General features: G+C 41.2%; 2 protein-coding genes across 4 annotated transcripts; both read left to right on the forward strand.

Moving 5' to 3' along the window:
- The first annotated feature begins 2,637 nt into the window (after window positions 1-2,637).
- Window positions 2,638-22,681, forward strand: pik3cd (phosphatidylinositol-4,5-bisphosphate 3-kinase, catalytic subunit delta). Of its 3 annotated transcripts, none has more exons than XM_030055808.1 (23): window positions 2,638-2,961; window positions 4,549-4,723; window positions 6,272-6,500; window positions 7,577-7,809; window positions 8,203-8,379; window positions 8,907-9,062; window positions 9,643-9,732; window positions 10,856-11,077; window positions 13,658-13,754; window positions 14,288-14,418; window positions 14,594-14,644; window positions 14,758-14,925; window positions 15,895-16,016; window positions 16,121-16,264; window positions 16,353-16,452; window positions 16,553-16,719; window positions 17,837-17,946; window positions 18,056-18,134; window positions 18,220-18,387; window positions 19,133-19,259; window positions 20,322-20,467; window positions 20,561-20,693; window positions 20,784-22,681. In XM_030055808.1, exons 2-23 carry the CDS (start codon window positions 4,583-4,585, stop codon window positions 20,919-20,921), a joined length of 3,129 nt encoding a protein of 1,042 aa, XP_029911668.1. In that variant the 5' UTR covers window positions 2,638-2,961; window positions 4,549-4,582; the 3' UTR covers window positions 20,922-22,681. The 3 variants fall into 3 exon arrangements, with proteins under 3 accessions (XP_029911668.1, XP_029911670.1, XP_029911669.1); XM_030055810.1 differs by having other exon boundaries at window positions 2,638-2,940; window positions 9,646-9,732; XM_030055809.1 differs by having other exon boundaries at window positions 2,639-2,940; window positions 19,136-19,259.
- Window positions 22,682-24,996: 2,315 nt separating this feature from the next.
- On the forward strand, window positions 24,997-50,966 carry ctnnbip1 (catenin, beta interacting protein 1). Its single transcript, XM_030055828.1, has 4 exons — window positions 24,997-25,169; window positions 33,764-33,878; window positions 37,075-37,165; window positions 48,693-50,966. Exons 1-4 carry the CDS (start codon window positions 24,997-24,999, stop codon window positions 48,749-48,751), a joined length of 438 nt encoding a protein of 145 aa, XP_029911688.1. The 3' UTR covers window positions 48,752-50,966.
- Window positions 50,967-51,659: the final 693 nt, after the last annotated feature.

Here is a 51,659-nt window from a genome sequence, read left to right on the forward strand (position 1 = left end):
AAAGAGCTCTTTTCTCTCTCCCTTCTATTATCTTTTTTTTTTTTTTCAGATGGTCTGAGGATTAAGAACAGGAACCTGCAGGCCACTTACTTTAATTACAATACTGAAAGCCACAATATGTAGTTTTAGTATGAAACTGAAAACATTGCCAAATGTCAAATTAAATTAACCAGTTTGTTATCCTTGGATGATGTGGAAAATGGCACAAAAAGACACAGTGACATTACCCTGATTTTTTTCCGCTCTCTTTTTATTATGTTTCAGAGTTGATTTTGAGTTTTTAAGGACCTTTTAACTCCAAGCAGTCTGACATCATCAGCAAAGTTCCTATTGGCTGATTCAGAATCTTAGATTTAAAACATACCTGGATGCACCAGTATCACATTTTAAATCGATCTTTTTTATAGATCTCTATTAAATGTTTTTGACCTTCCTTTTATGGTTAACTTTTTGTTTTTGCCTTTTATATTTCTTACCTTGCCTCCATTGCTTTACTCTTGCTTTCTCGAGTACTATTAATATCAATAATAGCTGTATTATTAGTATAAGCAAATTAAATATTTATGAGCTGTCAAAGTTTGAAAAATCTCAATCCACAGCAGACTTTGGACATTTTCCACTTGTCTATGGTCCTGAGGACATAACCATCTTGTCCTGTGCTCAAATCAATCTGTCTTGGTCCCGTTTTTTTCAACCTCTCACCATGTATAACTGCCCCAAAAAATGCCAAAAAATAATGTTTAGAAAAGCATTAAGTCATCTTTCTTTTTTTTTTCCTGCATGTCTGCTGGTGCCAAATCGTATCCAGAGGCTCCAGACGTGTCTCTTGACCTCTCCAAACAGCCAGGGGAGGATCAAGCCCACTGACACTGAGCAGGTCCCAGGTCTGTTTCTGGTGGGTCTGCATCACATACAAACACCCTGTTAGTATGTTTTTATTAGACTGCCTCAACAAATAAAACAGTAATCTGCTATTTTTGACTCCAGAGGTGAGAAGGTTAGTGAATGCTGATGGATGCACAGTTTATCTCTCTGTCTCTCTGTGAGCGGTGACTATGGTATAATACAAATAATCCCAGTGCAAGTGATCTAAAACCTTATAGATATATGGATCTAAGGTTGAGGATGTAGGTTTGAGCTGTGGGGTTTTTTTTGTTCACATTTGACAGCAGTTTGTTTACCACTCAGGGGAGAAGGGGGGGAAGCTCGCACATGAAGATCTGCAGCCTCACTTGGCCGAAAGTTTCTCTTCTGCACAATAACTTCCTGTTTTCACCAGCTGGTTTGTAGCGCACTCACAAACACATCTTGGTGTTTAAAATGTGGACCAACTGAGCCAGATACTATGCGCTGATACGACTGAGGGGTTTTCAGACTTCCATCAACAACAACCCGGAGGTTTTCTGAGGCAACTGACCACCAGACCACTTGACATGCACATCAGGGGATTACTACATGCAAACCAACCGGACAAATACATTTATTTGCCAAACAGATTCTTAGAAAGAGTATTTGCTCAGTTTTATTTCTCACTGAGGTCACTCACTGATTTGTTGTGGGTGTCAAGTTATAAAATATTGTGCTTTGTTCATCTGATAGCTGAGCAAACAGCCGAGCTGTAATTTCATGCTGTTCATTGACTTTTGTCCCTCCATTTCCCCTTTCTGGAGTAGTATTACTGTGGTTTATGTTCCACTTTCCATGAGAATGTTCTCATCATAGTGTATTATTGTCACCGTTTTCTGGCAAAATGAAACAGGAAGATATAGGTTTCCATTTATTTAACAGGCCATACAAGTGAAAGTAAACGTTTCATCTACAAGTCACACACGTTTTCATTCTTTTGTGCAACCGTGACCCGTGCATCTTTATATAGACGGTCAGCAATGTTCCCTAAAACTAAACAATTTATGTTCATGTAAATAAATCAGCCTCTTTTTTTTTAGTGACATAAATTGCAAGTCATAGTTACAAAAAAGAAAACTGGCCTTTCTTGAATTTCACAATACCCAGAAGTACACTCACTTACAAGAACTCCCAAACTAGGAGACCACTTCTACATTGTATATTTTTGGGTCACAGTTTGTTGAACTTGCAATGGTGAAAGCAGAGCACAAAAAAAGGCAAAAGCAAAAAATACTGATATGCCCACATGAAGGTTTGCACACACATGAACTGGGACAATTTTTCCCCCTTTTTCATTTCATGTTTTTTTTTTTTTTTTTTTTTTTTAAGTTATAGTATTGTATAATGTGTTGATTTTGTTTTGTTGTGTTTTTGACCCATAATGACTTAAGCTTAATGGACATACTCAACAGATTTACCTAGAAAGATTCCATGCCAGAGATAATTATTACACTTTGAGGTTAATTGCAAAAAAAAAAAAAAAAAAAAAAAAAAAAAAAACTCTTAATAGAAGCTCAAATAAACCTCTTTGGACAGCTGAAAATTTTGTTCAGTTAAATCTGTCCTATTTAACTGAGTCACTGTCATTTATTCAGTCACTCAAAATGATTCACTCTGCTGAGAGAGAGAGAGAGAGAGAGAGAGAGAGAGAGAGAGAGAGAGAGAGAGAGAGAGAGAGACTGAATGACAGACTGACTGACTGACATTTTGTCACTTTGAGCAGGCTGAGCTCTTTGCGGACGGTCCCTTGGCCGTCAGGCAGCTGAGGAGGCAAAGCGCAGCCGCTCCGTCAGTCTCAGTGCAACATCACCGCTTCAATGACAACGCACTTGACCCGCGCCAAGAAACACTTCCTACCAACTGCAAAAAACACACACACCTTTTTAGCCTTTCTCTCGATCTGAGCTGGATTACCCTTCACTCCGGGACTGATCCTCGTATGTTCTGGAGCAGAAGTGACTGTGAAACACCCAGCAGCTTCGTGGAAAGACCATGAGGAGATGACCGGCAGCTGTGACGGCTTGTAGCGCTGAGGCAAGTGTCTGCTGATAACAGGTTGGCAGGGCTCTCACCGCCAAATAGGCACAAGTTTTATTCCCATAGAGCTGCATATAGTTACTGGGAAGACGTGTAGTCATTGTCTTTTGCTGCTTTGAATTCAGAATTTACAGCATTTTTTATGTCACAAGTCCAGGCGTAGTTTAATTTGTATTTCATAATTTCATAATTGTGATGCTCTGTTTACATAAATAGCCTGTAAAATGTCTTTGAGCATACCTTGGTGGGTTTTATGTAACATCATCTGGCCCTGCACCTGTCCTCAGACTATAAACAATGCAGTGTTCACGACTGAAGAGCTAACTATATTATTTCCAGGCATCAACAAAAGCAGTGCAAAATTACCATGTGTGCACCACCATTAAAATCAGTTTAACTCAGCCCTGTTTTCTGTGCAAGTGGTGGAACAGGTCTGCAGGGAAGAGGGGGATTCCCAGTGTACATCTCAAAAATAATTTTTTGTAGTGTGTGTTCACCTTGTGTGACCCGAGCCCTGAGAAAGTGTGGCAGTTTTTTTTTTCTTTTCTTTTCTTTTTTTCTGTATGCCACAGCCTTCAGTTTGCAAAAAAAACCCCAAAACATGAGTGAAATAATTCCATGATGCCAAAGGTGCTAAACTGCAGGCAGCTGGCAGAGGCCTGAGGAGATGAGAGGCAAACCAGGAGCACGGCAAACAACAAGGCCCCTAAAAACTCCAGGCGTCTCTTTATCAGCCGTGCTGGACCGTGGTAGTCAGTGCAGTTTTTCACTTTCTGTCTGCAGTGTGTGATTCAAATCGTAGTTTCTTTTTTTTTTTCATCCTGCAGTCTTGTGAAGCACTAGTTAGCAGCATAAACAACACAATGAATTGGTGTTACAGAAACAGTGTCAAGCTCAAGCACATCCCAGAGGAAAGCGATATCCTATGTAACGATTCCTTCTCCTCGTGTTTAGATATGCATGATTTTTCATCACAATCAATGTGAGATTTTGATTATTTGCTCCCTCTTTTGAAATTATGCTCCTACTCAGAAACAACCGTTGGATTGTTGCTTTTGCTATACACCACACTTCTCACTTAGCTCTTTTTCAGTGGTTCCTCATCTTTCTTAATATGCACCCACTCAATTTGAAGTCTCTATAGGGCTGTTGAAAAACAGGAAAAAGGAAAAAAAATTTTTTTTAGAAATGCATCAGCCTCTGTGTGATATCATGCTTTTGCTATTCGTCTCTGTCACATCTTAATACTAATACATATATAAATATAGTCTCATGTGCATCTCTTTATTGCTCTGAGGGAGGATTTAACAATTCAGACGTCAGTAGGCCTGAGTGAATGCAATACTGACTTGACATGTGCTATATTTCTCCGGGGATAAATGAAGGATGATGTTGGGCAACAGATCCTTCCTATAGCACGGGGCACGATTGCAACACAATGTACACAATTGCACACACACACACACACACACACACACACACACACACAGATGTTGCACATGTATGGTGACAAGTAACACATGTTGGTAGTGGGTTGTAACCTACTTTAACCCCCCCTGGTGTGTTGGCTGTGTGTGTCCGGCCGGCTTGTGTTCCGGTGAGCAGCAGTGGAGCTGACGGTAAATGAGAGGCCGTCACCATGCCCCCAGGGAAGTATGGGATGCAGGCGGAATGGGAGAAGGAGGGGGACCATAAGATCATGATGGACTTCCTGCTGCCCACTGGGATCTTCCTCAAATTCCCTGTGTCTCGAAATGAAACCATCAAGAACATCAAAAAAGTAGGTCCTCCTCGTTCGTCACCACCATGTTTACTGTAGAAAAACTTGATAAAATCAGGGTTTAATTCCGGTGATGTGTTATTGTATGTACACAGTCATCATGCAGCACGTATTTATTTCTTACAAGAAAGCAGTGCAGTTCATATGGTTGATTTATTCTGAGAGTGCAGCACCGTGCTGCGGATGTGATGCCCACACTGACAAAATGCAATTGTTATTTACAGTAATGTCAGATGGTGTTTAATACGCTTTTAAACAAATTGGCTCAATTCATATTTCACTCGCACATTAGCCTAATTAAAACATTACACATAATGTTAACACGGCTCGTTCTTTAGATTTGTCCTGGGTGTAAATGTTTTGATGTAACTGCTCTGGAGGGAGGGACAGCTTGGTATACATGGCCAGCTCTGTGCTGAGGCAGATCTGCTGTTAAAGCCCTTCAATGTGCCAGTTTCTATGCCAACAGTTCTGCCACTTCAGGCTGTTTGATTTAGCTGTGTTAAGTAATGATACTCTTGGAAGCTGCTAAGATGATTAAGAGATTGAATGTCTTTTTTAGTTTGTTTTGCTCACAAGGAATTCTGGAAAATGTTTAAAAATCACGAATGGGTCATGCGTTCCCCAGTAGGTTTTCATTTAAGTTCATCAAGTTAATTAAAGAAATCAGTTTGAACACTAAAATTGGTAAATGTGTGCTTTCGTTGACAGTTTATGTCAGCTTGTATTTTGACACTGAGATGTTGTTAGTTGATTTTTTTTTTTTAAATCAGACACTCTTCTGAGTTAAATGTTTTGGGCAAAATAAAATATCATTTTTCTGACTTTGCCAGACTGACACAAGATGTTCGATAGTTTCACCTCTGAAAGTCCAGTGGTCCTATGGCTAGCATTTCATGTTAGCTTAGCATAAAAACTTGAAGTCTATGGCAGTCATTAGCCTAGCCCTGTGAAAGTAAAAAAAAAAAAAAACTAAAAACAAAAAAAACTAAAAGGTGCCTTATTTACACAGAGTATCATGTGTATTTGAAATACATGTCTTGGAATTAAAAAAAAGACAGATGAAGTTAGAGAAGAGAAGTTAGATGGTGGAACTATAACCGCTGAACACCTATATCCTTCCGCCTATTGTAGTGATCCACACAGTGCTGAAGGTACAGGTAGATCCAGCACAAATTAATTTCTCCTAAAACATCATGTTTACTTATTAAAATACACAATGCATTGTCTAAATGAGGCAGCCTCTGCTGCTGTAAGGTGTATTTTTTCACTTTGACAGAGCTAGGCTAACGACTCCCATAGACTTCAAGTCTTTATGCTAAGCTAACATGAAATGCAACTCAGAGGAACCAAACCACCGGACATACAGAGGTGAAAATGGTATCAAAGATCTTGTCATGGTTTGGGTAAGTCAGAAAAAGAGCAGTTTGCCCAAAATAGTGGAGTATTCCTTTAAATCAGAGTCTCTGCATGTAGAGAGAAGGCACATCTGAGGTGGTCAGAAGCTGGGCTCTGAACTTTGTGTTTTGAATGTGTTTTTCACGGCAGATGGTGTGGAGAAACGCCGCCACCGAGCCCCTTTTCAGCGCGCTGGGGGATTCTGATGCGTATGTCTTCACCTGCATCAACCAGACCGCAGAGAGGGAGGAGCTGGAGGACGAGTCCAGGCGTATCAGCGACGTGCTGCCCTTCATGTGCGTTCTGAGGCTGGTGGCGAGGGAGGGCGACCGAGTCGAGAAGCTCACCAACACCCAAATCAGCCTTTTGATCGGCAAAGGTCAGCATCACCAAGTCGCTACTGTAGCTGCAGAATCATCAAAGAGATTGTTGGTTGATGATGTGTAGGTACTAAATGTTAAATAAGAGTTAGTCTGTTGTGGTTGTAGCCAGAAATAATCTTATTGGTCTAGTTCAACACTCTAGACCTTTGCAACTGGGCAAATGCAAAGACCACAATTGTATAGAAATGAGCAAACTGGCAGATTTGAATGGCAAGCATGGAAACACAAAAATAAAAAAAACACAAATAGCAAGAATTTATTTTTTTCATCCTTTCATGAGCTACGGCATTCATGGACCGGACAGTCAACACTGTAGCTGGCTTACCAAGATTAGTGACATAAGCACTTATCTAGGTCACAAAGAAGAACATTTACGTAAAGCTGTTTCCCCAATAAGATATTTGGTTTCAAAGCGTTATCACGCTAATGGAAAGATGACTAGGGCTTCACAATGAGTGCACGTATCCACAGCCAGTGCAACAGTGATTAGTTAAATTCTTTGTATTTAATATGGATTTCTATATTTGTGAAGGCAGGATTGGACCATCTTCGAAGCCACTATTAAAATGAACTTTCACAAACTAGCTCAGCATTTGTACACGCTCTAGCACACAGAGGTGGCTTCCATGGCACATTCATTCATCAAGTTGATAATACATAATGGTTTCAAATACTTAAAGGAAAAAAGCAATTAGGTACAGCGAAACCAGAAAGCCTATTCATTTCTGACATTTGCAGAAAATAAAAGAAACCAGGCATGATCTACAAGACCTGAATTAACAACAACACTTTGGTCATGTGTAGGCTACTGTGGTTAATCCAAATATGGAAGGACAGCAAGGCGAACTAGTGAGGAGTTATCAGGTGAGGTAGTATGGGTAGATTGTGTTTTAGTTACCTCCTGTCTTACCCTTGGCTTTTTTCACTTGGCTCCAGTTCATCAGGAAAACCAATAAGAGTTTCTTACTTTGAGATATATTTGTATAACTAAAACAATCTGTCACAACAGGCTCGTAATGCTTGAAGTGCTCACTCTGATTTTTTATTTTTTATTTTTTTTATTTTTTTGCAGGTCTGCATGACTTTGAAGCCCAGAAGAACCATGAGGTGAACGAGTTCCGGAGTAAAATGCGTTCGTTTTGTGAAGAAAAGGCCCTGGAGCGGCAGCTGCTGCCGTGGCACCAGTGGATCGAGTACAGCTTCCCGTGTGAACTCGAGCCATGCTCGTCCTTGCCAGAGTCTGGGAACACAAAGTCAAAAAACACCAAGAAGATCTTTGTCAACATCAAGTTTGAGGCTTCTGATGTGAGTTGTCGGTACCCCACGCTTGTCTGACTATTACTCAATCTCTTCTTGTAGTTTTTACAACTGTAGTCATATTTGTGAAGGCTGTTTAGGGAATTTTAATCTAATTTCATGGTTTGATGGTGTAGCAGAAGGGAACCACACAAAAAGCACAAAAGCTCTGACAGGAAAGTCTGTGGTTCCACCTTGCGTGGACGCATTCTGGAGGTTTTAGGTAAATGTGAACATCTGTGGAAATCCCCCTCCCACACCACAAACACCACCTTACCAACCCTCTAAACGCTGCTCAGGGACCAGGTCCACAGAAATAAAAAAGAAAAACTCTTAAGCTGTGCAATTTCCTGTAAAACTCAAATTTTACCTGAACTATCGCTGTCTCTCTGGCTTGCATAGGAAAGCTTCATGCTGCAGCAGGATCCCCACGACTTCCCAGTCTCTCTGATGAAGAACGCGCTCAAGAAGAAGGCCACTGTCTTCCGCTTGGTCCGTCAGGAGCCTGAAGACTATACGTTACAGGTCAACGGGAGGTGGGACTTCATCTATGGGAAACACCCGCTGTGCCAGTTCAAAGTTAGTCCCCCCCTTACAACAAATTGCTTGAACATAGCGTTTTTTAGGCATTATTTTCTCAGTAAATGCTGTTCGACTGCTTCTGTATGTTGTCCAGGTTGGGCTATTTTGGTCATTCCCTCTGTTATTTTGCCTGCACTCTGCCTGAGATCTTTGCCCCATGCTGCCAGTGCATTTTAACTGAACTGAAAGCCACTGGTTGTCAGATTAAGAGTGGGGTGAGTCAAGATTTTGGTGGCAGGAGTCTCCACTGTTGATTTTGAAACTCCAGCTACCTGCAGGGGTGACTCATATCTGTCTAGCGGCCCTGCAGAAAGGAACTGCATCCATCCACACATAATGAGATTTCAGCTGCATTAACCTACAGCAAATGAACAGCCTCCAGGAGTCAACCAGCGCTATCAGAACACTGGGAAATATCTGTGGGCGAGCTGAGTGATGGCCGTGCCAGTAAAAAAAAATAAATAAATAAAAATAAATAAATCTCTCTTTCTGTCCTCTGCTGTCTGTCTCTATCATTTCCCCAGTACATCTTCTCCTGTTTGAGAAACAGCCAAAACCCTCACCTCATCATGGTTCACTCCTCCACCATCAACAAATACCAGGAGGAGCAGGGCACCATGTGCAGCCAGGTATCCAAGAGCGGCTCCCTGTCCAGGCCTCCTCCTCTGCCCCTAAAGAAGGTAAGAGGTCACCGCCTGCTGCCGTCTTCCATTAACAGAGCAGCGGCCTGTCGCTCGGTCGTGCTCGCCCTTAACCAGGCCACGGACTTTGGCTCGCTTGAAGCATGCTGTGCAGCAGAATGTAGATAATTTACATTTTACATACTTGATCTGCTTTGGAAATGTCAAAATTCACAGTGTTGTAGTTGTGTTTTTCTATTTTTTTTCTTTGTTAAATGTAATTCATTGTACAAATTTGAGGAGCATTCTCCAAAATAAAAATTCATCAATTTGAGATAAAGTATATTTGGAAGCGGTGTATTTTCGGCCACACAAGCTGATGCCTACAGAATGATACAGGAAAGCTTTTTTTATCAGTTTCACCCAGTTTCAAACTTTGTTCCTCTTTTTTTTTTTTGCTTTCTTTTTTTTTTTAACAATGATTTCAAAGTACAATATTTTGCCTCTTCCTTTTGTCGTATTGCCTAAAAGGAAATTATAGCAACCGTTGCATTAAGTCAGACTGAAAGGATGAATGTAGTGGAAAAGTAAAGAATGGGGGGTAAAATGAGATTTCCTCTGCTCTCGCTCTGTTCAACAGCAGAACACCTCCTCTTTGTGGTCCATCAATGAGCCTTTCTACATTCACCTGGTGCAGGGCAGCCGAGTCAACGCAGATGAAGGAATGAAGGTTGGTGTGGTTTTGTGTGGGTTTTTTTTTTTTTCTCACTTTGCTGCTCAATGAAAAGCAGCATTTACTTGTTTACCAATATCTCAATTTCAGTTGTAGGAACAGGGTTTGACATGTAAATGATAGGGTCACATGGTCCTGACCACACGTTTCCCATAATTCGTCAAGGCGGTTGGTTGAAACTTCAAAACAGGAAGTGGGGAGGGCCTATCTGGCTTTCACGTCTCATTCTGGGCCTAGATTCTAAGAAAAGGACAGCCTTCGCGCTCTCTCTCTCTCTCGCTTTTAATCCACTTCTTTTTTTGACAAGCAAGATGTATGTCCTTACTATTGCGGATAAGGGCCTGATGGGTCTGGCCTGTCTTGAAATTTGATGTCTCTGCCATTAAGTTTACTGAAATTGCACCATAAATGTCTGGAAGTTCTACTTTTATGTACAAATACTCGATATATTTTTTCATACGGGAAACAATTCTTGCATTTTTGCTGTCATTTTTTTTTTTCTTTCCTCCAAATCTGACACACATGAAATATCCAAGATAATGCAAGTTGGGGAAGTGGGTTAATGTGTGTCTGTGTGTCTTTGTGATTCAGTTTCATAACTAACTATGTTACTGTTTAGATGGGTTATTAAGTATAAGTGCACTTCCGGCCACTGCCTCAGAGCACATCATGACTCATGGCAAATTTGTCCTGTCACATAATTGTCGGTCATGTCTGCAGTTGGCAGGCAGAGGTTTGAAAACACACCCTTGGGGAGAATATCCACTTATATATTTGGTAAATCTGGATTCAGACCGGCAAGAATTGGCAAAGGGCGGAACCTTAATGGTTGCGCAAGATTGAATTTTCACTCAGAACAAAGTGGACCCCTTGGTTGTTTATCATTTTTGACAGACTGTACGGAGCAGTGAAAGGCTTTGTGACCTGCTTATGTTATGAATGTGCAGACTTTTGACTCATAGCTCGAGTGACACAGGAAACTCTGAATCATTTGGCAAAGTCTGTGTAAATCCTCCACAAACAATCTCGCACAGACAAACAATACATTTCTCAGCTTCCAAGCCACATGCCATGCCCAGTGCCGAGCGGTTTGTGTGTGTGTGTGTGTTTTCCCCTGCAGCTTGTGGTCCAGGCGGGTCTTTTCCATGGCAGCGAGTTGCTTTGCAAGGTGGTGACAAGCTCGGAGGTGGCGGTGTGCTCGGAGCCTCTGTGGGACCAGAAGCTGGAGTTTGACATCAACGTAGCAGACCTGCCCCGCATGAGCCGCCTGTGTTTCGCTCTCTACGCTGTCATTGAGAAAGCCAAGAAGCCCCGCGGCACCAAAAAGAAGAACAAGAAAGCGGTGAGCATCCATCACACAAACAAAGGACCACCGGGGGTTTTTTTAAGCCTTGCAGGAGAGAACATGTGATTGGAATGAGCACAAGTTTGTCGCTGGTGGGTGTGAAGTTGTTAGCAGGCACAAACAGGCATGTTTCCTCTCTGGTGTGTGTAGTGCGTATAGTGAGCTGTGTGGGAGTGTTGTGCTGCTGTGTCTGGTTGTGCAAGTGTGTTCAGTGGCAAGGTTGCGGTTAACGTCTCATCCGCCTCGACTCTTTTATCTCTGCATCGCTCCAAGGAAGGAAGGAATTTGCATACATTTTCAAGGAATTATGAATTTGTTTTCAGAGTCGCCATACGTCGTCGTGTCGCTCCCCCGGCCTCTGAGTGTTTTCACTTTTCACAGAAACGATAATGTACTCTTTATCTTGAGTGTGTGCACTGAGGAGAGTTGAGAGAGAGGCTTAAAAATGCTGCAAAATCATTTGATGCTGCAAAAGTTCCTCTCATGTAAGAATCTCTTATTCTGTTATTTGACCTCCTTTGTTTCATTCGTCCATGATTACATATGTATGGAAAGCAGGCCTGGGTCAATATTTGATAATATGGAATATTGATATATTTGCGTCCGTATTCTATATTTTCCACAATATTGACAAACGAAAGCAGAACAACTGTGCGAGTCAGCTCTTTAGTAGTTATTTTGACAGTATTATTCTGAAAAATAGGAAGTTTGGAGATTAATACTGGTGTCAGCAGCTGCGATTTTTAAATGTCCAGTTATTGTTAGTTTTGCGGTCTTTGCAATCACTTAAGTGCTTATTTGATTCATTATTGATTTTTTTTGTTTCAGACTTACCGTTTATTTTAACCGCTAAAAGCGTGCCTATTGTAATTTTAATTAAAGATTGATTTGACAGTTTTGATTCATACACACAGAATATAGAATTTTGAAGATTTGGAGATTTTAGAAAAAGAAATTATTATTTTGTTTTATTTTATTTAATTTGTACTTTTTATTTAATTTTATTATTATTTTTGAAAGGTTGGGTGGATGTGGAGTTGGGCGACTCACCAAATAATATTGAATATTTGTTGGGACAGTAATTTTTGGTTTTCGCTCAAGCCTAGTAGAAAGATATATTGTTGTATTACTCTTTGCTGCTGGGACATAATACGTGCATTAGCCCGTAGTAAGATGCAAGTATGCACTACTGCCACCGTCTTGCATTTTCAAAGTGGAGTTCTTTGCAGCAGGATACTACAACAGCAGCTTTACTACAGCCTGAGTCTGCATGGGAGGCAGCCTGTAGCCACCCACGGAAAAAAATGTGCACTTATGCATGATAACGACAACAAATTCCCCTTTTGTCCTGGCTGTGGCCTCTGCTGGTTTGGTTTTGAAGCTTTGACAGCACGGTGGCAGCAAGTTCCCAGGTGTGTTGTCAGGCATCGGGCCTGCTTCTGCTTTCCGAGCCACTTCTCTCTTCTTGTACCCAGAGGAGAAGTCCGCGCCGCCAGACACCAGGAAGACGGGCGGAAGTTGAGCTATTTTGGCCGTTGCTGTTCATGTGTATCGCCTCTTTTTCAGCCCCGCGCTCTTCAGCGTCGACGTGTTTATGTCATTTTACATGTTAGATGGGCGAGTGTTTTCCTCCGACCCGTTTCCCAGATCTCATTTCCATGCACTTCCTCTTTTTGACGCTTTTTCTTGCAACTGTACTGTGATACTGATGCACTTATAAATATAACACAAAACACAGTTGTTTTACTTATTCATTTATTTATTAGAAGCCACATCAGCCTTTGCTTAACCGTTCTGAAACATAAAGTAGAATGTGAAATAATTTTTATCACAATAAAATTTCATCAAATTTTTAATTTAAATTCAGATGAACCTCCCAAATGAGGCTTATATTCATAAGAGAGATGGAACTATTCTCAGCCATTTAGAATAATGATTAATAGGTTTTATTTTAAAGAGATCCGTAGCAAAATAAAAGGGCAAAAAAAGAGCTGACTGTAACTGAAATTGATCGACACTATTTTTGCTTATTCACTTCAAAAGTTGATGGGTCAGCTGAAAAGAGCCAAAGCCAGAGTTTAGGAAATAGATGTTGCAGCAGATGTAGGAAACAATAAATAGAAGGTCTTGGTACATTTTATTTAATTATAACAACTTTATGTAGGCGCCGCTTCTCCTTTTATGTAACTTTTTTTGGATTAGCCATGCATTTTTATTTGTTATAATATCCACAGACTGGTTAGTTTGATAGAAAATAATTTTAATGAAACTAAGAAAGATTTTGACTGGAATTATTTTAGATTATTAAACAATTAAAATGTTAATTTTTAAAGTTTATTTTGAATGAATGGATAGACTGTGTTTGTGTGTGCCTGTGCCTGTGTGTGTGTGTGTGTTTACCTCTCTCTCTGATTCAATCTTAACGATACATTTAGTATTGGTATGAATTTACTGTTTGCAGATGGTGTGTGAACTGAGTCAACGAACCTAATTCTCTCTTCCACTCCTCCTCTCTCTCTCTCCCTCTCTCTCTCTCTCTCTCTCTCTCTCTCTCTCTCTCTCTCTCTCTCCGTCCAGGACTGTCCAATAGCCTGGGTGAACACCATGGTTTTCGACTACAAGGACCAGCTGAAGACGGGGGAGTTCCTCTTGTCCACATGGCCGTCTGTTCCTGGTGCGCTGAAGCTTTGCCTCTGCTTGTGTTACTCAGCTTCATCGACACCCCACTTCACAACTCCCCCACACTGACTGGCAGCACAGGGTGTGGGGTGAAAATGTTGCCCAGAGGACACACACAGCCCTCACATGTTCACACGCCATGCATCTGTTGATGCGTGAGCTGCCATTTTTTCTTAAGATGTGGGAACGATCGCTATTTGCTCGCTGGTGTCAGTTAACTGGCAAATGGCAAAGCATCCACCAACAGGCACATGATACATAGTAGAGCTGCACATAAAACTGAAAAAACAAACAATCAGTCAAATATTGCTTGACCAATTACATAAATCTGCAATTATTTAATGTGCCCTAAAAGTGATTTCTAAAAATGACATTCTGCACAAAAAAGCAAACATCTGTTTTTTGCTTTTTACTGCCATGTTTGTGTGTGTATACTATATTGCAGTTGATATCACATTTGCAGCATTGAGCAAAATAATGCAGTATGTTATTTGTGAGTTTTTTTACATATGATATTTTTCATTACAGATGACAAAAGCGACCTGTTGAACCCAATGGGAACCGTGGAGAAGAACCCCAATGTGGACAGCGCTGCCGGCCTCCTCATTCGCTTCCCCAACATTCGGCCGCACCCTCTCTACTACCCGCCGCATGACAAGGTATTGAACCCTAAGCATCTATATTTGAGTGCACGGTCAAATTTCTGTCATCACTTTCTCATCATGTACATGTAGGCGTTTGATTACAGCAGTAAGCACTTACCAAAGATTAAAAGATTAGTGTTTAATTTTCACTGTAATATAATCAGTCAAAAAAATCCCTGTCTATTTTCAGATAGGTGATATGGAGAAGAATGGTGATATGTCTGTTGCCACTAAAGAAGAGGTGTGACCCCCTATATCTTTTTATATTTTTCAACACATATAGTTTCTGTAAAAAAAAAAAAAAAAAAAGTGCTAATTTATGAATGTGTTGTTTGGTTGTATCGCTCCTCCTAGTACATGAAGCTCAAAGAAATAATGGACAACAAAAACTACACTGAGTTTTTTGAGGACGAGAAGGAGCTGTTGTGGAAGCTCCGGGCTGAAGTGCGAGACCGCTACCCCGAAAGTCTGTCCAAGCTGCTCCTCATCACCAAGTGGAACAAGCGTGAGGACGTAGCGCAGGTACGTGAGAGAGGAGAACCCTTCACGCAGACATCACCGCTGTTACGGTGCTTCAGAGGATTTCCTCTCTCCAAAATGATGATTCATATTACTCATTAATTACTCATCCTCATGTCAAGTGGAAACACCAGAGAAGATTGCATGTCCACATAACACACACACAGCAAATCGCCTTATACTGCAAAAAAAGAATAAATAAATAAATCAAATTACCCCAGAGAGCACAATGTAAGCATTCTGAAGCCAAGTATTACTGGCCAAATATACAACATATACAAAAGATCTGGCTCCAGTTAAAAGCAGATAATGAGGTAAATATTGAGATTTTGGACCCACAGTGCAATAGTTTGGTTTCAAAGCATTTGGATAATGCTGCATGATTTGATTAGAGCAGTTTTACAGTCATTTTTCGACCTTTTTGTAACATAAAGACCACATTTTGGAGAAGGGATACTATGGAGCTGCACTAGTTAACTTGCTGTGTGGTATGTGAGACGGTGTTTTGACTGATTAGTCATCAGAGAAACCAAAGTTCAACCAGACCCCTGCAAGACACTGAACCCCTCCTAGCCTCTGGGTTGCTGGGTGGGGAAGTGAAAAGTGAATTTCTCTTTGATAACGGATAAAATATCACTTTATTGGCTTTACTGACAGTTTTCAGCAGGTCTTGAGATTTTGCAAATGTTTGGGAAATTAACTGCATCATTTTCAATTCTTGAAGGCTTTGAAAGTTTAAAAAAAATGTTTCAAAAAGTATGGGAAATATATTACTGACAGTCATGTTGTGCTGTCACTGTCATTATACATGCACTGAACTTTGAGAATTTCAAATCCAGCCAAGAAAGGTCTTGACAATGAGTTGAATTTTGTGTTATCTGGTCTCATGACAGGTTTCTGCGTCTGTTTTGTACATCAGTGTTTTAGTTCTTCCCTTCCTGGTTAAAAAAATGGCCATTTTATTCTCCTCAGATGCTGAGTTTATTGAGGAATTGGCCAGACCTCCCTGCCCTTCATGCCTTGGAGCTTTTAGACTACAGTTTTCCCGACCCAACGGTCCGTGCTTTCACGATCCGATGTCTCAGGAAGCTCAGGTACACAGATGTTTTTGTTCGTCTTTGCTCCACGCAGCATAAAGTTTGTTATGTTTGCATGTCAACGGTGTAACTGTTTTTGGAAAATGTTTTCGTGTCCACAGTGATGATGAGCTGCTGCAGTACTTAATCCAGCTTGTCCAAGTCCTGAAGTACGAGTCCTATCTAGACTGTGACCTCACCACTTTCCTTCTCGAGAGGGCTTTATCCAATAAGAGGATAGGACACTTTCTCTTTTGGCATCTCAGGTCAGACGGCGTCCAACAGAAAAGCTACATGATTACATCCCCAGACCTGAGTGGAAAATCTGACTGAAGCGCTTGTTTTTTATTGTAGGTCAGAGATGCATGTGTCGTCAGTGAGTTTGCGATTTGGCCTGATTCTGGAGGCTTACTGTAGAGGGAACATCTACCACATCAAAGTCTTAAGTAAACAGGTGAACGCCCACGTATTTCGATCAGTTTCAATCTTTAAAAGGTCTGTGTTTTTCTCGTGCCAGCTCCTAACGTTCCCCTTTACCCCTCCCACACACCCAGAACGAGGCGCTGGGCAAAATGAGAGCCCTGAGTGACTTTGTCAAGACGGGCTCCCAGAAGATGACAGCCGAGGACCTGAAGCTGTGCATCAGACAGGAGTCCTACCTGGAGGCCCTGTCGGACCTGCTGTCTCCACTCAACCCCAGCATCATCCTCTCGGAGATCTGGTCAGTGACAGACTCATCGCTGGGCATTTTTTCCCCTTTTGATATGATTTTTGGTCCCTGTTTGGGCAATTTCAATGAATTCTCAAATAATATAGTCACACTGATTTGTTTTATTTTAAAGGTACACTGTGCAAAATGCAAACCCTGCTGACACAATTGACCAATATGTGGAATAAGCATGTGATTTATCAGAAAGTCACTTTTTTTGTCAGTTGAGTCTAAACATCCTCATTTAAAGCGACCCTTGGCAAGTTGGCATAGTGCACCTTTGAACATGCACTATGCGATTTTGTCTGACCACAAGATGATATTGAGGGTGGCAGTGTGCTTGTATGCAAAGTTTTCCCCAAAGCCACTCCCCTTGCCCTCCATCCTTATCTCTCCCCCTCTCCAAAAGCATATCTCACAGCAGTACAGAGGCCAGTTTAGGACAAACTCTCTTAAACTAAGAGCTAAGCTACGAGGTGTGGAGATTTCTTGCAGCTTCTCTGCCCGATCCGTGTTTTTGACAACAAACTTTACAGTGAAGGAGCGGGAAATGGCTGACAAGAGCAACATGGCTGGTTCACATGACTTTCTTTTACATCTTTATGTCTTAAAAACTCGCTGCAAGGTGCACGTTAGTTTCAGGATTGTTAATACATTCGGAAATCACATAGCGTAGGTTTAAATCGTAACGTATCACACGTCCCACGCTTCTTTCCAAGGGGGGAAAACTCACAGCAGGCGTGTCGAAGATGTTTTTCATGTTTTTTTTCCCCATTCGCCGTCCCCAGGCAGTCCATCGTTTTATGATATTGTTCATTTTGTTTTCCTTTAACCACCACTTTTTTTTTTTTTTTGCCAAGAAGAGACCAGAGCGAATTGTCTAGTCACAACCTCACAAAGTGACCTACAGTGGCCCTTGAGGGACTGTATTCACATTCATGCATGATAATTCAATCAACTCAGGGAATAAATTGTGCACAGGATAAAATGCTGGGAACCACTCAGAGCATTTAGTTTCACAGGCATTTTGTGAACTTTCAGGGGCATTTCTTGCCTGAGCCCCTGGTGTACCCTGACCTGACACGCTTTTATGATCACGTGTTTATAACGAATGTGTTTGCTGTTGCAGTGCGGACAAATGCAGGTTTATGGACTCTAAGATGAAACCGCTGTGGCTGATGTATAAGAACCAGTGGGTGCAAGGGGACATGGTGGGCATAATCTTCAAGAATGGAGATGGTGAGATCCGTGAGCACACACACGTACACAAACATGCGCACGGTTTCATGATTTGTTAACGTGCAGCGCTGCAGGTTGTCTCACTCCACCTTCCGCTCATCATCTTCAGATCTACGACAAGACATGTTGACCCTCCAGATGATCCAGCTCATGGAGAACCTATGGAAGAAAGAAGGCCTGGATCTCAGGTAGGAGCCGTTTTGTGCCAGTCCAATAGGGTTTCCAGTAATGTGGAGGCATTTGATGTGAATAAATCTCCCCGTCCGCTTGCAGGATGATCCCGTACGGCTGCTTGTCCACCGGGAACAAGACGGGGCTCATCGAGGTCGTGAAAAACTCCGACACTATCGCCAACATCCAGCGCAACAACAGTAACAGTGCTGCCACGGCTGCATTCAACAAGGATGCCCTGCTCAACTGGCTCAAATCCAAGAATCCCGAGTGAGTACGACCTGCGACTTACAGATAATTATGTCTGTTGTCCGCCTCCAAATCTCATTTTCTACTGTAGGTACAGTATCAATCTCTCCGGAGAATGCTGAGAAGACTGTGGGTGTCTTTGTGTGTTTGGGTGTCTGTCTACTTGTGGTGCAGCGTTTAAGCTCTGTAATAAAAATAATGGACCAAAGCAGAAATGCAGAAGTGGGTAGCACGGTGCAACCCTGGCTCGACAATTTTCTCGTTATTTAGTGCTAGACAGTCTGAAGGTCTTGAGCACATTATAAAAGCTCTAAGAGGAGGGAAAGTTCAGATGTAATGAATAAGCTTTTGTACGTCACTTTGGCAAGTCAGACCGTGTCTACTGACTGCTGCACAACAGCGCAGCATGGTAATTAGCCTGAAATGGGGGAGGCACTGAAACAGAATGGAGAAAATTTGTAAAATCTTAACGCAGTGAACCCTGTGCACGTCTAGACCGGTACATGATAAGACATGGCTGTCAATCATTAATCGGCCTCAGGAAGTCCTCTGTGAATTATTTCATGTAACAGTGAGGAAATCCTGCCTCATGGTTCTCTGTGTGTGTGTGTGTGTGTGTGTGTGTGTGCCTGTGTTTGTAGTGCATGTGTCCTTACTTTGGAAAGAAATAGACACTCAGTGTGTAAGAATAAGAGAAGTGAGGTGTAAATGTCCAAACAAAACCCACTAAACCTGTTTTCTTATTTCTCTGACCTTTTTTTGTCAGCAGGGATAAAATTGATCAAGCAATAGAGGAGTTCACGCTGTCCTGTGCTGGCTACTGTGTAGCTACTTATGTTTTGGGCATTGGAGATCGTCACAATGACAATATCATGATCAGGGAAACTGGACAGGTGAGACTTGATTAATTTTACATTAACTAGTTTTTACCCACAGGAATTCACCATAGCGCTGGTATATTTGTGATATTAAACAAATTCAATATACAGTACAAGTTGGTGCATCCTCTCCCTCATTATAATAATAACATGTTCTACCACAAGGGGGCGATTTTACATAAAGTTGTCTTCTATGCAATTTGAACCCTCATACCCAGCCTGAATTTATCTGTACTTTGATTCACAACTCATTCTGAAAATACAATTAATTATATTTTTAATTAACAAAAGAAATGGTAAATTATGTTTTAACTTATTGCTAAATGCCAGTGACCCTTTCCTAACCAATTTGTGGATCTTAGATAATTTAACAACCTGAAGGTCTGCTTTACCAGTATTAAGATGTGTAATTATTTTTGTGTTGAAGTTGAATTGAGGGGGTTTCATTCCAAAATGCTATAGCCATTATGGGTGAAAATGTTAAATCATGTTCATTGCTTGGAATTAAAAAAATATATGTATATATACACATGTTTCCTTCCTCTGAAATGGTACTATTTTGTAAGTCAAGGTCAAGGTACACTTTATTGTCCTCCAGGGGAAATTTTGTCTAGGACTCACGTTGCTGCTAGAGTACTCAGCACCGTGTTGACATACGCTAGTCAAAAGTTCAAGGTAGACAAAACCATCAGTGACGCTTATGTTTTGAGTTTTACTTCATTGTCAGCATAAAATTCTTAAGTTTGGCTTACCAGTGAGGTGAAGTGAAATGCGGCTGTGGTCAATGTTGCAGCGTAGAGGCTTGAACCAGAACTACAGGAAGAGCTGCTGTCAGTGCTCATCTAGGCTCAGAAAACACTAATGACATAGCCTGCATACACACTGTTTTTTTGTTTTGTTTTGTTTTTTGTTTTGTTTTGTTTTTTTCAAATCAAATGATAAATTGTTGTGGTGTTATCTTAAATGTCTTATCTTTTTTTCTTTTTCCATATATACATGCACGCTCTTGTGAGTCCAAAATAAAGTTTAAACTGAATTTGGGAGCTAATTGCCGCTCACTTTCACTTTTGTTCTCAGCTATTTCACATTGACTTTGGGCACATCCTGGGGAACTTCAAGAGGAAACTAGGGATCAACAGGGAACGTGTGCCTTTTATCTTGACTTATGACTTTGTCCATGTGATTCAACAAGGAAGGACAAACAACAGCGAGAAGTTTGAGAGGTAAAGTAGCGGTGTTTTTGTCACTCTGATATACAAGACTGTGTATCGTTCACATCTTCTGTAATGACGCCGAGTGTTTTTGCATCCTTGCAGGTTCAGGGAGTGCTGTGAACGTGCCTACAAGATCCTGTGTCGGAACGGGACTCTGTTTGTCAATCTCTTTGCAATGATGAAGGCAGCAGGACTGCCCGAGCTCTCATCCTTCAAAGATATCCAGTATTTAAAGGTGGGTAATGATCATAGTTGCGGTGATGGTGGTGATTGTGGTGATGCTGATGATAATGATATCTATGTTTTGCGGTCTTGTTTTCAAAAGGACTCTTTAGCTTTGGGCAAATCGGAGGAAGAGGCGTTGAAGAATTTTAAAGTCAAGTTCACTGAAGCTCTGCGAGAGAGCTGGAAGACAAAAGTCAACTGGATGATGCACTCCTTGGCCAAAGATAACAGACCATGAAGAACACTGAACCAAGGGAACTTGACGAAAATCACGGACAGTCAAAAGGGAAGAAAACGCACTGAATTGTTTTATTTTATTTATGTCGTACAAAGAAGCTCAGCAAATGTTTACATCTTGACTGGCCCTGCTCTCGGGAACTAACATCGAACGGCAGGCATCCAAAGACAATAATGTAATCACGGAGCAAAGTGTCAACACACGCAGACGTTTAAAAGTCGCGATGACAGAAACCCATCACGCTCGTCTTTCTCTCATCGTAAAATAAAACGCCGCTGTCGTGGCGACGTGGCAGCAAAGATATTTAAAATGCATTGCTGATGTGTTGAAATCGCTATCTGAAACCCACCTGCTCGAGCAAAAGCCTAATAAATCACAGCTGAAGCGGAGCCTGAACTTGTATCTCACAGACTGTACTACACACACAGCGGGGAGCGCCATCACAGAGCAACGGTCATATCAAGTCTTTGATATGGTTTACATCACTCGATGGCTGCCATTTCGCACCGTTTCAACTGCATCTTTTTTGTGTGTCTACTTTTTGTTTTATTTAATGTTATTTTGAAGTATGTACAAAGATACGTTTGGGCATTTTCGAAGGTACTTTGAAGATACTGTTCTGTTTGACTAATGTGCACAACTGTGTTCATCTGTAATACTGCCTTGATGTATGTCGCCTTCAGAGTGCCATTGGAGGAGAAACAGTAACATTGAAATTTCATTGTACCACACAAACCCTGGGTGCACAGCAAATAGCCTAAGCTAGTAGACTCTAACCAAATGCTGAACTTAAGCTTAGTAACAAAGGTACCAAAAGACAATAATAAAGGTGTGGGGCAAATTAGGGTTCACAAATCCATTCATTGATCCATTCATCCATTAATTTGCAGGCCTTAGCATTAGAGTCCGGGCCCACCAGATACTACAATCAAATACAAAGTTGAGACAATGTATTGAGCCTTTAAGCCGGATTTTTTTGTCTTTGTTGTATTTGTGTTTCTCAAATTGTATTAATGTACATGTGGCCCGCTTGAAAACATAAATGTGGACGAACTGTACTGTTTAGGATGATGGTGGATTTATGTGTGCGTGTGTGTGTGTGTGTGTGTGTGTGTGTGTGTGCGTGCGTGTTGGTTTTATGATATTTAAGTTATGCACTGTCATTTTGATTGCATTTTTTTTTTTTTAAACCAATGTGCCATTTTACTTTCATTAGAGTGTCAGTCACCTCTGTATTCTGGCATATCTAATGCTCTTCAAATGAAGCCATTTATGTTTTCATTATTTGATGCACTCAGATTACTTTACATACCCTGCCAGTCGTGCTTGTAGAGGGAAAAGAGGGAATGTTTTTAATGATGACAGAGTCTTTTGCATTTTGCAGATAGTTAGATGAAATGATCTTTCCTGTTTGTACAAATTTCTATTCAGGAATGAGTTTTAACAGAAGACTACACATCAGCTGTAAAGTACATGGCAAGCATCTATTGAAATATTCAGTGTGGAGCAGAGTCCAGCAGCAGGTCGAGAAATGTCCCTCAGCGTAGGCAAAGCTAAATACCTTCTGCTGCTTCAGGCTAGGAGGGCAGAGTCTCTTATTATACAGTATGTACTATTTTCACCAGTTGTTAAATGTACTGCAGTTGCCTTTTGAACTGATTGTAATTCATGAATTATGCCAAATTCCACAAAACTTGAGATTCAAGCTGGGCCTACATTCCTGCGTGCAGCTAAAACAAATGAACCTTCATGTCAATACAGCTCTGATGCGGACCTGTCTTTATTTGCAGTCATTCTCTGCTCTGAATAAATACAAAACACAAAAAAATACCATAGCTGGGGAATATTTCACAATGCAGGCACTCAGACTGTTCTAAATCCTGGTGATAATGAATTGAATTTGTAAAACAAAAATATTAGGATGAATATTAGGATTCTGTCATGTGTGTAACTAAAAAAATCAGGAGTTTCCATAACACTCTTTAAAGGTATCAGTCTAACTTGCCATTCCTGCTTTGTGAAATACCCCCAGGTGAACTCAACGAGGCTTGTTGGGGCTGAGCAGAAGCCAGGCCACATGTTTGCTTGTGTTTCAGCCTATCTCTCTCCGTCTAGGCAAAATAAATAGGCCCATTATGGGTCAGAGACCTGAGGCACCAGTGTGGCAGAAAAGACATTATTTTCCCTTCCATTTCCCCTGAAAAACCCAAAGTGACTTAGATCATGGCTTTTCACAATTTTTTTTTCATGCTCCAGACCCCCAAGTTGAATTTTCTAGACCCCCATTTTAAGTGATTTTGCTCTAGGAACCAGGATATGAATTGATGATTTGGTCTCTGTTAAGCATTAAGTCGTTTAGATGTCATACTTGAGCATTTACAAGTAAAATCAAAGTATTGACGTAAGCGTATACATTAAAACATAATGTCAAAATAATCACTCATACATTTTTGTATTAATGTCTACTTATCCAAATTATGAAATTAAACTATTGCTCGTTTTGCTGAGCCACTGTGACGCCACTTTTGAGAGCCACTGACTTAGAGAGGTGGCTCCATATACAACTATGGCACCTTAAAAATGACAAATAGCAAGTCTTCAGCATTCTGTTGCCAAATCCAAAACAACACATTTATATCCTGACACCTGATGTAATGTTGCTGACACCTGACAATAGAAGGCTCTGGACACCAGCAGGTGGCAGGTCCAGATGAGGAGAAGTGAAGAAAGCCCTGTGCAGCCAGGATACTGTACATTTAGAGTTAGGACCTAATTAACTTTGCTCTTGAAGACATTTATTTATTGACGTTTCCTCAGAATCTCAAAAGCACTTGGCACGTAGAAGCAGGTCACATGACACAGGTGTAACAATTTGCTGATTGGCAAGCATAGTAATATAGGCTACTAGTGACCATTTATTGTACATTTTTTAAATGTTTTAGCTCATATTTGTAGATTCTGTTGGATGACTTTATTGAGTAATTGTTTTTTTGTTTATTTACTGAATATTTAAAGGCGGACAATGCAGTTTCAAAGGGGAGGGCAATCCATGTTGTTGTAATGTTGATAATAGATGATGAATGCCACTCAATTCTCAATAATTAAACTTCGAAATGCCTCAGGAGTTCAGGACAACTCTTTTACCCCATCATAACTCAAAAATAAGAGCATTTTGCTCCATTGTTTATGTTTTTGTGTTCATTTGACATTAAAACTTTAAATTCAAGACATGCACTTAAAAGTGACACATTAATTCTGTGAGTTATTATCATCAGTATGAACCTGAGGGGGGTTATCCTTTCTCAATCCTCCTTTTGAACATTAGGAAACAAAACGGCGGGCCCTCCCATTTGAAACTACACAGTCTGCCTTTAAGGTTTATGGTCAGTTAGTCAGCCTCTTTATCAATTTGTGACTCACCTTGGCTACTCAACCACACCTGAACATTTAACAGGCCAATCTGCAAATTGCCTCATGTCATACCCATTGACACCACAAGAAAACGTTCAAGCATTGGCAGTGATATTGATTGACTGTTTGATAGATGGATTGATTTACACTTTTCTAAATTTTTTTGGTGCATTAACAGCATCTCCATTTGTAACAGCACACAACAAAAAGATATTAGGACAAGAAAACAAACAAAAAAAAAATGCATACATAACAATTTACATAACATCACATTCACTGAGGACAGTATTTCAGTGCACATTTGATCTGGGATTGCGCTTCTCATCTAACTTTAAGATTGACTGATACATAAAAGACTGTTTTAAGTCTGACCCTATTAAAATGTGGAGGCGTGTATCTCCTGTTTGATGGTAGCTGCACCTCTTCACTGTTCAGAAAATGGTTGGGGTTAGAGCTTCAGTGTGTTGTTACGGTAGGCTGATTCATAAAGTTTCTCAGTAGGTTGACCTACAGATCTTCATTTGGTGGAGCAATTTAGATCTTACAGAAGTGGTCAAATTCTTGTACCATGTGAGCAAAAGCCACAGACATGCTGAGGGAAGTGCAGGTCTTGCAGCAAACCTGAGCTGCTGCTGGCTGAGCCGTGCAGTTCCTCCCCGGGCTGATGGCGCCCCTAGCGGTCAGGCACAGGCGCAGGCAGCGGGAGTCTCGCTGCGTTGAATCACATCGCCGTAGCTCAGCCGACTGGAGGGATGTGACCCCGGAACAGGACGCCCTCCCTAAAACAACACACCATTCAAACAGCGCACAGAAGAAAGAAAAGCTGGACCAGGAGGGGTAAGCACATATGTGTCATTTTGTCACCGAGAGGCGCAAAATCCGGTGAGGGAATTTGAAGGCGATACATTTGTTTGAATCCCGGCATTTGCACTTCTGGCGGAGCAGCGGTACCTGGATGGTGTTGCACCCATAGGAACTTCATTCAGGCTTTTGTCTCGGGCTTTGCTAGCGAGCTAGCTTAGCTGGTTAGCATTGATTGCCTTGCAGGGGATAGTGCGTTTTCTTTTGGGACTAAATGCGGCGTTTGTGCGTGTTAACATGAATGCGGGTTGTAACTTATTTACCAGACTGTCTGTGCCGGTCTGAACGACGGAAATTGCCCTGCGAAGGGTAGATCGAAAAGGCGTGGAAGCGTTTCTTCTTGCTAGCAGAAGAGCTGCTACAAATTAACAGTTTGTGACCTGCAACATGATAACATGAACCTCACAGAGTCGTATTCATCCGTGTTTCTGGAAGAAAATGCCTTATTCCCGTGTTTGGTGTACAAACATGTTTGTCCGCTTTGTATGTCTTTATTTTACACGGGCTCTTTCTAAAAAAGAAACAACCATAACTGGTAAATATGACATGCAAGATCAACAACAACTAGTCTTGGAATAACAAACCTTTGTTGCAGTTTCCATTCACATGGGGAGGGTAATGCGCTAAATTACGATCTCTAAATCGTTTAATGTTGTCGGCTTCTATAGGAGGTTGTACATACATAATGCAAGACTATGTGTAATATAGATTTCAGACCCACATCTCAGCCAAGGGAAGTGTTTAGGATTGGTGTATCAGGCAGTCTGAAAGTGTGTCTGAATGTACATTTTGGAAAATCACCCTAACTTTGTCCACAAAAGGCATGTGTAATCATTTTCCTCCCAAGACAGCTGGTAAAGCATAGCTTCCCCATTCTGTCTAAAATTTAGTTTCCATCTAAAGTTGTGCCTTTCACACGGTTACCGCATCAGTGTACTATTTTCTATTTTTGTCTCCTGCTGCCACCCATGAATGCATTGTGCCACTCTGACTCACAATGTCTGCTTTCCCCAAATGTCAGATAGCTGACAACACGTTCAGCTGTGAAGCTGGCACCCTGCCTGCACCGGGGCATTGATGAGTGGTGCAGGCAGTGGGTGTCAGGGGTTGGCCACAGGCAAAGGCTCTGAACCCTCCTGGCATCTAGCAAGCTTGGTTATGTACCAGCGTATGTCAAGGCTGCCTTAGCTTGCACATTCCCCCAGCTGGCTGGATTTTGGAGCGAGATTAGGACCCCTGGCCTCCCCTCCCTCCACTCCTCACAGTAGGGGCAGGTGCTCTTCAGCGGTGGCTCAGCCCCCCAGGCCCCAAGGGGAACCTCATCAGCTGCCTGCAAACACACTCCGAGAGGGGAGGGTTGGTTCATCTCTTAACCTCTTGCTCTGTGTTTGGCACAAGCACTTGTCAACTCCTCAGCATTACCCAGGCCACATTTTAGCCTATCCCAGCCTGATATTATGATAGGCATGCGTGTATCAATTCCAGGTCTAGGCATGTAGTCCACAGGACAGAAATCCTCAGAATACCTTAAAGTCTTTTACTTGTGAAATAACAAAACCTGGAAATTCATATTGACTTCTTTCATGTTTGTATCACTCACTGAGTTTGTTGTTATTCACTCTCTAAATTAATGTTTTTCAGATATAATCTCCTTTCCTCTTTCATGCATTGCATCCGTCACATTTTTTTGCACAAATGAGAAATACACATATCGCGTGTGGTATTGTTCCTTGGTCGCAGAACATATAGCAGTTCACAAAACAGAATTTTATGCCCTGCCTTGACGTTGGCGCTTTTGAACTCTTGCAGTCGTCTCCCTAAGGGACCAGCTTAAGGCAGCAGCTTCTGTTTCAATTCCTTAGAGAGCCCGTGTGGAGCAAGCAATGATGTACTGAGATCATAGACTAAATTCAATTATGTGTTATATAGGCTAGTCTATGAAAAATGCAATTATATGAAATCATGTGTAACAGAAACATTTGTATAATCACGTTGTCTGAATTCTGTCTAATGTAAAATGTTTTGGCCCGTAAATCCATTTAGAAATGTTTTTTTTTTAATATTTACCCTAATAGAATAAGGTTGGAGTATGGTTTTCTAACCGTGTTAGGAGGCCTAAATATGTTAAATATAATGTCAGGGGCTTACGCTTGTAGGTTCTTGCTTCAGTTTAAATTGGCACAGGAACAGTTGAGGAGTAGTTAAGCACACCCAGAAACCCGGCAGTGAACTAAGCCTGTATAGTTTAGCAGGATTGTTTGAATTCATGCCTCACGTGGTGACAACAAGACATGACCTACTTATCAATCATATTTTCACAATCCAGTTCATCACTATTGTCCCCAAATACTGTGGCCATTGTTGTGAGCACTGTACATGTGAGGAGATAGCTTCGCACAAAGGCAGCATGCAGACACCCAGTAGGACCAAGCCAGAGCCTTTCTGGCCTGCAGTGTCTGCTCGTCTGGCTCAGACCGTTTGGGGAGCCCGGCCGGCCCAGACTAGAGAGAGACCGCTCTATTGGGTCTATGGCTGCTCTGAGGGCTTTTTAATGGCTGGAGGTCAGGCTCTGCAGAGGCGGTATTGTGCTTCAGTAGGACACCTAGTCATTTGAATAGGTTTCATGACATGGTTAACAGTCACTGAAAGAGAGCCTGTGTGTGTGAGTGTGCATGTGTGTGTGTGTGTGTACCTGCGCTGACACAACTACTCCCTAGAAACAGACCCAAGTTGTTGCCAACTGAGCTGGCAGCGACACCAGGCATGCAGCCTACTTCAGTTTCTCACACATTTGCTTGGGACGTTGCACCAGTTCACAGCTGAATTACATTTTTTTTCCTACCTCTCAGCACCGTGTTTGCCCATGGAGGCTGCTGGCCGCTCAGGGTATTGTAATGTCCAGGCTTTTAGTGGTGTTTGTGCACAGCTAAACCCCGCTCATTTTCAGTTTGAGTCAAACCCCGGAGCTTTTTCCCCGGTTGTACTGGCCCATGAGTGATCGGGCTTGGTGTGCTGTTGTGGCCCTCATGACTCCCAGCAAATGTGAGGGCCTATCACATTGCATACTGTAATCCCTGGCAGCAGACCTTCATTGCACTCGGTGGCCCAGGGCAGAGTGTAAGAGGAGTAGGCATCATGCTGAAACGGTCTTGAGAAGCCTTTCTCTTGTTTTTGTTTTCTCAGAGACACTAATGGACAGTAATACACCCAAACGCACACAAAGAACTTAAAAAAATGCAGAATCCATGCATGAATAGGCTTGTGTCTTTTTTTAAAGAGGCATTACTGAATCGGCAATGTCTTTTAGAAATGTTGCACCCCTGTGGCAATGCCTGTGTCATTCAGCAAATCTATCCGTTTGACTCTCGCCTAATCTCATTTGCAGAAGCTGTAGAAAATCTTGCAGTAGCTGTAGTGGAGGCTGAGGTCATAATAACACTGGATTTCACATGTCGAGTGCTTTTCTCTTTTAAATAGCACACGTTTTGAAGTCTCACATGTGCTGGTCATATTATATTATTTACTTTACCTGTGTCCCAGAAGTAGCCTAATTAAAGAGAAATGCTTCTCTTTACTGCACAAAACTGCTACACTTGTAGAAATAAGGGATTGGACAGAATAGTTTATTAATCAGTCAACAGCCAACTACGCAACTTGGATTTTTAATTTTTCTCTTTTTTGTGCTGCTGTTCATAAGACTTATTCGTCTTTTTGTGAACACCGAAGTTTAAAGTATTCCTAGTTTCAGAAATTTTAAAAATATTGTGGGAACTGGTCTTAAATATGATTTGTTTTAGATTTCCACACAGAAAAGATTTCCGTTTCTTTTTTAACATTATCTCCTATTTATAGGAAATGTACAAAGAAATTACTATTAAGATAACCAAAAAAAGTCTTTTTTTTTTTTTTTTTTTTTAAATAATGATGCCTTGTTTTGTGAATTTTCATTTCAGTGAACAAAATGGCACAGTAATGTTTGGTGACGTGGCAAACAAAATTTCAAATAATCCATAAAATGTTTCATGCATAATTCATGCACAGAGGTTTTTAATTTTTAAAAAAATCTTGTTATCATCACTTTAGACCACAGAAATGTGTGTCACAAATTCCCCAAATCACCATATCATCACAGTATGATTCACTTAAAGATGAAAAATGACCTTGATGAAATGCACTGATTCACATCCTTGGTAGAAAAAGCACCATAGCATTCTTCCTCCCATAAACCGAGCCTGTCAAAAATCTGCCAGATATATTGCGGAGTGCACAGACTCGAGATGGTCTGTGTTGTTTTGTTAGCTCCCTCGGCTCAATATCAGCGATGCTGAGCTTTAGCCAGGCTGCCTAGTGAGGCACAGACAGCTCCAGGGCTGCTGCTCAATGCTCCAGCCCAACATCTGAACACTGACATGAGCCCAACACAGGCAGAGAGGGGGATTAGGACTAGATCAGCATTAAAGAAAGCCTTTGATTATGTCTGAAATATTAGCCGCGTACGTCTGAGGCTGGCTGAGCGTCCCTTGAGGGATTAGTGTTGAGCTAGCCCACCTCTAGAACCGAACATCAGGCGCACACAAAGGATCCTGACAGGATCCTTATTGTGGTCCTTGAAATGTCTTAAGACATGTTACACAGAAAAACATGTATATCAGAATAATGCTAGAATGACTTAACTGGCTAGAGGGTTTTTCTCTCCGTAACACCGTACATTCAGAGCAAAATTTGTCACTTATATTCCATCACTCAGTAGCTCTTAAATACGAGTACGTTTCAGTCGTTTTTTAAATGGTGCAGATACCTCATTTTGCAAATAAGAAGAGAAACATTTATGACTATGGCACTGTTAGGATCTCATTATCTGTTTCACCACAGAATTATCACAGCTTTCATAATGACATCATCATCTGTACCTCAGTTTTTAGGCTATAGTTTAGTTTGTATCACTATCTGGCTTGAAAAAAAAATTACTGACTCAATTCAGACGCTGTCTTTTTAATTAAAACACACAGCAACAGTTCAGCACAGCTGAATGGGGCTTTTGCCGGTTTTCTGTAAAGGTTGTGTAGCATAGCAACCGTATGCAGCTCATGAAAAAGTCAGTTGTTTGGCCAAATGTTATTAATCAAAAGCTTTGTTGAATTTTCTAAATTACAAACATGTTCACTATAATTTCATATTGTGGTTAAAAAAAATAAAGACTTCACATGCAACAACTTTGGTGAAAAAAGTCACAGTTCACCATGCATGAACAGTTTGATGAACCAAGACTCACAACTGCAGTTTTTTTGCTTTCTTTATAAAATCATTACATCTCTAATATAATGTAGCTCAGGTCTAACCTATCAAGTGATGGATGGCCTACATGGACCTTGTTCTGCTGAAGTAGCAAACATGTGACTCAGAAGTTGGTTTCTATAAATAGAAAAGAGTTTGGGGTTTGTATCTTCCCAAGAGAATTCAATCAGAAAACAGCCAGAGGAAACATTAGGAGTCACATTGCAGAGGAAAAAGACCGAGGCTGCCAGTCCCAAGGAGCTAGATTGTTGGTTCGGGGTTTGTGTAATAGAAATTGGAAGCCTTGAATGGTGAGTCGTTTCAAATTGCTGTGGAAATATACCTCAGCAAAAAAATAATTTCTCAAATAACACACCTCAATGTATGGATTCCTCACCTGATTTGAAAAATAATTTAAAATTAGAATAAACACAGTCCTGGTGTTTAATATGTTTTAATATGAAATAAAATCCAGGAAGGCATTTGTTGCTCTGATTATGGCTATGGCAGCCATCAAGTACCAGCCACCAAAGCACCATTACAGCATTGTGTAATTACGAACATGTTGTTCATAGTTCCCAAGCTACTTTGACCAGTAAAATTGCCTGGATGAAGCTACCCATTTTATATATGTGTGTGTGTGTGTATAAAATCATATTCACACTGTTAATCATCACGCATATTATCATCTAGTTCACTGAGCACCAAAACTCTGCTGTTTCCAATTCTGTAGCTCATCTGCCATCATGTTTTTATGTCTCGTCCCAAAATAGGCAACTCCAAATCTGTCCCTCCCACTCTGAAGCAAAATAGGTGAAATTGACAAGAGGATAGCATCTAACTCTTGTCCCATTTCTTTTTAAATACAAACATGTCATGACAATGGAGGAACATCATTGATCACTCTCTCTCTCAATTTTGTGTTGTTTCTTCCTCCCTACAAAGATTCTCCCTGCGGGATTCGTGTAGTGCTTTCGCTCTTTTACAAGATACAAGATATCCTGATGAAATTGGGATGGGATGAAAGAATTCTCTGGGATGGCAAAAAAAAAAAAATGACAACTTCCAAAACAGTCAGGGGTGTGGGCAGGGATGGCACTAAATATGGACAGTTTCTAAACTTCAAAAGCTAGCATCACGGGATCACAAAGCTTCAGTTGTGAAAGCACAAGTCCTATTTATACAGAAAATGATTGTGGCATACGGCTGCCTTTTTTCTCCAGCAGCAGACTTAAAATAGTTAAGTTGTCAAAAATGAATCTCAAAATACGCCTGAATATTAATGGATTTTTGTCGTATTGTCTTGCCTGTTTCTTTGAAACTTCTGAAAAAAAAAAAAAACAAGAAGACACCTTTGGCAATTAGAACAAGCCTGTTCCCCAGCTGTTCTCTTCATCCCTTCTTCCTTGATCCAACCGTCCGCAGTGGCCGTTTTACACCCAACGTGCGTCTGAGACAGACATATTGGTGTTCCTGCATTTTCATCACGCTTCATGTGCCATGTTGCTGGTAGGTCTCTGCCTCTCTGCTTGGAGACTTGGCTCTCCCATTTGTCTGAAGCGAGGAGCGAGGAGACATGATCAAACGTGTCACTGCTGCTGATCTAAGACAGTGCCAATCCCCCCCATCCCCATCCTCGCCACCCCATCCTCCTCTCAACTCCCCACCCCACCCAAATGCGCATGTACTCCCACCACCACCACCACCAGCAGCAGCAGCAGCACTGGTCCCCAAACGTGCAACAGACTTGGGCAAGCTCTAACCATCTTTTCAGGTGTTTCTTGAGTTGCTGTCCAGTTAAACTCCTCCTGACACTCCAGTTGGCATGAATAACCAGTGTGTTCATCTGTACAGCCTCCCATTTTGTAAAGACAGACAGGTTTTCCGTCTGTTACCTTTTTTGTGTCACTAAATACAGCTGAGAGGACAAAGTCAGCTGTCAGCGTGGTTGTTTGCACCAGACCCGGATAAAGGCTGCCATGATTTGAAAGACTACGGCCAAAAGCACGGGCTGTAGCTTCTCTGAGCTGTATGAATCCACCAGCTCACAGTGACACCCAAACGCCAGCCAACGGTGCCCCATTCGTCCTCCCCCCTGGGCTCTGGGAAGGGGGGGGTGGTGGCGAGCCAGCTCCTCAATTAAATATAACCCCACATCAAACGGCCTGTCAACATGCATTAGTGGCCCTTTGTATAGATAAGAGGCCAAAAGAAATTGCCAGAACTATCATAGTCGCTGTGGCCCCCGTGGGCTTTTGGTGAAAGATTTCTTAGGGGAGAAAAAAATCCGCCTTGCATACTGATATTCACTCCACTAGATCTCTCTCTATTTTGTGTTTTTTTTTTATTTATTTATTTGAGTGCATTTATCCGTCTAAAGATTTACTCTGCTTTCTTCTGTGAATTATTTCCTCTGACAGTGCATCTATCACAATTTCAATTAAAAAATTTCGCCACGTCGAATAGTGATTTTCGTGTTTGTCAAGCAGAATATTAAGCCGCCTCGTCTTGTTGGTGCATTATAGCAGAAATCTAATGCGACAGCAGCAAACCTTGATGTGTGGGTACCATCACAGCGGAACCTATCCCTTTTCTGTCGTTCGCATTAGCGCTGGCAGCTCCTTTTATCGCCTTCCCTTTCCCTCCCTTTTTTCTCCTTGCCTATATTTTGCATCGCTGCAGACTGACAGTGAAAATAGGTCATTAGTTATAGGGAGAATAAGAGATGGAGGGAGCAGGCAGGGGCGAGATCTGTATGAAAACTGCCATGCAATATTAATGAGAGCTATTCACACTGCGAAGTGCCAAACCTGCGCTGTGACTACACTGAGACAAGGCCCCTGGCTTCCTGTATCATCACTGTGTGTTATATGATTAAATGGCTTATCATATAGGCTTGTTTGTTTGTTATAGTCCCTGATATTTGTCTAGCAAACCATCTAGCCCTAGCCTAATGCTGTGTGTGGGAGCAGTCAGATGAGAAATCATTTGATAATTGAATGCGATCAAAGGGCATTCATGTTATTATAGCGGTAACACCCAAGAGCGAAAAAACGGGAGAAACAAGAAATATCACTAATTATAGCTACGTGGTTAGCACATGACGTGGCTTAATAACCAGTGAAATGCTACTGGAATGTAGTAATGTCTCTTTCATGGGTCATAGTTATTGGCTGAAATGGTCTATTGCAAAAAAATTATAGGAATAATGATGCACATGTGTTGCCCAGCCATGATTTTTTTTTCTGTACTTTTTTGCATTTAATGTTGGTTTTATTTGTGTTTTGTGTGTCCAGAGCCACAGGAGCAGGGGGGATGAACCGCGAGGAGGCCCCGGGGAAGTCTCCTGAAGAGATGTACATCCAACAGAAAGTGCGGGTCCTGCTCATGCTAAAGAAAATGGGATCAAATGTATGTACAGCAACTTTACAAGAGAAACTACAGTAGTGTGATATGTTTTTATAGTTGGGCCAGTCATATTTTATGGATAAAAAGAACGGTCATGACTACTGCCCCATGAATTCTGAATAAGCAGCAGATTCAGCCTTTAGCATTGGATGTCCTCCATCTCATGCACATGACGGCTGCTTGTTTACACATTAAAGTCACACACATCTTGTCAGGCAGTGATGCCCCCCTGTAAAAGCCCCCGTCATCCTCAAATCTGCCCGTACAAAATCTGCTCGACCACAGTCAGAGTGAGAGAAATATGTGGCCATGATCCAGAAAACCGAAAACTTGAGTCATACCTATGAATAAATGAATATGTTTTATTTACATAGCATCATCATGCATAGAATGTTAAAAACAACACTTTTTTAGAGTCGAGACAATTTAAATTTTAAATAGCGTTTACATCAAAAACATAGGATAAAAAATGATGGAGTAAAAGAGGAGAAACTGCCTCTGTAGATCTATTGTTTCTGCTACCAGCTGGTGCCACCTCTTATCACAAACAACATCACTCTTATAAACAATGTCAAGAAATTTACGGCATTAATGAGATGTTTGCTAGCAGATGCAGGAGAGACAGTGTAGATCTGTATGTGTTTTAGACCAGTCGTTTCCAAATTATCCACATTAGATCCTGGACACCCAACTGTGATTTTTTTTTTTTTTTTTTTTTAGTTATGCTTTACTTAGTTTATGGAATTACATGTTTATTTTGCAGGTGAGGTGATTACAAAAGCCTATGATCTAAACAGTCTCCCTCATACCCTCTCCTGCTGTGCTAATGTCTTGAATGAAATAATAGGGAAAATTAACTTTTTCATTTTGTTGGGGAACCTCTGGATCCTTCACGGGCCCCCTAGTCGTCCCCAGACCCCGCTTTGGGATCGACGTCCTCAGAGCTACAGCCCGTCAGATTCAGTTCACGTCTAGAGGAGATTAACATTTTGTCAAATCCAACATCACACACAAACGTCCAATCTAATTGTATACGCATGAGCTCGGGCAAGCCAAATAGCCGCTTCAGGGATGCTGTTTGTCGCAGCTTTCAGGCTAGAGTGCTGATAGGATTCTGGTGAATTCGCCACTTTTGACAGTTTGGGGGAAGCGGTCAGAGAACTTGGCTATTCACAGCCGCTGCAGGGTAACATACAAACTGCAGCCTAATGGTTAGGACTTTACCAAAGCAAAGAGCTGTATCTTGTTAAAACCTTTATTTATGAGAAGATAAAACGAGATTTAAAGGTGGACATTCTCAAAAAGTGCCAACAACGGACCTATCTCCTCATGAGAGTGAGGTGTCTGGGCGTAGCAGGGAGCCTCCTCGCCGTCTCTTTCTGGCCTGGTAGGGGAGGCTCTCGGAGACCATTAGAGCGAGCTGCAGAGCAGGATCAGCATGGCATCCAAGCTCTGCAGGGAGCGGTGCTCAGCGCTCCAGCAGCTCTACAACCAGAGGATGGTGAAGAAGGCAGGAAAGATTGCGAGGCACCCAGCACACAACCTCAGCACCTGTTTCTAGATCCTGCCCTCTGGCGATATGCGATATAGGAGATATGCTGCCCCTACCCTCAGGTCTTACAGAGGCTGGGCCATCAGAACCCTCCCACACACACACAGAGAACCAGACTTACTGTTCTAGCACCCCCCCCACACACACACACAAACCACAACAATCTGAAATAACTTCAATCAGAATTTGTTTTGTTTTTTTTTAATGCAAATTTTATATTTATTCATTGCCTTTTTCTGTCCTGTCTGTGTATTTGTTTCTGATGTATTGACCTGAACAAAACAAATTTCCCTTGAGGGACAACAAAAGGTATCTTATCTTATAGCTGGGGATCAATACCTGATGTCATCCTGTGCTACAGCATGTGGGACACTCATAGTGTAAATACTAGGACGGCAGCTAATGGTTATTTGTATTGTCAAGTGATGTATCAGTTTTTTTGTTGTTTTTTTTTTAAACTAACCAGTTACCAGTTTATTCTATAAAATGTCAAAAATAATGACAAATGCTCATTGGAAGTCACAAGAACCAAGAGTGATTTTTATTATTATTATTTTTAAATCTCTTCCTTAGTCTGGCCAGCAGCCGAAACACTTAAAGTACTAATTTAGCAAATCTCAGAATTTTACTGATGAAACTGCTGAAACGACTGATCAATTATTGAAATTATAATGCAGCAGTATTCTGTCTATTAACAAATAGATTAGTCAACTAATTGTTTTAGAAGTAACAAATAATCTGGGTCTATGTTTAAGATGGAGAGTGAGCAGTACTGAGGAAACAACAGAAGCTTCAGAGTGTTTGTTTATTTATTTAGTGCTGATAATACAAGCAGCCTTATCTTCAGAGTTAATGTAACTATTGGTATCATAAGTACACATTTTTCAAGTCGTCTCTTCATCTGTCACACTGTCACAATCACAGTGATCTGTCTCGGCTAAAGGGAAAATGCACCCAAACAGACAATATACATTTTATTCCTTTTTTATTATCATCATTTTTATTTTGTATACAGGAGAGTCTAGATATGTACAAGCAGTGAGCAGCCGTCCTCCAGAGCTATAAACCAGAGAGCCAAAACAGCAACGTATCATCAAGAGACAACTTTATGAGACAGCTTTATTCTGCAGTGACAGTGACTTAAGAGCCTGGCTTTGAGAACACAGTGGTGGTGTGTGAGCTCTGCACTAAAATTACATTACCTCCACACACTCCCATCAACTGCAACCATAGCATAAACTAACATATCTGGACTAGAGTGTGGATACCTGACTTGGGCCCGTCAGGACCCGACAGTGCAGGCCGGGTACAAACATATATTTACAAATTATCTCAGGTCGGATTCAGACAAAAATATGCCCAATCTGCACTCTAATCTGGATTTGTGTCATAGGCAAAATATTCCTGTGGCCCTAGACTGTCCTAGAAAACAAACTAAGAGCATAAGAAAGGAAGAAATAATTTTTTTGAAGCAACTTTGGGTGTAGAAACTCAAACTGTCTCTGTCTGCTTTCACTAGAGAGTTGCTTTGATTGAATTTTGATTGAACTATCCATCATAAAAAAATAAATAAATGTGAATACTTGCTTACGCTGGATTTCTGCTTTATTGTTGTAACCTGCAGTTTCACTTTGCCATTTCTTTCAGCTGACGCCGAGTGAAGAGGCATTTCTCCGGAATTATGCAGGCGTGGTTCACAGTCAGATGAGCCAACTACCACAGCACAACATAGACCAGGGTGAGGCAGCACGCTGTGACACACACGCACACACACATGCACACACACACACACAACCAAATCCAAAGTTCATTCTTCCAGCTGGGTTGTTATCAGGTTCCTACAGGTCATGAAATTTTTAGAGGATGAACAGGGAAGTTCAAGCAGTTTAATGAATTCTTGGGATAAATTATGGAATTTTGTCAGCCTTAGTTTAATTTTTTTTTTTAATCTCCCATTGTGTTTAATTAACTTAATATAAAAGAAAAAAAAAATCTGTGAATCTGAGGCGTATACAAATTTTGTTCATGGGTGGGGAAAAAAAAGCAACAAATTCATATAGGCCATGGAAATTCAGAATTTTAGTCATGAAAAGGTCATAGAAAAGTCAGGGAATTTTACATCTGACAGTGTGGGAGCGCTGTGTTACAGTTTTGTTTTTGTTTTTTTCATATAGTTTTGAATTTTTGTTTCAGTTTAGGTTTAGTTAGTTTTCAGTGTGTTTTTTTTTCTAGTTCAGGTCTAGTTTCAGGTTTTTTTTTTTTTGTTTGTTTGTTTTTTAAATCATCATTTAGTGAAACTAGCCGAGTATTGTATCCCTAAAACTCATCCTTAACTTGCTCCTAATCTAAAAAGGAGAAATTTTCAAGTAGACAGAATAGTCTTTCTTTAGTTTTTGTTCACATTCTCAATTTTAATTTTAATTCACTGTATGACTGTTTGAACACCTAGTTTTTTTTTTTATTTTAGTCTTTGATTTGATTTACTGTAGCAACCCTGCGTACGTCCTACAAACACTACCTCTCACATATCACAGCAGTACGTCACTGTGCCCAGACTCTCTACCAGGGAGAACCTCTCTATAAACATCCCTACCCTGGAGCCCAAACCCTAACAGGCCCGACAGATTTCCTGACAGTCTGTTGAAGCCGGCTCAACGGCCCACCAGCGATGAGAGATTACTCATACAGCAAATAATATGACTGACTGACTGGAACTGAGTGACTCATTGCCATTTTCACTGCTCCCTCTAACAGGCAGCCTGGATACGGCTTAGGCTCAGACAGACTTTGAGGCCAGAGATAGTGACGCTCACATGGTTCAAAAAGTAACTGTTGGTGTGTGTTGTGGTAAGATTTGGTTGCTAAATGATCGGCAGGCATAGGTTGCTCATGATTATGGTGTTGTGGTATGGCAGCAGAGGGTGCTGTTGAGCTTTGTTTCCCCCCCTCAGTGTGAACATGTTGTTTCACCACAAGAGGGAGCTAGATTAAAATATTAAAATATGTGGTTGATGCAGAGGCGCTGTCCTTACCTGAGAAAGCAGAGGCATGTTGCTCAAGGATGATGAGGGATTTTTTCCCCTGTCTTTTCAGCCAGACTTATCAGCTGCCTTGCAGGCTCAATACAAGTTCGCCTCTCCGCCGGGAGCCCTGGAGGCCCCTTGCAGTCCTTGTGTGGTGACCCTGCTGGGACTCAGCCATAGCTCCAGTCCTGTCTTTTATTAGCCCCCCAGGGAAGCTGCAAGGCGAGAAAATTGCCTGCAACTCTACAATGAATTCTTATCTGTCTTCTCCTCTGTCTTCTCCTCCTGTTCTCTGAAGGGAAACAAAACATGTTGCCCAACTTCTACTTACTGATAAATATGCGGTTCTCTGAGTCAGGGAATAAAGGAGAGGGATTAGCTTCATGATGATATAAAGGTAGTAGTTAGGCAAGGAAACAGCTTGCTGACTTTGTCCCTTTTGTCCTTGTCTAATGTTTTCCATTATCTTTGTTTTAACCTATAAGGCAATAAGCTGCATTATAATATTTTAGCCCCACTCTTCAGTATTCAGTGCATCATTAAAAATTTCATCTGGCTCATTGCATCAAGAGCAGTGTAAATTGCATTATCACCATGTGTTCCTTCATCGAGCAGAGGAATATAAAGCATTGCATCACATGGGGCAGATGGCACCTCATATTAAAAGGAGAAGGGTACAGTGTCTTAATGTGCAGCAATTGTTTCTTTAAGTTATGTAAGTTGGATTTTTTGGAGTTGATTAAACAACAACAGCTGCATTATATGTGCCTTTTCTCCTTTTTGAACCCCTTGAATACATTCAGAGCTCAGCCTGTGAGCTGTGTCAATACTGTGCCTGTTAGGAAAGAGCCTCATTAATTATAGATGAATATGACTCGTCAAAGGTGCTCGGGAGTATGCATTATACATCACAAAAACAGACACATTTAGTGTAATTTGGCAGCCTGCCACCTCCTTCGCGTGCCAATAAATTATTACTGGTCCGCATCTTGTCTAAAGTACTGTGATTAGGAAAAGTGGAGATAGCTGAGATTTAATCACTTTTAAATATTCAGCCCTGTGCTGAAGGACAGCAGTTGGTAGGTACGAGCACGTTGGGGATCCTTTGAGATGGTGAGAGGAGGTTTAGCTTCACCAAGAAGAGGGTCGACAATTTGATCTCATTCAGAGTTGATAATGGGTAAAAAAAAAACATGATCAAAGGAAACATTTGCAGCATAGCAAATTCTAGTCGGATGTGAAGAACTATAATTGTGCATAGTGCATGTAAGTCAGTGCAATTTAATTTATCAGAAGCCCAGACTTCAAATGACAAAATCAGCCATATTAAAAATGAAAATGAAATGAATGAAAAATATAAAGTATACTAAAAAATTAAACTAAAATATTCATTTATTTGTATTTTAAATTATAATCTTGGGTAATTTATGCATCGTGAGATACAGGTTTTCGTGCGGAAAGATCCGCTCTTTGAACATTTTGTTCCCCTGGGCAGCATCCATTCCAGTGGTTTATGTGAATGAGATTTTTCTCACTTCATAATAACATGACACACTGTGTAATAGACCTTTTCATCCTCCTGTATGCAGCTGTTTCTTACTGCTGTCTTTCCAAATAGATCATCATATATTACAGCAGCCAGACAGAATGAACCTCTGACTAGGCAGCAGTTTTGCGAAGGTTGTCTGTCTGTGTTTTGCATTATTACTGTTCCCACCTCCCGTTGATTCGATTTTCTCACTCAGCCCTCACACCTTGTGCTGCTCTGGTAGATTTCTACAACACAGATTTAGACTCTAGCTGCAGCTCGGGAATATTTTTTTTCTTAGCAGTGTAAGGGACAGGTGGCTGTAGGGAAAAAAAAAACACTCCAGTTATGACAAATGAAGATAGAGAGGTTATTTTACCTTGAAAATAGCCAAGTTGTGCAGTCATGACTAAATCTATTGTTCCCATGCCTTTTTTCTCCTATCATTTGGTCAACAGTCTCCTGCAGCAGTTTCATAAGCTCTCTGCCCAGCTTATAATGGAAATAATGTAATATTGGTTTGGTAGCAGGGCTGTGACAAAGCACACGGGGGATTTTGCACCTGCTGCTCAACTAGCTAATAATAATAGTAATAATAATAATTTAAAATGGATGACTCATAACTTAAATCATTCCAAGCAATGGTGCTTAATATATTACCTTAAAATATTATATAAAATTTGGTCACTGATTTTTTTCCCACAGTGTTAAGGCCAGCAGCAGTGCAGGCAGTGGCTGCAGAGGTCAGATGGCAGTCAGCCAGTGAAACATGTCCTTCTTGGGTATGAAACCAAACCCATTGAGCCACAGTGTGCAGCCTCCTAAAGCAGCAGCAGTTTAAAAGAGACCAAAGTTTGAATGTGCTGACGCAGGATGGCTTGACACCCGCGTCCTGAGGGGGACTCAGCCTGGAGCGACAGTGTCACGTGTCGGGCATGGCCTTATTGATCCACCGCTGTGCACAGAGGGCACAAAGGGCATGATTGATGTATGCTGGAGTGATGGAGACCAATCAGATCATGCTCTCCAATATGAAATTGTAAGCTGTGTTATACTCAGTCTGTGCTTGAACACATGAAAGCTAATCTAGTAAATGAATAACATCACTGCTGCAGTCAGTTTAGCATAGTCTTGTAAGAAAAAACAAATTTATCATCGCTGGAATCAACCCAAGAATGTTTCAACAGCACCGTGCGTTATCATGCTTTGTCACGTCTGATTTGGTAATGTCGCCTAAACCTTGAGTGATTCCCTCACACCCTGGCAACTGTCAAATGTTGTTCCAGTTCTCACTTTGTTAATGACAAGGAGAGAAGAAATGTTAAAAAAAAAAAAAACAACTCGGAGGCTGCCACTCATATTTCTTTTAAGTCTGTGGGTCACTGAATTTGCATTTCAGATAGTTTTAATTGGCTGATTACCATACATGCAAATGCTGAATTTTGTTTTGCAATTTTAATCAGGCCGAAGAGGAATTTTCTGCCAGACTCTTGAGCTGAGCATTTTTTTCCCTTCTGCTTTCTTGCTGTGGATGCCTTGATGAAACTGAATTCTGGCGGCCCAGAGGAACAGAGGATAGTGGGCGAGCAGGACTTTGTGTGCTATGTATAAATGCTGTTATTTTATCCTGATAGGAAATGAAGTGTGAACTCATTAAACAAGGCCTGGACTTTTTTTTTCATTTTCAGCTTGAATGCTGCAGTTTGTGTAATTCAATATAATGTGTCTCTGAAAGCATGTAAAGAAATAACGGTAAAGAGAAGTATCTGAGGCACAACAGCAGAATATGGGCAGTACAATTAATTTTATATTGAAACAGTAGCCTTTTACCACACGCATGTTTCCAAAGGGCGTTATGGACCATATGATATTCACATCATACAATACTACATCCCTAATATGCTATACATTGGTATAGGGATGGCAGCTGTATTTACCTACATGTTCTGTACCAAAATTTCGATGATAGAAGTAATGTTAGGATTTGTAGTACCATAGTACTGAAACAACTGGATAAATCAGTCTGTCACTGTTTTCATTCCAGTGTAGCCTGTATATTCAATCCCTGAAACACGTAAAGCTGCATTCATGCTCACAGGACTGTAAATTAAAGGTGAGAGCACATAATCATACCATTGTATTTGTTTTTACAGCACATTTCATACATTTCCTCTACCATCATTTTGGTAGTGTGACATCCCCATTATATGTGATGCTATATCATATGCGTATTACAACAAACATGTTCGCTGGCAACTTAGAACGTCCAGTTCACCTGACCTGCATGAATTTTAGGAGGAAACCAGAGGAAATGCATGCAGAGAAAAAAAACGAGGGCTTGTATTTGAACCTAAGACTTTCTTGCCATGAGGCAACAGTGCTAAATGCTGCATCCCCCATGCCATCTGAGACATGTTACAGTGTCATTCCTTCTCCGTTAACGCTCCAAATCCATGACTCTCTGTAATCAACATCATGTCATGGCGAACAGCGTGGCGTCTCAGAGCTATGCGTAAAATCTGCCATCTCAGGGCTTGTTCTCCTGTCTGATTTGATGAGGAAACTTTACTCTTCCCAGAAGGATGTTTCAGAGCCACAACAAAAGCGGATAGACATGGAGGGGTTGCCATGGCAACCCCAGTCGTCCCGGGAAAGGAGAGCTCCCCTGTGGGCTTTGGTGTTGTTGTGACACATAGCACTGGTAGATTGGAGTAGGTCTCATTAGGGAGCCTGGAGGCAAGCTGGAGTGGTAATTGCACAGCCACAGTGTGATATTCCAATCTTTCTTGGTCCCGTCTCACAGAAATACAGCGTCTCTCGTTTCAGGCGGCGGCCGCCTCATGTAATCAATACACTATCTTGTTTCTCTTTGTCTGTCTTACAATCCCTATATCACACAATCCTTAAACCTGGCTTTTCAAGTGAAAGCCATGTGACACAAAGGAAGGGCCCATCTTTGTTCAGCAATCTGGCCAGGGAAAAGTTGTATCGATTTTAACTTCATTTTGTTCCTTGTTGGAGCCCGAGACTCTGCAGTGCCTGCACATTACACCTCCTTTGTCTAGCTGACTCAATACTCTGAAATAAATTAACATCCTCCTTAAATGTGTCTGTATCCAAATTATGTTAAGAGCTGCAGCCAGCATATGTGTGTATAATCACATTTTAAGGGACAGTTTTTCTATGATGGACAAAAGGTCTTTGGACATGTATAAGTTGTTTCTGTTCAGTATAGAAATGCATAAGATGACCGCTAGAAAGATCTATTGATGTAATATGCTTGTTATACCACAGAGATTTGACCTGGACCTGCCCAGTCTTGACCCTTTAAAATAAACCAATATTGTCAGAGGTATTTGAAGTTCAAGCTGGATTATTTTAGTGAATCAAGTTTGGTCTGAGCAGAGATTTGATCAAAAGAGCAACATATGCACGAGCTTTATATTTCATACCATAGCTTATACATAGTATCATATTGTATTAGCAACCATTAGCTTATTTGTTCTTCGAAGCAGTTCATATGTTTTTTTTATTTATTTCATTTTTGCAGATTAGACAGTCCTAGTTATTCTGGTTCTGGACCTGTTTCCAAAAAAATGTCCACCCTGAGTAAGCTAAATTACGTTGTGATGTGGCCTATAAAATGTCAAATTCATTAAATTTGTCTTTAAATGAGCGTTGTGCCATTTCGGGGAGAGAAATGACTCGCAGAAAATAATTTGCTTTTGCTCAAACCTAATTTCAAAGCTCATTAGAACTCTGAAGTATCATCACGTGAAGTGAAGGCCAAACTGTGTCGCAGAAGTCTGATGTTCTCTGGGGAATCTTGAATCAATCATTTGCATATATATATATGTGTGATGGGCTTCATTTGAAAGTTTCCGAGGTTTGCATTTTCTCTCACAAACTGTCGCATCTACCTAACTTTTAAAGCATTTTGCTGGCACTCTTATCCAATCCAGAGTTACACTGCGCAAATTAGAGCGGAATGAGCTTCCGGATTCCTATATAAACAAAATTACAAGAAAGCAATATCTAGGACAGCAAAGGTGAGGGTCACAGTGCCTTTTAAATATTCTGCTGAATTCTTGGAGGCAGTTGTTTAGCTGACATTCATCCAGCCGAACAGCCTATGCACTGAGACTATACTTATTGAAGATGTTGGTGCTTTGACCTAGACAGCTTTGTGACTCTGAAATGGTAAATCTGTGCTCCAAGGCATGGTGTTGAAGTACAACTGCAGTGTTCATTGAAGTCAACATGAAGAGTGGGACCACACACACACACACGCCTCTGTTGAGCATAGTGCTTCTTAACTCCTGCTGTCGTTTCCGCGAGGGGATCTCATGTCTTTATCCTCTCAGCTGACCCCGCACAGATTGTGACCTCAAATGCTGTCGCTGACTAATAACTCTGTACTACACTGCTACAACATCACAGTCATTACATGGCGGCTTGTCTGCTTCTTCAGGCCAGCATGACTCGAGGCACACAGCCTGCTGGGTTTTACTTCAAATGAACTCCTTTTTGCGTTAACTTGCCGCTTTCTCATCCCAAGACCCGTCACTGGATCTTGCTAATGTTGAGCTAACTTCCCTCATTGAGCTACCTTTTCCTGTATTCTGCGTTATTGCCTGCCAGGACGGCCAGGCTTCCACAATCAAACCTGCCTGTGAATTAGTTTGGGTGAACAGATGGAGGGAAAGCGTTTTTTGTTCTTCTTCTTATTATTATTATTATTATTATTTTGTTCTGGCTGTAATGACGTATTTAACATTTCTTCATATTTCCTCATGCTGCATCTTCAAAACTGGCACTTTACTATGACCTATATTGCATGATATCTCCTCTGGCTTTGTCATAGCTTTCCTTTGGCAATCCACTGCTCACTATTCTAAAATTGCCTCATGTTGAAGTAATTAGTATTTTTACCGTGTGTGTGTGTGTGTGTGTGTGTGTGTGTGTGTGTGTGTGTGTGTGTGTGTGTGTGTGTGTTTTCCTGGAAAGACAGTCTCAGTGATGCATGAGAAGTCAATTTTTCATTTCAGAGTATTCATGAGGGATAAATCGGATGATAAATCGGATGATATCCCGGTGTTGCTGTTATTTTTGTAATCCATGGCCAGGAACAGGTATTAATATGTGATGAACAGATCTATAGGGCAGGGTGAGGAGGGGCGCAGTGGGAGATGGAGAGGGAGGGGTCAGAGGATGGCCAGACAGGGAAGTGGAATGAAACGAGCCAGCAGCTGTTTGCTCATAGGTGGTGGCGGCCTGCCGGCCAATGATGCAATCTGATTTTGATCTGTCGCTAGGCAACAGCTCGGAGGGGCCTGACGTTTCCATCTTGTTGGCTGGAGATTCTTGTTTGTGCGTGAGGTGTGTGTGTTTGTGAGTGTGTGTGTGTGTCTGGCAAGGCGAGGTCATAATGACTTAAAAGTGCTCAAGTAAAGAAGATCTAGCCAAGCCACTCACTTGGAGCCGTGCTTGTATCCCTCCCTAGCTCCAGTCATCCATTTGGCGCTGGAGTTTTATTTTGACTCTGTTCCAGTTGGTCATTCAGCTCAAGTTCTGCAGTGTGTGACATGTCCTACCTCTTACACAGGGGTGACATTCCTTATGCAGCTGCAAGATGATGCTGGATTGTACACTGGCTTGTATTTTGACAGAAAGATGGTTATCTTCAGTTATTGTATTCACACATCACCTTCAACATTAATGTAATTCAGCAGGGCTCAAGTTGGCATTGTGTGATATTACATAATTGACTCTTGCTGAAGTCATTATCCACCATGTGCTGTCTCGCAGCAGATGAGGTTCATTATGTTAGCTGAATTTTATCAGTGCGTTTGCATCGATTTAACACTCCAGCTCTCGTTCCCCCCCCCACTCCCCCCTTCCTTGTGGTGCATTTGCCTTTTGGCTTGTTCTTTGCCATAGCCTCATTTGGTAGGCAAGTGAGATCCCAAGGGACTGGGAACTTGAAAGGGAGTGGAAGTTCGTATTAAAAGACGCCCTCCCCGTTGAACCTCCATCTTACGGAGCTTACGCTGACCCGAATGTGGCATAGAAATATCCTAATTATCTTCCCTGTGGAGGAACACAAAATGTCTATGGTTGGAAGGTCTGTGCTGTCTTATGAGGAGGGTCCGCCCTTTGTGCCAAATACATGTGGAAGCACGCAGCCCCTGGCCTACTTTCATTTCTCCACAATAATTAAATCTAACAAGCATTTGAGAGCTGTGGAGCAGTGAGGCGTTTTTTTTTTTTATAGCAGACATGCACGAGGTGATATTAGAGGTGCTTCTCGACACTGCAAAGGTGTGGGTTTTGGTGTTGATGATTTGTATGTGATGGTAACTTCTCAGATGTTTTTACGTAATTGCACCATCAAGCTTAGGCTGCTGCACTCAGCTGTCATCCACCCCCTGTCTTTGACTTTTTAGACATGTATTATTTCATTTTTTTTAAGGCTTACAGGAGACCAGCAATTTACTGGGAGTTCTCTTACATTTCACAACCAATTCAGCACCATTTCCAAGAAGCAAATGTGTTTCACTGCGCTGCCAAGCATGACAGTGCAATAGCTGTCTCAGTATTTGGCATTAAAATGTCGCACAAGGATTCTTTTTGCTCTCTCTTGCTCTTTTGTGAAGGTCTGGGGACCAAATTGCTCACATTGAAACAACTATGCCATTTAATCATGCCGGTGTGGAAGAATAGCTGGATACATGACATAGTCAAAGAGCACAGTGCATTTCATTCAATCTTGTTCGTTTCAGCTGTAGTCACGGTAAAGTAATTCATTATTTAAAAAATTGTCTGGGTAGTTCTGCAAGTGCCCAGAAGACTTGATGAATCACAGTTGGCAATACACTAATGAATAATTCCATGTTAAACAGTAGCGTGCTGGCAAACTCCTATTGTGCAGCTGGCAGGATCGATCATTTGACTCAGCTCAGATTAAATTGTAATTATTAGCTGGTCCTCATTAACTTGGTAGGAGTGAGTGAAGCACACAAGTAATACAAAGAAACCAGACCTTGTCAAAACCATAAAGTCTCCATTCTCTTAGTTCATTGATTTTTTCCTTTTCCCTGCAGCTTTGTGAGATCCTTAATATCAGCTGGAATCTAGTATTGGTTATCCCCAGACATCCTGTGCCTCTCACAGCCTGAGCTGGAATAGCAGTGGAGATTGAATTGTACTGAGGCCTCAGATCTAAGCGTTATCAGGGCAGAGCAGGATGCTGCTGTCAGCAGGGCTCTCCATGTGTCACCATCCTTTAGGGCTTTGTGATTGTAGGTGGTGGCTTGGCACAACAGGCGAACATGGCAATAGATGAAATTACCTGCTTACACCAAAAGGATTGTCATGGCAGTGTATTCCCTCTTGGCTCTACAGTAACGGCTGGAAGGATTTAAGTGATTCATGTGTCACTCCCTTTTGAGTGTTGTTTGTCAATGTGACTGGATGGTGCACTGGTGAGTGTTACTCACTGACATTCAGACTTCAAGAAGGACACAAACTGCCCGTTCTGGGTCGCACCTAGTATTACTGTCAAGCCTTAAAAACAAACAAATGAGACGTTTCCTGTTTGTCATTAAGTAAATACTGATTACATTCAGGCATCGAGTCCCACCTACGTCTGAACCTCATCTATTCAAACCTCCAAGTAATAATCTGACCAGTATTCTGAATGGACTAAATAAACATTGGTATTTCAGGTTTACTGTACATATAATCTGGATTTTTCCTCCTTGACTCATGCAAGTACATGTATTCAGTTTGCAAATCAGGATTTCTATAAGTTTGTGATCAGCATTGGAATTTCAGTAATTCAATGGTAGCATTTATTACTCTTTAGCAGTCCCCGTTCCCCGATACAGAGTAAATCAGATCCACCTGTGTTTTGAATAATGCCCCCATTGGATCTCTTTGGCTGTTTGTTTGCTGATTCAGAAGAACATATTGAGTTAATGGAGCATTTTTTCCACTGCAGCAATACCAAACCTTTAAGCACTTCATTGGCTAAAGAAACACAGGAACTTCAATTAAATTCAATTCAATTCAATTTTATTTATTTGTTTAGCCCAGAATCACAAATACAAGTTTGTCTCAAAGGGCTTTACAGAAAAATACAACATCCTCTGTCCTTAGACCCTCACCAGAACTTTGGGTTTTCCTTTTGCCAAGGGTCCAGTCCAGTCCTCATTTTGCTCCCTGTTTGACATGTGGGACTCATAGCCGAAGGGGCGGGACTGCTGCACCAATCCAAACAAGTTCAATCAGTCTCAATTCATATACTAAGTTAGGATGTTTTGTGTACAGATTTACATTTCTTGCTTGGCCTTGATGTGTTTCGACTGCTCGCTTGCAGCAGTCAAGGTCAATCCAGACATATACCGTCTGTATAAAAGAACATCTTAACTTGGGACTGCAGTGTTAATTGCTGATTGCTTACACACTTTTGCATCACTGAACCAGACAGAAATGAACAGAAATGTCTGCTTCACGTCGGCAGTCTGATGTTACTTGCCTTTTCCTGTCGTCAGTACAGCCTTTAGTTGGTTGAAATACAAACAGTAACTTGACCCAGATGTAGCACCCTTCCCTGTTTGCTCCAGTTTGTGTTTGTGAACGTGTGTGCATTAGAAAAAGGTGTGTTCGAGCCTCACTGAAGACTCACTAACGTCACTGCCATTCGCTTCTAGGTGCAGAGGATGTGGTGATGGCGTTCTCACGGTCAGAGACGGAGGACCGGCGACAGTGACCTTGGGCCCCCACCCCACCTCACCCTGCTGCACCCCACCCCACACCTCCCCGTCCCGCCCGCGGTTCACAGCAACCCAGATCCCACAAATACAACACTGTTGAGCTCAGGAGAGGAGGGGCGCCCGGAGATGATGGACGAGGAGGGGAAGAGACACCAGGAGGTTGCTGCCTCACTCTCCCCCAGCCTTCTCCCTCCCTACTCCTCCTCGTACAAGCTGGCACACCATTACCTGAGATGCACTCAAGTGGGTTACTGTGGGTTTGAGCCTTGGCAACAAGGCAGTCAATGAAAACACTCACAAATTGTGTGGATGAATATAAAACATAGGGTTTTCTTTGGGGTTGTCTTTTTTTTGTCTTTTTTTTTTTTTTTTGTCTGTGGTGCGGATTTAGGCAGTGTTATGTGATATATGCTTATTGGACCTGACCAATAAGCAGCTGTGTCAAGCAAAGAGAAATATAGTTTTGGTCAAGCAGTGAGTGTTGTGATTGATGACCTTGTGGGACGAGATTTTTATTATTTCTGCTTACCTAAACGGGGCTGAATTTGTTTTGAGTTAGCTGTTGTGTATAAAGGCTTTCATATTCTGTCACACCAGTCGCTCTTCTGCTGCTTTATTTTGAACTACAGGCGGCTGAGAGTGCGAACCTGCTCTCTCAACCAGAATTAAAGACACTAGCAGACATATGACATATTCACAGAAACATTAAACACAGGTGTACACATTCTCCCCAAGCAAACAGGATTTTTTTTTTTAGTTATTTTTAAATGTAAAACCTTTTTTATTGTACAGACAGTAGGGAAAATACAATAATGAATTGATTGTGCCAATTGTATTTTTTGTTGTTTTTTATCTGTAAGATAAAATTTAACGTTATGAATATGAAAGGTGTCTAAACGACAAGCTGTAGTTCTAATTTATTGCGTACTGAATTGATTCATATCCCTCAAACAAACCACAAAAGATGAACGAGCAGATGATAGTGAAAACTAAAGCCTAACATGAGCACACCCTTCACTGTTGTCGAGGTGGCTCTTTATTCACACTAAAAAAAAAAAGGATAGAAACTCTAATTAGCTAGCTATAACTAAGAACATGACGCCAAACTTATGAACTTTGTGCTATTTCTGACTGTACTGTATATCATTCACTGTTAACAGTGGGATATTTGCAAAAAATACAATTTGACACGTAGCACAGAGGTTTTATGTTTGGTTCAGTGCAAAAACTTTGTAAGGGAAACAGTATTTTTATTCCAACTTTTATCTCCTTCAGTGATTTTAATTGCTTGAAACAAAATATATCTTCCGTGTTAACCGACTCAACTGGAATAGCTCAATTGAATATTTTCGTTTGTTAAAAGCCGACTTGTTTTTCTAGTGACATGCTCAATATTTAATGTGTTTTAAGTACAGTTTGTTAACTTGTATAACTTAAGTAATTGTAACTTAATGTTTTGAAGCCAAGCATGTCTGCCTTGTGGTTTATATTGTTCATTGAAGTGGATCTGTGAGGATCTTTAAAGCCTTGCCACAATGACCATCGCTTGTACATTCTTGACATTTGTGGAAGCTACTCGCTCTTTTAAAATATTAGAGGAAAAAAAAATTATCATTTTGTATGGGTAAATGTGATCCATTGTACCATTATTGGCAATAACTCCTATTCGAATGTCTTCAGCAATCTTCGCAATGTACATGGCCAACAGATCAGTCACGCTGTCTGCCTGCGACAAAGAAATTTGTCTTTTTATGTTTACTTTTTGTTTTAAAACATTCTTAATTTGTCTATGCATTTTTTTTTCTCTACAAGGTGTCTTACTGTAATTTGACCTATCAGGATTGTCCTACAGCCTTCATTCAGTTTGTTGGATGGAAGTGTGTGAGTGTGTATATGTGCAAACATTTGTGTGTGTGTGTGTGTGTGTGTGTGTGTGTGTGTGCGTGCGAGTGTGTGTGATCACTAAACTTGCTACCGGTTTTAATTTTCAGCTCGCTGTTCAGTTCGACAACAAATGCGTGTCTTTCTACTGTGATGACCTGACGTTGCCTAGTTGTCTTTTTTGATTTCTTTTTTGTTGCCTTTATATTCTTTTTTTCTTTTTTTCTCAGTTGACATCGATTAGTTGGTTTTGTATGGCTGCTGACCATGTCTTGACTTAATGCTTCCAAATCCTATACCAACTGAACCATTAAAGAAATTTTAAACTTCGCAAAGTTGTCCTTGTTTGTTTGTTTGTTTGTTTGTTTGTTTCCTTTTGATAAGCAGGTTAATATCCACTGAACATGTATACACTACAAGTCAGAGACAGAAATCTTATTCCCAAAGGCCACAATGTGCTCCTGTCCTCAAAAGTTATAAAATAGAAGTTATTAAAGTTATTTTAAAAAATGTACAGGGCAACTACTAACTTGAACTTTGGAATGGCGCAGCATCTTTGTTCAGTCAAGAAACATGGAGCCACAACAGGCACCAAAACTACATTAATAAAAATTATATTCCTGATGCCTACAGTGGCTTCTAGTTTGGTGACTGCATGACTTTGAGAGCCTGTTTGGAAATCTATATTTTTCCCGCTGCTTGCTGAGCGGATACGAGATCTCTGTGCATCTTGGCTAAACAATCTACAGATAACACGTTGCTATACATCGAGGAAAACAAACAATTCATTTCCTCAAGCAGAGTCATAATAAGGGTCAAATCTCGCCTTCTTTCATCTTATTGTCTACAGCTGCAGATTTTGATGAAAAGGGGCTTTCTGTTTCCATCTGATAAGTGACATGTTGTTGGTATATGCCGGCATTTGATAAAATATGGTATGAGTTTTGAGACCTGAGCCTCTTACCCCACTGGCTCAATGTGCAAAACCGTTATGATATTCTTAAACAAGAAATGGGGAAAAGG

This window comes from Myripristis murdjan, chromosome 7, assembly GCF_902150065.1.
Source record: "Myripristis murdjan chromosome 7, fMyrMur1.1, whole genome shotgun sequence".
In the NCBI taxonomy this organism is placed as follows: domain Eukaryota; kingdom Metazoa; phylum Chordata; class Actinopteri; order Holocentriformes; family Holocentridae; genus Myripristis; species Myripristis murdjan.

Excerpts from the sequence above, each read along its gene's own strand:
- pik3cd (XM_030055808.1), top strand. The coding sequence starts at position 4,583 with ATGCCCCCAGGGAAGTATGGGATGCAGGCGGAATGGGAGAAGGAGGGG. Across the intron at positions 9,063-9,642 it reads CTCCTCTGCCCCTAAAGAAG|CAGAACACCTCCTCTTTGTG; the intron begins GTAAGAGGTCAC and ends TCTGTTCAACAG. Across the intron at positions 14,419-14,593 it reads ACTACCCGCCGCATGACAAG|ATAGGTGATATGGAGAAGAA; the intron begins GTATTGAACCCT and ends GTCTATTTTCAG.
- ctnnbip1 (XM_030055828.1), top strand. The coding sequence starts at position 24,997 with ATGGCGCCCCTAGCGGTCAGGCACAGGCGCAGGCAGCGGGAGTCTCGC. Across the intron at positions 25,170-33,763 it reads GAAAAGCTGGACCAGGAGGG|AGCCACAGGAGCAGGGGGGA; the intron begins GTAAGCACATAT and ends TTGTGTGTCCAG. Across the intron at positions 37,166-48,692 it reads ACAGCACAACATAGACCAGG|GTGCAGAGGATGTGGTGATG; the intron begins GTGAGGCAGCAC and ends ATTCGCTTCTAG.